General features: G+C 40.7%; 3 protein-coding genes across 4 annotated transcripts; 2 read left to right on the plus strand and 1 right to left on the minus strand.

The window, feature by feature from the left end:
• Window positions 1-26,947: 26,947 nt before the first annotated feature.
• Window positions 26,948-36,766, plus strand: Ndufb6 (NADH:ubiquinone oxidoreductase subunit B6). The gene is made up of 4 exons (XM_021658174.2): window positions 26,948-27,250; window positions 29,251-29,343; window positions 34,870-34,914; window positions 36,584-36,766. Exons 1-4 carry the CDS (start codon window positions 27,071-27,073, stop codon window positions 36,650-36,652), a joined length of 387 nt encoding a protein of 128 aa, XP_021513849.1. The 5' UTR covers window positions 26,948-27,070; the 3' UTR covers window positions 36,653-36,766.
• Window positions 36,767-36,862: 96 nt separating this feature from the next.
• On the minus strand, window positions 36,863-37,639 carry Smim27 (small integral membrane protein 27). Its single transcript, XM_060391044.1, has 2 exons — window positions 37,481-37,639; window positions 36,863-37,167 (listed from the first exon to the last, which is right to left on the minus strand). Exons 1-2 carry the CDS (start codon window positions 37,523-37,525, stop codon window positions 37,045-37,047), a joined length of 168 nt encoding a protein of 55 aa, XP_060247027.1. The 5' UTR covers window positions 37,526-37,639; the 3' UTR covers window positions 36,863-37,044.
• Topors (TOP1 binding arginine/serine rich protein, E3 ubiquitin ligase) lies at window positions 37,387-47,560 on the plus strand. Of its 2 annotated transcripts, none has more exons than XM_021658178.2 (3): window positions 37,387-37,526; window positions 38,641-38,838; window positions 44,071-47,560. In XM_021658178.2, the coding sequence occupies exons 1-3, from the start codon at window positions 37,524-37,526 to the stop codon at window positions 47,011-47,013; spliced, it is 3,144 nt and encodes a 1,047-aa protein (XP_021513853.1). In that variant the 5' UTR covers window positions 37,387-37,523; the 3' UTR covers window positions 47,014-47,560. The 2 variants fall into 2 exon arrangements, with proteins under 2 accessions (XP_021513853.1, XP_060247023.1); XM_060391040.1 differs by lacking the exon at window positions 37,387-37,526 and adding an exon at window positions 43,038-43,106 and having other exon boundaries at window positions 38,734-38,838.
• Window positions 47,561-59,087: the final 11,527 nt, after the last annotated feature.

Here is a 59,087-nt window from a genome sequence, read left to right on the forward strand (position 1 = left end):
TGCTTTACAGCCATTGAAGCAGGACAGTCTCCCCAAGCATGGTTGGCTACCATAAAATGCTAAAATGTTATGCTCAGCATGCGAGGCTAAGCACTGCACTCAGGGTCAGCCGCTTTCGACCCAGAGAAGAGCATGTCTGATTGCATGTGGGTTGATGCCCCAGGTCCCGCCTCTGAGAAAAAGGTATCGGACGGGTCTGATGCTCTTTGGGTGGATGACACCTAAATGAACATCGGTACAAAGTCCCAATTTATTTCTAATATCAGAGATCAGACCTCTACTCTTGCCTGATGCTTCTAAAACAAAAAGGGGGAACTGTAGAGAGCTGCGTAATGCCGCGCCTTAAAGATGGAGCTGGTTTTTGCCTTCCACCTTCCCGATGGTGAGTGCTCTCTGTCACGAACAACTCCACATTTGGCCAAGGCCGAGGATCTGGCTTGCTTCCACGTATGGGGACCTATCTGCATTGCCCACGTGGCATGCTGGGGTTGGCTACCCAAAGGCTATTTAAGCTGTGGGCTGGCTTTCCCCAGGGTCAGATGATTGTTCAAGGTTCCTGAATAAACTACATTGAAAAAAAAAAAAAAATAACAAGCTAATATATACATATTTGTAAATTTTAACTCAGATTTCTTGTAAAAATCAAAATTTTCATCTAATATAATTTCTCTGCTGCCTGGAAAAAAAAGAATAAGCATAGTGTAACTTTCATAGCTCTAAATTGGACAATTTTAGAAAATATATTGCATTGGGGACTGTGGTGGTTTGAATGAAAATGGTCCCCATTTCATTCAAAGCATATATTGAAATGCTTGGTCCCCAATTAGTAGAACTGTTAGGGAAGGATTAAGAAGTGGCATAGCTCAAGAGTAAGAAGGGTGAAGCTCTAAAGAAGGTCTCCCCCACTGATATACTTTAGAAGGTACACCTCCTAAAGGTTCCATAACTTTCCCAAACGGTGCCACAGAGAGCAGAAGAGCATTCAACGCCTGTGTGTATGGGAAATGCTTCTCACTTAAAACACCACAGGCATATTTATTATTTTTAACCTTGAAGCAGTATGCAAAGGCTAACACTCATGTGAGTTCTGAAGGGCTAAAAATGGTTTACCCACAAAGCTATCTGGGCTTAGAGGTTTCTGGGGGAAATTTCATTTAAATTCTTGTTATTGGTATTCAGATAGGATAGCTCATCTTAAATACTTATAATAACTGGGTGTTTTCACATTCATTGTAAAACTGTGCTTTGTAGCATGTATAACTGACCTTGGAAAGAACTTTGTAATGAATATTAACTTGAGAAATCAAGTTAATGGGGAGACAGTACTTTCTATAAATACTTATTATAAATACAAGAGGTAAAATTTAACCCTCACCTCAGTTTTTGTAATATTCAAGAAGATATAAGCTCTTTAAAATGTGTGTGTGTGTGTGTGTGTGTGTGTGTGTGTGTTAGAAGATGAGAGCTGGAAAGACAGCCCTGCTATTAAGAACACCTGCTGCTCTTGCAAAGGACCCAGGTTCAGTTCCCAGCATCCACATGAAGGCAAACAGCCACCTATAACTCTGTTTCCAGGAGATCTGACCTCTTCTGACCTCCTTAGGCACCAAGCACATGTGGAATGCACATTCATAAAATAAATATAAAAAGAAATAAAGAAAGAAACCTTAAATACTAAGATGAGTCTTGTCTTGAATGAGCCTTAAGGCCACAAGCCAAGCTATGGCTCCTTGGAGCCTCTCTACCCCTGGCAACAAGAAAGCTCAAAAAGTTTTTGTTGGTCTGCATATGAGGAGCAGAAAAATGAAACTCTGTTTTCACAGTGTATACACACTGGTCTCATGAAACCTTCAGGGGATTGACCCTCAGGGACCTTGGGAAGAAACCCTGGGCACATCATTTGTTATGTTCTTGGCACCCTCCTGTCCCTCTTACATGCATGACTGGATCTCCTCTTGGTTTCCTATTTCTCTCTCTTTACTGCTACACTCCTGGCTCACTGTTTCCCACCCTTGAGCATCAGTGCCAGGATTCTTTTCATCACTTAATTTCTATGGCAACTAATCATGGTATGTCGTCCTCAAATTCCAGATAGTCTCAAGCTCCAAGGTAAATGAGAATCACAAGTAGTTCTGTCTAGAAAACAGTGTGGGTCATCTGGTGGTTCCATCACATTCATTGTGTGCTATTAAGAAATGGTTGAGAAGGTGACAAGAGAAAGACTGATGCACTCAAGAGGCTTCAGTAAGTTTATCAGAAAACAAAAGACACCTTTTAAGCAAAATTATCAGCATATTGGTTACACTCTGAGATAGGATGTGTCATGAACTTAAATACTGGTGAAATGTGCCAGAAGCCAAAGCTATCTACTGAAGCCAAAGTCAAAGCTATCTAGTGGAGCCAAAGCTATCTACTGAAGCCTAAGTCAATTAGTGAGTCAAAGCTATCTAGTGGAGACAAAAGGTCTTTGCTAGGCCAAAGCCAAATAGTGAGCAAAGGTCATTTAGTGGAGACCTAAAACTATTTAGTGAAAGCTATCTAGGACCCTAACTCATGGGTGAGAGACTGTGAGGACATCCGTTTGTTAGAGCATCCGTGAGAAAACATCCCTATGGTATCTTGCAGGCACCCTATCTAACACATGAAAGCACTCTTCCTGTCTCCTGCAGCAGCTAATTACCTTCCCCCTTTCCTGCCTTCTCCCTATATAAGTTCAGTAAAAATTTCTAATAAATGAAGCCTTGATCAGACAAACAGACTTGGCTTTCTTCCTTGCGCTTCTTGTTCCCCTCCCCAATTCCTTCCACTCTCCTCCCTTAGGAACCCCGTTGAAGCCCTGCTGGTCCAGGGCAGAAATGTATGTTGAATACTTGAAGTCATGAGAACATAAGTGTTTTATTTAATCAATCTAATCCCCAACATGAAACAAAAAAAAAAGTCATTTACAGTTTTTTCAACCACTATCACACACAAATCTTAGAACATTGTTTTAATTATTTATTCGGGCTAGAGAGGCTCAGCATTTAAGACCACTTGTTGCTCTTGCAGAGGATCTAAGTTTGCTCTTTTAGCACCCACATGATGGTTCACAACCACTCATAACTCCTGTCCCAGGGTATCTGGCCCTCTTTTCTGACCTCCACAGGCACCAAACACACATGTAGCACATGTACATACATGCAGGTAAAACACTCATGTACATAAAATTAAAAAGTAAATCATAAAATAGTTTAAATTTTATTGTTACTATGTGTGTATGATTTGTGTGGGCACACATCCCCATGGTGCTCATATGGAGGCCAAAGGACAATTCCATGGAGTTATTTCTCTCCTTCCTTTCACTTTCATATGGGTTCCAGGGATTGAACTCAGGTCCTCAGGCTTTCAAGCAAATGTTTCTTTCCAGCCCAAGTTTTAGAACATTTCTATCACTCCAATAAAAAGACATTGTTCCCAATCTAAATAACTCCCCATTTTCAATTCTCTATCTCAACCAATCACAAATCTACGATGTCTATTGATTTGCCTATGATGAATATTTTATATAACTGAAAGTCTAAAGTGACATAAGATATGTGGCCATTTGTGCCTATTTTTCACTTACCAGTGTTTTGGGGAGGCATTCATCTGAAATGTATGTTAGTATTTTATTCCTCTGTATTGCTAGAATAGCATTCAATTGTATGGGTATATCACACTTGATCAATTCACCAGTTAATAAATATTTGAGTTGTTTCTATTTGAGGGATATGTTTCTATAAACACTCATATACAGGTCTTTATGAAATCATAGGTTCCGTTTTTTCTGTGTAAGTAAGAGGAATCTTTTGGTTATATGGTAACTTTAACATTTTAAGAAAGTGCCTCATATTTTATAAAGTTATTTCACATTTTTACTAGTTTCAGTTTAAATGAAGATTGTCTTCCAAGGGCTTATGTTTAGTCACTTGGTCCCTAGCTGAGGTCAGGCCTTGAAGTAAAGCCTCTGTGGAGCCGAAGTTTACCGGGGAGTGGGCTTTGAGGGCTCTTGGCCTAGTCCGACTTCCTGTTCTTCCTCTGCTTCCTGTTAGTGCCTACAGTGTGACCAGTCACCCGACTCCACTGTAGCCCAGCCTCCCCTACCATAATGGGTTGTTTTTACTTAAACCATAAGCCAAAACATGCCTTTCTTCCCTTACATTACTTCTTGGGTATCTGGTCACAGCAACAAACCAAGTGAGTATAGTACACCAGTAAGACTTACCTTTCCACTGGTCAATACTTGTTATAATCTGATTGGTTTCTTAACCACTGAAGTGGAAGTTTCTGGTTTCCTTAAAAATTCAGTTTGTCACGTGATGTTTTGCTGCAAACTGGGCTTTGCTGTGAGCTTTCTTGTGCGAGGGTTGTGACTTTGGCCAACTGAGAACATCTGTGGGTGGACTCTGAGGAAAGGAGACATATTAGAGGCATGGGTGAGGCATCAGTTTTTGGATTGACATTGCTGTGCTGATCTTCGTGCTTCAACACTTGACTCTACAGAGAGAAACGTTCCAGAGAACTTCTTGGGACAATTCAACTGAGTCTTGCAGCTTTCCCTGACTTGTCCTGCTGATTCATGTTGCTGCTTGGTATTGTTTGGACTGAACTGCTGGTATCCTGACGATTAACTTTGGTAATCCCCTAAAGATCCACTGACTCTAATCAGCAGGACATAGTTGAAAGAGGTCTACAGTCCTTTTCCCTACTAATCTCCTATCTATGGGGGAGGGGGCATTGGAAGGGAGGTAAAGATAAAGCTGAGAAACCTATACAGCTTCCAACTATGTATTAAACTCTGGAAATACTGCTATTTTTGTAAAACAAAGCAAACCAAAACCAAAACTCCACTATTTAACAGAGTGTTATGTGTTTAAGTCAGATGTGTGCTTTTAAAGAAAAAGCATGAAATAACTTTTCATATCAATCTACATTGTTACTGACAGGAAACTGGAACTGCTGGGAAAAATTAGAGTAGCTCTCTTCAACCAGAGAGATACTGTGGTGGTCAAGAGATTGAGAAAAAGGAGGCTTGAGTTTCAGTGTTTGATTTCAGGGCCTGCATATCAACTCTGAGTTGCTTAATTAGACTTTACTATGAATAATAAATATCTTGTTTAACACAGAGTTATTTTGAAGTGGTTTGTTACAATGACAAAAAATGTGAAATTATCAACATATAGGATGGCTCCATGGGAAAATGGATAAAATGTGAGTCTTGCAGTGATAAATAGAATTCCACAATTACATAGTGAGTTGCAGGCTAGCCTAGGTTACATGAGACCCTATCTCACATGTATGCACACACACACATTTACAATATAGTTTTAAGGGATTGAGGACTTAGCTCAATGGTAGAGTGTTTATATAACAAGCAAAAGGCCCTGGGTTCAGTTGCAGCCCCAAAAGTAAGTGAATAAATAAATTACAAAAGACTGCATGTATGTGTGTGTACACATATATAATAAAAAAAACATCATTTTCAAAAGTGCTTCATCAATATCATATTCATTGGTAAGTGACTCAGTAGAAATTTCAGATTTATAAGGTGAACTTTGCCCACTAGGCTTAAATGAGAATCATCTTCAGCATCCACATCATTGAGAACCTTTGCATGCGGCTAAGAACTCTGTATACTAGGTTTTAGAGTCCTCTCCATGGTTTAATAGTCCCTTCACTTTACAAATAAGGAGTCTGAGGTTTAATGAGGCTGAATTCCTTGTCCCACTCTACAGATAGTGGGAAAGCTTGAGCTTTAGTTTGTGACTCCAGGAGCCTTGCCACTGTTACCCAACCCCTATAATTAGACCTAGCTGTTCCTTATGATACGTTCAGGAATCTCATGGTAATGGCTGATGACCATAGCCTCTGCAAGCACTGTGATGAGGGGGTATTGTAACACTGTGAGATGAATAAGCCATTTTTCCTAGTGCACTCACTGGGTTAGGGTGACATGGGGAACAATCACCGTGACTCACCCAAGAAACACAGTGAGAATTAAGCTACTGTTAAAGCACACCTGCCAAAGGCCCAGAAGCAGATAAGCAGCCCTCAGGAACATGTGACCCAGCAACACTGAACAGCATGATTGCTGGCTCCAAGGAGCCAGTCTCCTGAGGCTGGCAGGCAGCTGCTATCCAAGGGAGGCCAGGCTCCAGGCAGGCTGTTTCCTGCCCAATGCTCTTCACAGAAGCCTATCAACGAGCTGAGCCTGACAGACTCTCAACACTGCTTGGCTTTTTCTTTTCCTGGCAACAAAATTAAACTAGCATCCAGATATTTATCCAGTCTTTTGCTGATCTTGGTGTGAACAGTGCAGCTAACTCCCGGCACACAGCGCCAACTCTGTCTCTTGGGTTGCTTCTTAAAATGTGGCTGAGCACAAGCAGAAAACATCAAATTTTGTTGAAGTCAACACACAGAGCTAATCTCTCAAGTAATGAAAGAATTAGTTTCACACTGTAAGACAAATGCAAACGATAGCGAAGTCAGAGATGGTCTCTGAGCCGCTCTGAGAAGGAAAGGATGCAGGGTGCCAAGAACCCATGTTCATACCACTGATAATCTTCTGAGATTGTGTGATAGTACAAATGGCTTGGGAGTTGTTGTTGTTGTTTTTAAAGTCTGTTTGATATATAAAAATTTTAATATGAAGCTATTTGCCCAGTGTTCTTTAACATTGGGAAGGTAAAATCTTACATGGCTCAGCCATTTATTTATTTATTTATTTATTTATTTATTTATTTATTTGGTAATCTATTGGAAACAAATATATGATTTAAATAAATACCAAATTAGAAGCCACATCAATTTTAAAAACTATTCTTTATTTATTTACTGTATGGAGGTGCCTGGCATTGCATGGAGGCAGAAGGCAACTGTTACTAATGGATTCTCTCCTTTTACTTTATTGAATCTCTTTTCATGTTCCAGCTGCAAAATATTCTTCAGGTTAGTGGGCCTGTGTACTTCTGGCAGAGTCTCCTGCCACTGCCTCCCATCTCCCCATGGGAATACCATACAGATGCATGCCACTGAATCCAGCTTTTAAGTGGGTTCTAAAGCTAGGACTCAGGGCACCAAGCGTACCCACTGAGCCATCTCTCTGGCCCCCACCACCTTCGTGCTTAAAGTCAGAATGAAATAAGAGTCTTGGTTTACCCCAGCATTAATTTTGTTCTACTCTGACCCTTGGCTTTGTGCTTTCATCATCCCTCCCCCCTACCAGAGTAACCCACAAACCATCTGCTTGAAAAACCAGAAGCAAAACCAGAAGCAGTTCTGAGTTCATTGCCCAGGATTCCATTGTCAACTGTGTGAATGGGCTACAGAGGAGAGGGTGGGGACAACACTGTCAAGAAATAGAAGAAAACAACCCAAAAGACAGAAGATGGCTCCCTGCGATTGCCTTATGCTAAAGAAAGGAGTAATGAGAACAAGATGACAATAAAACAAAGGCATATATACAAAACGCTGAAGAAAGTAATTGCAAAGCGAAAGAAAGCAATCATAGTCAAGAGTATTACCAGTCAAGAAATAAATTTTAAAAAAGACACCTACACTGCTGGAGACAGAAGAAAGTTTAAAAGTTAAAATAGAGATGAAATAAGCTGCTCTAACCAAAATGACACAAAATATAATAACTGCTCCTGAAGTAGTCTTCAACAGAGAATTTCCAAAAACCTTTGGAAACACACTGAAGGAACATTTTCCTGAAGTGATAAACAAAACCTGTTTTTGAAAGAGTTACATTACTTAGCTGAGACTTTTTTTTTAACATTAAACAATAGACATTGATTAAGGTATTTAACTTGAGGGATAAAGAAGATTTCTCTGTGGCATCCATACAGAAAATGCTAACCACATACAAGTGAAGAAGCGGGTGAGGCCCTGGTTTTCCACAAAACCCAGGTGAACATTCTGCTAAGCACTGGTGGACTGGAAGCAGGACTAGGTAACGTTACAGGATGCCAAGTTGTCATGCAAACTGGGAGGCCAGAGACAGACTCTTCTCAACACAACAAGAAAGTAACTAACTAGAAGACAAAAGGGAAAGTTGGGGGAGGAAGAGAGAAACAAAAAGAGATAGACACCCTCCCAACACACACACACATTTTTTTTTTTAACAAAATCAATTCAAGAGAATTTTAAAGCATCTGTTGTTCCCAGACATTGGCAAGAATTAGATTCTCAAACTCAGAAAGACCTCTTATCAATTTTGGCGGAATTAAGAGGCAGGAGACACAGAAACATTGAACAGGGGTAAGAAAAAACAAAATACCAGGGTCAGCCAGGCAGAGGTTGTGCATGCCTTTGGAACCAGCACTCAGAAAGCAGAGGTGGCTGGATTTCTGAGTTCAAGGCCGACCTGGTCTACAAAGTGAGTTCTAGAACAGCCAGGCTACACAGAGAAATCCTGTCTCAAAAAACAACAAAACAAAAACTAGGGGCAAACTTAAAAGTTTCCTGAGCTCCACAGCATCAGCAGCAACAATCACAGTAATAGAAGTGTCTGCTTGGGGTGGTGGCAAATGCTTGTAATCCCAACACACCAAAGACTGGGACAAGAAGGCAACAAATTCAAGGCCAGCCTGAGGTACATAGCAAGAGAAAAACAACTCTCCCAAGGGGAAGAATAAAACGAATACAATACTTCCCACAGACTTTGCTGCATCCTAAGTCAGAGAGCCTGCAGTCTTCTGCATCCTCATCCTCTGACTGCAGCCCTGGGCAATGGAGTTTTTATTTTGTTTGTTTTGTTTTGTTCAACTCAAGCACATTTTAGCTTCTTCTGCCACTGCAGTTTGTCAGATTGAAGAATGCATGGTTTGACACGAAATATTTCTCAGCAAAGTGTTCTTTAAACTATTAAGCACTGTGTCAAGGGACACGGACGTGGCCTTAGAGCCAGGCTTCAGTTCTGTGACTCGCTGCTGCTGCTACTGTATATATGACTTGTGTGAGGCCATGTCCTTTGAGTGGAGACCAGAGGACAACTCTGGGGGGTATTTCTATTCTCCCACCTTTATGTGGCTTCCAGGCTTTGAACTCAGGTGACCCAGCTTTCAGAGCAAGTGCTTTTACCCATTGAGTTATTTTTGCCAACCCTCAGTTTGTGATAGTGTATGGATTTTATGTTTAATCTTTCTGGTTTTTTTCTTTCTCCTCTAGATTAGGGGCTCCTTGAGGTAAAATTACTAATGCCATTTTACTTAGGGATGGTTGCATTTTTACATATGAAATAGCAAAAAAGCCTTCATACCTACAATCATAATTGCTTCCTTAGGAGGGGCTCTTTCTTAACTGAAGCACATCTCATTTTGTGGAGTTTCCTGCTGATTAGGCTTTGTAAGTTTGAGTTGGATTTGGAGAATTAGCTAAATTACTTGAGCATGAAGGGGAATTGTGAGTTGGAGAGATGGCTCGGTTTTAAGAGCACTTGTTGCTTTTGCAGAAGACTCAGGTTCATTCCCCAAGTCCACAGGTTGGCTCACAACCATCTGTAACTCCAATTCCAGATAATCCAATGCCTGCTTCTGATCTCCTCCTACCACAGGCACACCCACAGTGCACAGACTGACATGCAGGCAAAAACTCATGCACATAAAATAAAATACCTTTAAAAGGGGAAGTAAAGAAAAGTTTGAGGTAGGGTTTGCAGGTTAAGAATCTAGGAGAGAAATGATGGACAGTTAAGATGTTGCTCAGAGAAGCCATGGGTGGAGCACAAAGAAGGGGAGATTTTTGGAGGTGAGAAGGTAGAATGTGGGTGTTCACCCTTTCTTCTGCTTGTGTGTTGCTGTAGCAGTATGGGCAGATGCAGAGTCGGAGGACACAGAGGAGATAACCCCTAGCTTCTGTGTGGATTTCCATGGCTTTGATCTCTGATACACTGTTTATTTAGACAGTCTTTACAGGTTATGAATTTCTCACCATGTAGGATTTCCAACAGTTCTTTGCATGATAGCAGAAAAGTGGGGACAAGGTGGCAGAGAATCAGGACTGTGTATTTTCCAGAATCTTCCCTGCTGTGCTGCTGTCATCTTTCACAAACCCACATGTGATTTATGTCAACTTTGTTTATTGGTTTAAGGTCTCTAACCAAAGACACTGGTAAAGATGCTCTGAGTCTCCTTCCGACCAGCACCTTGATTCAATCCTTCCAAGAAAGATGCTGTTCTGCTTGCCTAGACATTCTACTGTGTGGCTGTCAGTATTCCTGGGAAATTTCCTCTTTTTCCTGTTTCTGGAATCTTTGTTATTTTTCTCCCTTAAGCACCAGCCCCCTGGGCTGCTAGGAAGTACACAGTATTTTACAGGCTTGCAGACACTTCTTGCTGATCTCTGTTTCAGTTCATGGTCCCATCATCTTCCTAGTTACACAATCAATCTATGATCCAACATTGTTGCTTTCCTCTACCCCAGATTTATTATCCAAGAATCTTAGAGACAAAAATGCAACTCCTGGGACCACAGAAGAGATTTCTGACAGCGTTTTAGGGGCACCTTATCTGTGTGACTTGATTCTCTAGACTTGTTCACAAACGACACTTATTCTGGACATGTATACTCTGCCTATGTGTTATGGCTATGTTTCTGGGCCCCCAACAGTGGAACAGGTGTTTCCCTGACTCTTTTGCCTGCTCTTGAGACTTCTTCTCCTATTGAGTTGCCTTGTCTTATTGCAGCTGTTCTTACCCTGTGGGCCACCATCCAAGGACCCTTTCACAGGAGTCTGCTGAGACCATTGGAAAACACAGATATTTACATTACGATGCATAACAGTAGCAAAATTACAGTTATGACATAGCAACAAAAATAATTTTATGGTTGGGGTCACCACATATGCAGAACTGTATTAAAGGGTGGCAGCACTAGGAAGGCTGGGAGCCGCTGCTTTAGATAATGCCCCGTTTCCCTTATAGACCTACCTTACAACTTTGTTTACTGAGAAAACCAGCACACACAGCTTGTCTCCCAGGCTCAGGCCAGCTTCACTTCACAGCTGCTTCTATCCTTGGTGGTTGTCCCACAGTATTGGCATTCACTGCAGCTGAGGATGCACCTTCACCAGTGGCTTCACCTTACCTCTCTTCAGGGACTGCAGCCCTGCCATTCAGTGACAAGCCTCAGCTACTCTCAATGATTCCATTCATACCTTCAAAAGCAGTACCACCTGGGTGATTCTTTTGTTTTATTTTTCGAGACAGGGTTTCTTTGTGTAGCTCTGGCTGTCCTGGAACTCACTCTGTAGACTAGGCTGACCTTGTTCTCAGAAATCCACCTGCCTCTGCCTCCTGAGTGCTGAAATTAAAGGCATGTGCCACCACTGCCTAGCTTCTGGGTGATTCTTACACAGTACTGAGTTCAGCTGTCAGCATGAGATGCAGCCTAGATGATTTCACCTCAATGATGCTAGTCTCTTCTTTGTCATAGCTCATTTCTTGGCTCCAGCTAACCAGTATTAATTGTCCCAGTAAAGGTTTCACTTTAGCAGTTCTGGTCTCTTTTTAATCACAGTTGATTCTTCAATCCCAGAAGACCAGAACTATGAAGTGTTAATTAAAAATTTCATCTGAATGCCCCTGATAAAGTCTTTTTAAGAGATTTTCAAAATTCCATGTGAAACCTCACAGGCTGGCCTTCAACACTGTCTTTCAAATTCTCACCACAGTCCAGTAAGCTCTGAACACTGAATGGCTTTCCCAGCCCTCAATTCCCAGGTCCTTCCACAATCCTCCCCAAAACATGGTCAGATCTGTTACAGAAACACCTCACTTCTGGTACCAGTTTCTGTGTTAGCTAGGTTTCTATTGCTGTAATAAAACACCATGACCAAAAGCAACTTAGGGAAGAAGGAATTCATGTGGCTCACATTTCTAAGGAAGTCAGGACCTCAAGGCAAAACCTGGGGGTCAGAACTGAAGCAGAAGGAAATGGAGGAATACTGCCTACTAGCTTGTGTTTCATGGCTTGCTCAACCTAACTTCTTGCACAACTCAGTACCACCCACAGTTAGCTGGGCCCTCCACTTCAATCATTAATCAGTCAAACAAGCAAACAAAAAGTTTCTGGTCAGAGTTGCCTGCAAGGAATCTAATAAGGGAACTTTCTTAACTTAGACTCTTTCCAGATACCTCTAGCTTGTCTCAAGTTGACAAAACACCACACTAACCAGGGCACCATTTAACTCCAGCGTGGTCAAACAATGAGTTTATTTGGGTTACTTAGAAGAACGCAGTTGGCTCTGGGAGCTGAATCACCAGATATCTCAGCTCAGCAGGTGGACTGCTCAAAAAGGCTGCATCACTCCAGGGCCTGCACAATTTGCAGGCAGCTCTCCCAATGACTCTCCTTTTCCTCAGCAACTGTTTCCTGCTTCCGTAACCTCCATCCTCCTGATGTGTAACTTTCTCCTGAGTTATAATTTTCATATGAATTCCTCCAGCCTCCCTCCTTATGTCCAAAAACACATATTTCCATAAGGAGGAACTACACAATAGACATAATTGCTGCCTGTAACATGTTTACATCGGGGTATTGACGTCACTTACTTGACGTAACAATGGTAATACAATATTTACAACATTGTGAATAATATTTGAATTAATTTATTTAAGTAGAAGTAAGACAACATTCTGGATAATTCCAGAACTTCTGGTATAATAGCAGACTCCTAGAGCTGGATGACATTGTATTCAATGAATAACATTCATTGTTATTTTATATTTGATTCTAGCAGTATTTTTAGTTCATAGGTTTGCCTTTTGTTTTAAAAGATAAACATTCTATTTTTCATTTGCATGAGCTAACATTGCTTTTTTTCTGAGAAACGGGAAAGAAAAGGAGTCATATTAGTAGTATTTAAACTTTAGTCTTAAGGCTTTAAAATATTTTTTTGCTAATTCCATTATCTATCATTTTGCTTTCCTTCTCTTGATTGGTTTCAGGGTACAGGTGTCATTTTCTTACTCTTTCACATGCCTGGTATGGGCTTGTCACTGATGTCTTGGACTCTTTGGCTCCAGGAAGTTTCTGCTCATATGAGCTCTGGTCATTTTTCAGTTGATGACTTGAGTTCTTGTAGCCTTTCCTATCTGAAAAGGACTCTTGCTGTCATTGTCTCCTCAAACCCCAGTCACAGTCTCTTAAACATACTCTGTCTTGCTTGATTCGTAAGTTCTCTTCCTGCAGAGCAATCTAGAAACTTCCTGTACAGAATTGTGATAACTGTGCATTTGCCTTCTTTCTGTCACTCCTATCATGTGTCATGAACCCACACTGTCTATTTTCCGATATCTTTATGCTGTTGCTCTGTGTATTCGGCCCGTTTTCTAGTCTTTTAAGAAGGAAGGCCTAATTTAGTCCCTGTTATTTCAACATAGACAGTGGTGGGAAAACTTACCCATCAGCCTAGCCAACCCTAATTCCCTAACTCTGAACCCCTCACTCTAGCTCTCCATGCAGACAAAAAACAGAGAATTATGCAACTGTTTCTGGACTTAAGTTTCAGTGGGTAAGAAATATGTGGCTTCTATAGAACAAAAATGAAAAGCATTTCCAATAGGCTATCCAAGGTACTTGCCAGAATACAATGTTTTGATTTCTCAGTTAACAGTTGTTGATATGATTAGAAAGGCTGAGTGATATTGAATGTAGGGTAGGGTCTCCATTTAAGTATGTGAAGAATCCCGGAGGTGGGGGGGGTGGCAGGGTAGTAGGAGCTAACCATTATTAGCTCAGATTAATACTGAGCTCACACAACATGCACTCATGTTGACCTCCTTTATTGCTGGAAACAAACCAATGTTACTATCGAATTTGCCTGTGTGATGGTGAGAATAGAAATGGCAGGAGTGCCATCCCTGGTCTCTATGGAGCAAGCCAAGGGTTGGAGAAAGGAAGGATGGAGTCGGGGTCCATTCTCCAGTTCCTCAACTTTCTCTACCTGCTACCAGGTGAAATCCCCCACACATCTGCATACGTGCACTGTGCGTATGTGTGTGAGCTGACTAGGCTCAGCTAGATAGCTTGCTATGGGATGCCCTGTCTCTGATTGCTGACTGTTAGGATTGCCCACAGGCATCACACCTGCCTGGCTTTTTTTCCTTGGGTTCTGAAGACCCAAACTCTGGCCCCAAGGCTTGAATGCCAAGTGTGTTTATCCACTGAGCCATCTCCCAGTTCAACTTCCCTTTTTACTTTATGAGTCAACATCTGGCACACAGGACACCTGTAGGAATGGATGCATAGATGGGAGAGTGTGTGTGGCTGTTCTGTCTCATCAGTAGGCGTGGGTTTGCCTTATGATGGCAAATGAGGCAGCACTTACTAAATTCTGGGTTTGAAGCTTTTATTATAATTACATTTTAGTTACAGGGAGTATTTTAATTGGGTAGTTTGGACTCATTTGGAGTTGACAGAATCCATATAACTTAGAAGATTACAAAATATGTGTCTTAAAATAGAGCTTAGAAAAAACGGAGAGTAGACTGTGTGTTGGCTTGAAAATCCACTTTGAGCAAGGGAAATTTACAGCTTGGGCTGCCTTCTGAGTTCCTGCTGCTGATTCTGCACTTTGGGCGACAGCCTGTCATTTCAGGGCAGGTTTTTCATTTTAAATGATTTGTTCAAAATGAAATACTACTCTCTTTTAAGAAAACTTTAGGCTGAATTATTTTACCAACACATTTTCCACGTCATTCTAAACGATTATATTTACCACATCAATGGTGTTTCAGGAAAACCAATAAATTCTCAAAAAGGCAGGAAGGGGCTTGGCAGTTCATCAGAAAGCCTCACTACAACCTGGGCTTTGTGACGCTTTTTAAACAGCGCCCCCTGGTGGAGTTCTCCAACTATAGCGGAGGCTAATGCAGGAGGATCGACAGGAGTTCAAGGAGGGCCTAGACTACACAGCAAGACTCTGTCTCAAAATAAATAAACAAGAGGATGGGGGGGTTATGTCTAGCATGTCCAAGGCCTTGGTTTGGATCCCTCCTACGGGAGTGGAATGGGAGGTGGTAAATTAACTGCTCCCGATGTCATTCAGGCTACTGATAAATGCATCCCAATTCCAATCCCTGCACTGATTATTTTGAATATAGATATATGCTTAATCAGCTTTCCAAAAGTTCAGAGTTATTTACTGATTTCCTGTCCCTCGGATAACTGTCTTTTTGCCTGCCACCTTTCACACTGTCCCCCCTCACCCTCAGCCATAAACTCTCACTGGAGAATTAAGACATAGATAAGCTGCACTTTTTACAAAATGGAAAGTGACACAGGATATATATGCTTATTGTAGATGCAATTGAGTTTATATAGCACCAAACACATTGTTGGCATCACAGGAAGTGTCAAAATGTGTGTTCATGGGGTTGTAGGAGAAAAGAGCCAATGGATATAGAGAGTTTGTTTTCCAAATGGTCTCACTGGGGAAAAAAAAAAAAAAAAGCTAAATTCCTTTTGCCAGATTCTCTTGCAGTTAGGTGGGGTCCTGTGGTTGAATTTTGGAATATGGATAGAACCCGGCTTCTAAAATATTCTTAATATTTTCTTTGCCTCTCTCAAATCCCCTACTGATTGCTGTCATTTTCCAGTCAGACTATGGGAGCTTTTAATGCCTGCACGAAGCTTGCCCTCCTGTTCTAACTCCATGACCTTCAATGGACCGTGATATGGACACAGAACACATTTTATTACCATAAGCTAGAGGTTTGAGGTTTGTTTGCTAATTTCACTGATGAGTGTGGGAGAGAAGAAAATGGAAGAAAAGAGAGAACATTCTTTTCCTTCAGAAAGATGCCTGGGCTTTCTGACCCCTCTGTGCAGGTTTCAGAGTGTGTGGTTGATAAATGTTGAAAACATCAACAGCACAGCTGGAAAGCAGAACCACAAACTGCACTCTAACAGTGTGAGTTTGGGAGCCAGACAATTGGGCTGTGATGGAGATCATGAATCTTGAGTAGAAACGCTTCCTGCAACTTTAGTTATGACCAGTGCGGGTGAGGTGCCTGCACAGTAGGGTATTTAGGTATGGGGCCTGTCAGCTTTCACAGTGTCATCATACCTTCAGAGTACACAATGTGTGACCTTAATAAAGTGTTCTCATCTGAGCGATTTGTGGGGTCCCCACTCAGCACACATTCAACATCTACGGAAGCCCTTAGATGAATAAAAAAAGCAGAAGCTAGTGGGCTACAGAGCCTAGAGAGGAAGAATTGGCATAGAACTGTTTGGGGTTTTTTGTTTTGTTTTGTTTTGTTTTGTTTTTTTAAGAAAGAAAGGCAAGCAAGCCTGGTCTTAGGAGGAGGTGAATGAGCACAGTGACTTTGCTAAACAGCCTTTGGTATTATGAGGAAACTGAGCAAAGGGGAGGGAGGAATTGAATAGTCTATCCAAGATGGAGGCAGGATAACAAGGGCTCTGAAAATCAGCACTGAGGATTGAGTTTAAAGCTGAGCCAGAGCTTCATATCAGTTAAGTGCACAGACAAGTTGGATTTTGACAAACACTCCTCTGATAGCTCCTATCTCCAATTCTGCCCAAAAGCACATTCAAGATGGGAAATGATATGACTGAACACACTGAACATTCAGAGACTAGGGAGTGTGGTCTGTGCTCAGTCCTTGAGTGTCCTTTCTTCTTATCAGACTGATGAAAAGGACCTTATCTCTCTAGATCAGTGCTTCTCAACCTTCCTGATGCTGTGACCCTTTAATACAGTTTCTCGTGTTGCGGTGATCCCAACCCTAATTTATTTTTGTTGCTACTTCATAACTGTAATTTTGCTACTGTTATGTACAGTGATGTAAATATTTTTGGAGACAGAGAGTTGCCATTGGGGGGGCAACTCACAGGTTGAGAAATGCTGCCCTAGTTCCTTCTAGATCTTCCCTAGCTCTATATTGCTTTTTCTACTGTGAATCACTCCTTGTGCAGCCACAGTATTGATCTATGACTCTGATGTTTCCTGCTCATTGCAGGTACCTCCCTGGCTTCAAGAATACGAGCTTTGTATTCTTGAAGGCATTGCAATGAGTCATTTAACTCTCTATCAGAAGAATAAGGACAATGTCTATTCCCCATAAGTAACAGAATAATATGTGGTAGATACAAGGATGATGGATTTAAAAAGTAGATAAGTAAGAAGTGTTCTCTATCTAAACCTTATAAAGTAAGATTAGGTCCTAGATACATGGGAGAACTGAGGCAGGAGGATCACAGTTCCAAGGTCAGTCTACCTACAGAGTGACTACAGGGCCAGCCTGGAAAACCTAGTGAGAGCTTGATTCAAAATAAAAAGTAAGAAGAGAGCTGAAAGGAAAAGTCAGTGATGGCACACTTGCTTCCATACTTGAGACTCTGAGGCTCTAGGCTCAATCTTGAGGAACACACACACAGACACACACACACACGGAGAAAGAGAGACAGAGACGGAGACAGAGAAAAACAGAGAGAGAGAGACAGAGAGAGAGAGAGAGAGAGAGATATGAAGCTAAGCTTTATGGTAATTCTAGCACTTGGGGGATGGAAGTGTGAGAATCAGGAGTCCCAGGCCAGCCTGGATTCTATAGCAGAAACTTTCTTTGAAACAAAATGACAAAAACAAACCAAACAGAGGCTCCATTCATGCCCCCATCACAGCTTTTATGTGCACTTATCTGTCCATGTGTTTGTCTTATGAGACAAGAGGATACTCTTGAGACTCCTTGAGACCTGCTCATAAACTCATTCTAAGCACAGTTCAAGGTCATTGTTTAAAACACTAAGTAAACACTAAGTATAACACTAAGTAAAAAATTATTGAATGAGTAGATTAATGAGCTGATGGCCTAACGCCTTGGAAAAAGTTCAGTGAATGAAAACTATAAGAGTTAGCCAGTTGCAGGGACAATGCGTTCAGTCATATGTGGTAAGATTCAAGCTTACATAGAGAAGCATGCTGGTATGTACTTGGATCATGGTCAGGACATACTGTTTAAGATTTTTTTAAAAATTAGAGAATGTTCAATGGCCATGAGAATTTATGTTTTGATACCATCACTTTTTGTTTTGTTTTTCAAGACAGGGTTTCTCTGGGCAACAATCCTAGCTGTACTAAAACTCTGTCGACCAGGCTGGCCTGAAACTCAGAGATCTGCCTGCTTCTACCTCCCAAGTGCTGGGATCAAAGGCGTGCGCCACCACCTTTATCCATGACTGAAATAGACCAAGATGCATCATTAGTGTGTTGCTTCTCAGAGTAAAGCCTGTGAGTAAGGAGGTCAATCAAAAATGAGCAGAGATGGGGTGGGGGTAGCTAGAGAGATGGTTCAGTGCTAAGAGCACTGCCTGCTCTGCCGAAGTACCCGGGTTTCATTTCCAGCGTTCACATGGTACTCCAGGGTACCTGATGCCCTCTGCTGGTCTCTTCGAGAACTGCATATATGTATACAGCTGTACATGGAGACACACCATCCATACTCATAAAATAAAATATATATTGAAAAAAAAAAAGTGAGCCTCTGTTTCTGGGGCTGTCACAGTGAAGGACACTGGTCAGTATGGAGCTGACTTCCCCTGGGCTGATCCCAGCCACAACAAAGACTATTAAGGGTATAGTCCATTAGTTCATATGGAGTTTACTGTGTCCTGTGGCTCCTGCTTTTCAGTTATGCAGAGTCCCTGAACTTACTTTTTTTTTTTCAGCCATATTCAAGTCCTGTAGAAAGTGTACAGACATTTGGCTTCTTCACATTCTCATCTAATAAAAAAAAAAAAAAAGATAAAGAGCCCAGGCACAGCAAAGCGTGCTTGTAATCACACAAGCACAGGAAGTTGAAGTAGGAAGACCTCTTGAGTATGGGATCTTGAGGTCAACCTGGGCAATTGAGGGAGACTCTTTCAACAAACGATCCAAATCATGAAACTGGAGAGATGGCTCAGCCGTTAAGAGCACTGGCTGCTTCCAGAGGACCTGGGTTCAATTCCCAGCATCCACATGGTGGCTCACAACTATCTGTAACTTCAGTTCTACGGGATTTGATGCCATTTTCTGGCTTCTTCAGGCACCAGGCACACACATGGTGCACAGACAAATTTGCAGACAAAACACCCATACACATAAAATAAAACAAAAGTTGCCAAATCAGGAAAACAAACAAAAAGAATAAAAAGGCCTCTTCTCCCCAAGTTTTCTTTTGTTTGGGGTGTGTTGGTTTGTTTGTATTTTGTTTTTGTTTTGATATTTGGTTTTTCCAGACAGGGTTTCTTTGTGTAGCTTTGGCTGTCCTGGACTCACTTTGTAGACCAGGCTTGCTTTGAACTCACAGTGATCTGCCTGCCTCTGCCTCCCCCAATTCTGGGATGACAGGCGTGTGCCACTGATCTTGGCTTGACTCTAGTTTTCTTAAACAAAGTAGAGTCTTTAAATCCTGTAGTTTCAGGTGTGGTGGCAAACACTTATAACCCCAGGCTTGAGGATTCTGAATTCCAGGCTGGGTTATATAATGAGACCTTGTCTCAAACACACACACATACACACACACACACACACACACACACGCCAAAAAAAATAGGCTCAAAGGGTTGTTATTAGCAATAACAAGATACATCCAAGAATGTTATTTGTAAACTGGAAAGATGGCTCTCTCTCTCTCTCTTTCTTTTTCTCTCTCTCTCTCTCTGTCTCTGTCCCTCTGTCTCTCTCACACACACACATACAATAAGAATTTTTAAGACTATAATATTCCCTGTCAACAATAGGTATTGGGACATTTATCTAGAAGTGCCTGCACATTGTTTTCACTGCCTAAGTGCCATGTGTAATCAGTGAGAGAACTATTTCTTCCTCTAAATACACAACTAACATGAAATGATTAGAGCAATGCCAGTAAGCACTACCATAATCTCACCTAAAATAAACATTAAAAAAAGGATTTTACTGGGTTTTTATTGTGTGCATACTTCAGATTTGCCAGGTAGGTAAAGTGATGACAGAGGTGTTACTTGAGGTGGGTAGACTTTATCCACACATGAGTGTGCATGTGTGTACACGCATATACATGAGTAAGCAAGTGAGGAAAATAATGACAATTTTATAGTGTTATGGCCACTGCATCCTCCCGCTAATGAAAGTCTAAGTACAGAACAAAGGAGGTTTTTGTATTCTAATTAATCACAGTTTCATAGAAACATATGTGCCCTCAAAGCAGGTATGAGAAATTAAAGACAAATTATGAACAGCGAAAAAACAAAATACATTATTTTGGAAGTATAAGCAAAAAGACTGTCACATCTATGCTGCCATAAACAGCTTAATATCAATTAAAAAATTTTAAGAAATACTTTTTGTATGCTAATAATGATTTTGAGACTCTAAGTCAACATATCAATATAAATAAAGGCAAACTATATCAATTATGTAAGTTTGCATCACAATTAATCAGGATGCTGCATATTCTGCTTCTTCTAACACCTCCCCCAATTGCCTAAGAAAGAGAAAGAGAAAATCATGGAAGAGAGAGGGGTAAGGGAAGAGGAGAAAAGAGGGAGGGAGTGGGGGGATTGGAGAGACTGGAGAGAGTGTGTGTTTACCTGGAAAGAGAGAAAGCAGTCTTCCTTCCGGAAGATTTGAGAAAACATTGGACTTAAACATTTTGCCCTTGTGTTTCATAAGGTATATCATGATAAAATATAACAAGATTGCAGTTATGGAAATATTGCTTGCATTTAAGATTAGGATGTTTCTCAAAAAAGTTAAAAATCAAAATTTAAAAATAAAATAGAGCCAGGCATGGAGGTGCATACCTTTAATCCCAGCACTTGGGAGGCAGAGGCAGGAGGATCTATATGAGTTTGAGGCCAGCCTGGTCTACAAAGGGAAATCTAGGACAGCCAGGACTACCTAGTCTCAAAAAAATCAACAGCAACAATAATAAATATAATATGATCCAGCTATCCCATTCCTGTGTATACATGGGGAGGGGGAGCCAAAACCACTATGTGGAAGAGGTATCTGCACTCTCAATTCCATGGCAACATTAGTCACAATGGCCAAGGTATGGCATCACCTTGACAGTACATCAGAGAGCACAACAAGTGAGTAAGGAAGTCCATTGGAATATAATATGCACAATGAATACTGTTCATATATAAACAAGAAGAGAATCTTGTCATTAGTGGCAACATGGGTGAGCCTGAAGAACATGCATTAAATGAAATAAACCTGGCACAGAAAGACAAGCTCTAGAAAATCTGAACTCAGAAAGAATGGTTGTTATCAGGGGATCGAGAAAGGGGGGTACAGGGTTTGGGGAGATTTTGGTCAAAGGACACATTTTAGTTAGATGAGAGGAATATCTTCCAGAGATATATTGCACATAATGGTGATTACAGCTAATGGCAATATGGTCTATATTTAAAATTGCTAAGAAAACACATTTCTAATCTCCCTATAAATAAATAAATGATTTATATATTAACTAGCTTGATTCTCTTCTTATGCATTGTCTTCAAATATCACTTTAAATAGGCGCTCCTGTATACCCTGGGCCGGCTGTGAATTTCCTCTGTATCTGAGGCCAGCCTTGAATTCCTAATTCTCCTGCTTCCATCTCCGAAGTGCCACAGAAGCACACCCAGCTTTAGATCTTACAGCATTACTTGTCACTCTAGCCCCCAAAAGCTGGGCAGATCTGCTTACATTTGCATATCCATTCTATTTGTCCTTAGTTCATTCCCTGGTGGTTCATTATTCTATAGCAAAGGAGAAACCCCTGCATGAGATAACAGTGTTTCCAAACTGGGATGACAGATTCTTGAATATTCCCAATGTGAAATTCTTTTCATTGCACCTCTACTTACAAAGTCAACAATATCAAAATGGGTGTACAGTTTGTTTCAACTATAAAAATTAAATTATTGTAAAGTTAATGGCAAACAAACCCACAAGACAAATAAATTTCGTGTGTGTGTGTATGTGTGTGTTTGTATGTGTACATGCACGCATGAAGGTTCAAGTGATTATGTGCTCATGTGTGCATATGAATATGGAGTTCAGGGGTTGGTCTCATATGTCTTCCACGATAACTCTCCATCTTATAGAGTTCTGAATCTGAATAGGCAAGGTCTCTCACTTGAACGCAGAGCAGACCAGTTCTGCTAGTCTGTCCATCTTGCTCCTGGGATCCCCTGCCTCTACCTCCCAAAGCTGAGATTACATATGGCCACCATGGCAGACAGATATTTGTGTGCATAACTGTAGTCCTTTACCCACTAAGCCATCTCCTCAGCCCTGGTAAGGATATGTTTTAATTCAACAAAAACAGTGCTTTGGACTGAGTCATGGGAAAATGTCTTTGGGGGAATCTTCCATTACACTGACCTTTCACCTGCTGGAATATCAGTTGAGTCACCAAAAGCTATTAAGATTTTTACTTGTGAATAATGACATTTATTTTAACCCATTCATTATTTTGCTGAGCAAATCTGCTTAATATCAACCTGAAAACTGATATGTTAATAAATATTTAATAATGAAGAGTATAACTTTTCCATTTGGCTTACCTCATTTGGCAGATAAACTGCTGTTAGTGGCTGTGTATAAAAATGGAATTTATGTGCTGTGAAGTATGACATCAAGTGACTAGTCACTGATTATTCTCTGCTTCTGAAAGAAAGCCAAAACACTATTCAAACATGAGTCATTACCACGTGGCCTCCAGCTATCTGTGTGTTTGTAAACACACATGCAGATTTGAGCATTGGGTTATGAGGTGATTATCTGAATGGTACAGATAATATATACATTAAAAGAAGGGAAGAACTTGAGGTGTCCCTTTTTGGTGGTGGTTTCAGTCAGACACTCTTTCCAGGATCTCTAGTTGGCATTTCTCAACCCTGGAGTTGCAGGTTTCCAACTAGAAAGGAACCCTTGAGCAAAGAGGCACTGCCTAGGACTCCTAAAGAATGAAGACATCAGACAAGAGCCAGGAATGATGGCTCAGATCTGTAACTCTAGCATTTGGGAAGCAGAAGCAGAAGAACTGCTGTGAGTTTGGGGTCAGCATGGACTACATAATGAATTACAGTCCAGCCTGGCTTAGAGTTACAGTTACAGACTTTGTCTCAGAAAGCCAAACAAAAAAACCAAACAAACAAACAAACAAAAGCCCTATAAGGCAGCTGCTTTTCTAATCCCAAAAGGATATTAAGTCTGAAGCCATGCCAAAGGCAGTCTTAGAAGGAAACTAACATTCAGCCACAAGAGTAGCTCAACACTATCGCTGGCACATACCTTCTGCCTCCACCAGGAAGTTTCCGATTATGTTGGTTTCTGTACATCTCCAAAAAGGTAAGAACATCTGGAAGGATGCTCTCACATCTTCAGAGACTCTGACCAACAGGGGGATGTTTCTTCTTTGCCATTTAACAAGTATGTGTGTATGGTGTGTGCATGTGGAAATCAGAGGATAACTTTGTGGAGCAGTCCTCTCCCATTTTTGCTCAGTGAATTACTTACTTTCCCATTGCTGTGTTTAAAACACTATAAAAAGGTAACTTGCAGAAGGAAGTTTATTTTGGCTCATGATGCCAAAGGGTTAGAGTCCATCATGGTGGGGACAGCATGGCAGCAGGTGGCAGACATGGCACAGGAACAGGAAGCTGAGAGCTCACTGCTTGAACTGTCAGCATAAAGCAGACAGTGCGAACTAGAAGTGGCACATATCTTTTAATCTCAAAACTCACTCCCAGTGACATACTTCTTCTAGCTAGGCTGTGCCACCAAAACTTCCCTAAACAGTGCCAACAAGTGATCAAATGCCTGCGACTGTGGAAGGACATTTCTCATTGAAACAAACACATGTGAGTTCTTGAGATTAAATCCAGCCTTGCATAGCAAGAACTGTACCTGCTGGGCCATCTTGCTGGCCTATGGGTGATACATTTTTTAAACTAAAGCATAAGATAGAAAAAAATGTAGGAGCTAAAGGAATTTTAAAGTCCACTTCTGGGCTTTAAAAACACAGCTGGATATGTAGGCTCTTTCTCAATAGATCCAAAGTCAAGCAAGCTTACTGAGAGATGCCTTTTCACTTCATTGCCTGGCATCTTTCTCTGCCTTCTAGGCTTTATCCCCTTCCCAGGTTGTGGGCTGGCTTCTAAGGTCTTAGACAAAACCCCCTTTTTCAACTATATTTCCAACTTTCCAGCAAGTGGGAGTCCCATCTGGTGGGAATGTCTGGCAGATACCCCATTTCTGAAGCCCTTCTGATTTGAGTCTGTCTTAATGGCCTCTCTCTGCTTTGCTTTTTACAGCCAGAGGTCATGGGAAGGAACAGAACATGGTAGGTGGAGTCAGTGTCAGGAGACTTGTATTTTGTTGAAAACACTGATCTCATTTATTATTATTGATTATATTTTTAAGTGTAAGAGTGAAATGGTTTCCAAAGAAAGTTGGAATGATGACCCTCAAATCAAGAAATTACTAGATGTGTTTAATTACATTAATATAAGCAACATTTGTGGGTTGTCAGATGCTTTACTGATGAACCTGTGTACAGTAGGTCTTTCTAGCATGGTTAGGCTCCCAGAGACTTGTTATTACTAGACTCTCATTATAACAGAGTTGAGGTCTGTAGGTAAGAAAAGCTTTACAAGAAATGTACACAGATTAATAATAGTTTAAATAATGGCTCCATACTTCAAGGCACAGATTTTTAAAACTTTGAGTTTCAAGTGTTAAATAGTTTAAAAGGAAGGAATACAATGATAAGCCTAAATGACTTATCACACAAAAATTGCTAATTCAATAATTGTATTTCCTTCACCCTACTCCTCTTACTGAGAAGCTCCGGAAACAATGCTCTCTCATCTATACATTTATGGGTGTGCCTCTGTTGCATCATTTAAAATATAACCTCAGTATCATCTGCCAAAATCTAATACCTCCTTAATACCATAAAATATCACAGTGATGTTAAAATTGCCCTCTGCCTCTTTATTGGCCCTCATTCTATTTTTCTCCTAACTATATTTTTGTTTCAGAAAAAAACCAGCTACTTAACATCTTCATAATTTGGGCTTATCTGAATGTGTCGTTTTAGTATTGTATGAGGATTTCCTCTGTCCCTTCTATTTTCTTTCAAATGAGTTGTTCTGGAAACCTTACAGATTTCAGTTCAGTTTTATGGACAAGACAGCTGTCCACAAGATGGCGCAGCTGCGTTCTCTATGAGCAGCCTCCGCTACAGAAGGATGACCCCTGTCCTGATTCATTAATGAAAGGTTGTAGAATGATGACATTGCGACTGCCAGTTTTTCCTGTGTTCGGTATTAAAATACTTCGTTGAAGAAAACTTACCCACAAGCTCTTTGTGACTGTAAGATGTAATTTATACAAAAAGGCTAGAAAAAAATACCTGATTTTTTTCTTCTCAGATTTCAAAATGAGTTGGTTTTTAAGACCATCCAGAAGTCACAAATGAGGTTTTAAGAAAGTATTTTCACTTGGCGTATGTGATGTATTTTATATTTTAAAATCACTCAGTTCGTACTTACTGATGCTGAAATGTTTTTGTCTTTGACCAGGAGAACCTACTAGTCAAGTTTCCTACTTGACTAGAAACTTCCCCAGCTGTGGTAGGCTAGGGAGAGCCTTATGGATCACATTTCTCTCTTTTGGAGCTCCAGAAACCTCACGGTATAACCAGATTCTTCTAACTCAGGTCTTCTGAAAGAGCAGCATTTTTTTAAAAAAGATTTCTTTATTATTTATAAAACACTCTGCCTGCACACCATATCTTAGTATAGATGATTATAAGCCACCATGTGGTTGCTGGGAATTGAACTCAGGACCCTTGAAAAAACAGGGAATATTCTTAACCTCTGAGCCAGCTCTCCAGCCCACAGCATGTGTTCTTAATCACTAAGCCCATTCTACAGCCCCCTAGCTTCTACTTAATGTTTCCATCCTATCTTCCCTATATAATACTGGTTTGTTGTTGTGTTGTTGTTTACAGAGATTGTTTTTAGTTTGGCATACTGGTGTATCCCACCCACCTCGAGTAGTAGTGGAGGAGAATTGGAAGTTCAAGCCCAGTCTCCCTTAAACAGTAAGTTCAAAGTCAGCCTATGTTACAAGAGACCCTGTCTCCAAAACCAAATTCAAACAAAATTAGTTTTAATTTATATTACTATAAATTTTTCATCAAGCATGTATGTATATAATCATCACCACTACTCTCCCCGCTTTTGGATAAAAGGTAGCATACCATATACACTTCTTTCTACTCAGTGCAGCTGTTTTTATTTTTTGCCTTAACAATAGATTGTAGAAGTCACTTCACAGTTGTGAATAAAACACTTATTTATACAAGGTCAGTAGCAGTCCAATGCTTTGCAGTACTGTAAGCTTTTCCATTAACCCTCTATTAAGGAACCTGTTCTGCTATTACAAATCGTGCATACCCCTGCAAAATTTTCACCATCTCTTTGGGGTATCATACAAAGCAGGGCGACTGGATCAAAGAATGTGCAAGCCTATGTAATCCTCCCAAATAAGGTGCTCTTTATTTCTGCAGTACAGAGGAGGGGAAAAAATAGAGGTAGCCGCTTAAGGTCATTTGACTGGTTATTAAATGGCTGGGAGCTGAACTTGGATGCAACTGTCTCTGGGTCAACAGGGAGGAACTCAAGGGGGCGGGGCAGAGGCTCACTAAACTGAAGTTCTTGTCCTTCCGGGTCCCTCCCGTACAAGCCCTTTTTTGAACTCCATCCCCTGGACTTAATCACACTTTCTGTCGTCCTCTGCCTTTGTTCGTAAACCAAGACACCTTTGGAAACCGCACTTAATACGGCTCTTAAAGCCCAAGGGCAAAAAGAGGGTTTTGCGCATGCGCAGATCTCGCTTTCCATGACGCCCTCCCGAGTCTGGGTTCTGTGATGTCATCATACAGCGCCGTCCCCTGGCGCCTCAAGGTCGGTCTGCGGAGCGGGAGCGCGCGTGCGTGACCAGACCCGGATTCGGGCGCGCGTTCTCTGTCTCTAGGGCGAGCTTGCGGGCGAAATGTCGGGGTACACGCCGGATGAGAAGCTGCGGCTGCAGCAGCTGCGGGAGCTGAGGAGGCGATGGCTGAAGGACCAAGAGCTGAGCCCCCGGGAACCCGTGCTGCCCCCGCGCAGGATGTGGCCCCTGGAGCGATTCTGGAATAACTTCTTGCGGGACCGGTCCCCGTGGAAGAACATGGTGAGAGATGAGCCACACAGGTCCGGGTTCCCACGCCGGGTCGCAGCCCGGCCACCCCCACCTGCTTCTCTCCCGGAGGTGAACTTGGGAGAGCCCCAAGTGACAGTCAGTCCAGGGCCTCAGGTTTAGCAGAGTCCTGGGCGGGAATCTGGATTTCAGGAGCGGGTTGGCTTCAGGATGATCCCCTGTGGGTGTCAGGTGTACTGAGAGTTCCGACCTTGGATTTTACAGGATGCCGCACTTGTAGTTCTTTCGACTGTAGATACCTTTCCTCAGGTTAGGCTGGTCAGAATTAACTAGAGTTCACAGGCTGTGATTTTGGCATTTTAGAACTTATGCGATATGTAAGGTTGAGGTGGTAGGGACCGGCTAACGCTGCACTTAACTACCAGAGGGACCAGCTGTTACAGTACAGCCTCGTGGGATCGCAACAGAAGACAGGGTTCTATGTGGTGGGCTTTGTCAGACTAAAGCTCCCTTTCCCTTTCTGCTCATCACTACGTACTTCTAACACGCATTTATTTACATTTAAATTGCATTCCGTGGCTTCATCAGGCTTCATTCAAGGACTGCTTTTTATTTTAAGGATTCTGGATATTTTCGTGGAGTCTGTTATTAAGTCACATCAGTGATGAGTAATGAACACTATGTGGGAATTGCTTTCAGTTACTTACAATAACAATAATAATAACAATAATAATGTAATATTGGGCGCTTGCTTTCTTTAAACTTAGTATTCTGCTAAGGGTCTTGCGTACATAACTTCATTTTTTTTCTTTTTATTCCTAAATGGCAGAAAAAGTTTCCAAGTTTTATTTTAAATGTGAGGCTAGAGAGGCTTATTAAAAAAATGAATGATTTGCTTCTAGTCACATGAAGAAACTCATGTTGAAATCCACAGTACTGTCTTACTGTGCTACAAAGAGTAGTGAAACAGAAATTAATGTAAAATGATATTATATACTTAAGGTGGTAAAATTCAACTCTAACATAAGCTGACTCTCCCTTCTTTTGTTTCTGATATTAACTTGATTTTGGCAGTCACTGGTGGAAACTTGATAACTTAGTGACTTAAAGAAGTAATCATTTGTTGAATTTTGTCTTACCTTGAGTTATATTTTTTCTTTTTTTAATCATCTGCTATAATACACAGATTCTCAGTTCTCTTTCTCCTGAAAGGGTGTTTTAGTCAAATTGTCCCATTTGTAGTGTCTTTTGACTTTCCCTTTTAATAATGTGTCAGAAGAGAGCTCAGTGAATTTAGAACGTCCCCATTTTAGTACAGTGTCTTGTGTGTTTGTTTCGAATGCTACTTATTCTAAGCCTTGTCTATCAATCTTGCAGAAGACTACTTATCCTAAGGCTTGTTTGCTCTGGATGTTGTCAATGGATGTTCTGTAGGAAGTCCAAGAGTTGGATTAGGTCAGGAAATACTTTCCATTTAGAAGTTTGTAAAGTAATTATCACACTATTGCTTTGTTGGTAGTAGGATTTGGGGGCGGGGGTTGTTTTTTGTTTCACGAACAGTGAAAAATAAGATTTTATGCTAGGCAAAGTATGTAGTACATGTTGGTAATCACAGAACTCCAGAGGTTGAGTCAGGAGGATTACTAGAAGTTCAAGGTCAGGCTGGGCTGCATAGTGAGTCAGGTCAGCCTTGGCTAAAGAGTAGGATCCTGTCTCAAAATAAATTAATAAAACGTAAAAATGAGAGGTGAGGTGAGACTGGAGAGACGACTCAGTGCTTAAGACCACTTGGCTCTTTCAGGGGACCCAATTTTGGTTCCCAGCACCCACCCGGTGGCTCAGAACTCTCTGTAACTCTAGTTCGAAGGGATCCAGTGTTGTCTTCTGTCTGACCTCTGAGCTCACCAGGCACATTCCTGGTACACATACATATATGCAGACAAAACACTTAATTCACATAAAAAATAAATCTAAAAAATAAAAAAGGTAAAAAAGAGGCTATTTGTTTATTTTGTGTGTTTGTTTCCCCACAGATCTTTAAGGCGTACCGGTCCAGTCTCTTCACCGTTTCCCATGTACTTATACCTCTTTGGTTTATTCACTATTATGTAAAGTATCATATGGCTGTAAGTATGTTTAAAATGTATGTTTTTCAGAATTTATTTTAATATTATCCAGTAATTTTCTGTGGCTATCCTGTATTCCAGAAATAATATCTTAAGCTGATTTTAAAGTTCTTTGAATTCTTTTGGGTAAAAGGTTTACTCTTATATTTATATACAACTAGTTTATAACTTGAAAGGCATTGCCCAGAAAAGGGGGGGGGGCATTTCCTTGAAGTAGTGTTTAAATGATCAGAATGTCTAAACCTAGAGTCTTGAGCAGGAGGTAGAAAGATGACTTCTAGTGTAGGTCAGTCAGGAATGTGATATCATTCAGAACAGGTTTTGTCATTGTCTCATTTTCCTTTCCTTTGCTTTTTGCTTTTTTATAATTTTTAAAATTTAGAATCTAGAGTGTCCCAAAATAGGAAACTTCTCGTGGAAAGATTGGCATGGGTTGACCAGAGTCACTTGCCATGGTTTAAAGACCAGGGGTAGCACAGTATAGTTGGTACATGCAACTGGACCCTAGGCAGACCCTAGGAGAAGGGCATGATGTAGTACCTGGGATGTCATAGAAGAGGGAATAGTGCTGACTGCCCTGTGTGGATTGTGCAAACTCAGGTAGTGTTAGGAAGCACTCTCTGTCTAGAGAGGGTTGTTGGAGTAGACTGAACATGCCTACTTGGGGAACCTTAGTGGCAGCAACCTGGTATAGAATATTGGAATGTGAGAAGGGGGAGTAAGGACATGAGATGGGGTAAAACATCACAGCCCAGGGGTGAGGAGGTTAAACATTGCAGGTGTGGTGTTGGTGACAAGACATTTGATCAAATAAGTATGCTGATGGAAAGGAGAACACCTTGGAGAATGGAATTGGAACTGGAAGCATTGGTGTGAACTCACAGCTATGACTGTGTATTCATAAACAGATTGAGAAATAGCCATGGATGTGACACAGACATGGCTTGCATGCATGGTCACTAAGTCTGTCCATTAAGAAGGCCTGGGAACAGTACTGTCCCTAAGTTACACTCCAGCAGGCAGCATCTCAGTGTGCTCAGCCATGAGGCAGACTGAAACCATGTGCTGATGATAGACACAGCAAGAAGAAAGCAGCCTCGGCTTTCTGATATTCCTGCCCATCGCAAAAATCTGAATGCAGTCACCAGGAATCATGAAACAAGCCCAACTGGAGAGAATGTTCAGTGGAGCAAGATTATCAGTTTGTTACCTTCAAAAGTATCATGGTCTTGAAGGTGAACTGTTGTTATAAAAGAATGAAAATCTCAACTGTTCTATTTTACCAACTCAGGAGCCAGATGCTGAGGTGAAAACCTGCTATTTCAGAGAGGCAGAGAAAGCACCCAGCTGACCTTCCTTTTAAGCTCAGGTCTAGATAGAAAAAACCCAGAAGGCTCACTAGCTCAGCAGAGAGCCCAGGGGAAAAGGCCAAAGCCAAAAGGAGAGCTAAAGCACCTTCTGCTTCCACACTTAAATACCCCTCAACTCAAAGTCCCTGATACTCTTTAATCCCTATTAGCTAGTTTCTTGCCCTGCCTCTTGACCTAGGGTTAACTATTAAATTCTGGGTATAGCAAGCTCTTTGATTAAAGGTGTGTGCCAGGGCTGGGCTACACATGGTCAGCTGTTTACAATAAACAAAAAGGTTTTGGATTAAAGGTGTGTAATAGGGCTCAACCAAACCAAAGGAACAGGGTTTTACAATTCACAATTTTAGGGTTCACAATGGGATCAAATAACCTGCAACAGTTAACGAATGTCAGAAGGCAGCTTGAAGGACTTGGGTTCTCTACTTCTGCCATGTGGTCTCCAGGGATTGAACTCAGGTTGTTAGGCTTAGCAGCAAGTGTGTGTCCTGTGACCCATCTTCCTGGCCAACAATTTGTTCTTTGAGCAACAAGAACAAACTGTTACTAGTATGTCTTCTTTATTGTTCTAGAAAGAATATATAAAAGTAAATATTTGACATCCAGAATATGTATTGTATTAGAAGATGGATAGCAAAAATCGAGGAAGATTTTGGAGGGAGCAAATAATGCCAATTAGAAGGAAAGACTCTGTCAGTGATGAGCATGGCCATATGTCCCTGACTAAGAAGATGGCTAAAGGGTCTCTCTTGACACAATAAGCTCAGACAAATTTAAGGAAAGTTTTGAAATCTAGGGAGAAAAGGTAAGTTATATGTGTAACAAGCAGTGGGTACCCTTTACTGTGTGTATATTGAGACTGTTTCATACACTGCAAGCAGGTAGCCTTGAACCCTGCATCTTTTTGCTTTCATCCGATTACATCTATGAGCTTCTACACCCACCTGAATTCCCCACTGTTAAATGGGACAAGGCATGAAGATTGTGAGGGAAATATAGAGAAACAGATTGAAGGAAGCAAAGTTCTACAGTAAGCAGATCAGCTGGAGGCTGCTGCAGTTTGGTACACATTAGAAAACAGGAAAAAAGCAAACTGATTGGGAGTTACATTTCCTGGAGGGTTCACATTGCCCTGGCCTGCCTGATGTGTTAGTAAAGTAAGGTTAGTAGGTGCCAGTAGGGATGTGAATGGGGTTATTTCCATTTCAGAAATCAGCAGAAAATCCCTCTGCAATGATAAAATGGACTAACAGTTTATTTGTCTTAAAGGGTCAGCGTTCTTTATATTTTTGTATTGATTAGCTTGAGAACCATGGTCACTTGGAATTACATGGGCCTTTTCATGTCAATGTCCATCTTACCTATTTCATCCCAGCATGTTTTAGCATGCTGATCCCTAGGAAAGAACACTGCCTTCTGTCAGGGAAGGTTTGAAATTTCCAAGAGTGGCTATTGTACAGAACTGGACAGAGTGTTGCCTGGGAATTAAACTGTATTTCCTCTGATAAAACAGGAACAAGTTTATTCTGTCCCTAGTGTCTTTAAACTAATTGAATTTGAACTCTTTAAGACAATTCCACTTACCAGTGTAATCACATTCTTTTAAGAGAGTTTATAAATTTTATTTGTTCAGTCTTAATTTTAGATATTTATATGGCAAATTGGTGCCCCTAAGAAGCAATTTTTTTCAACTTTAAATCAAAAGTGTGTCCGTTATCTAATTTCATTACAATCCTGAGCCTAATCTGTTGGACCTAGAAGTACCCAAATTATTTTATGTATTACAAATACTCTGACAAAAGAATATGAATTGTCTCAAACTTTACTTTTTTAGTTACCTATTTTTTTATTCTTTGAGAGTTTCATACAACTACAATGTGTTTTGTTTATATTCACCCCTCCCCTGACTTTCCAGATCCCACTTCATTTTCCTACTCACTCTTACTTAGATTTTCAAAGATTTATTTTCCATTTTTGTCCATGTATTTCTTTGTGGTATGTACACATGAATGCAGATGGCCCACGGAAGCCAGAGGATTCAGCTCTCCTTAGATCTAGAACTGTAGTCAGCTGTGAGGCACACATTGAGGGTGCTGAGAACTGGCCTCTGGTTCTCTGAAGAGCAGTATGCCCTCTTAAAATGTAAACCATCTCTCCAGTCCTGTCCCAACTTTAAAAGTTGGCATTTATTAAATTATACTGAGTGTAGTTTCCTTTATCATCCCTGTGACCAAGTTGTCTTGGGATTGAAAATACATTTGTCCTCATAAGCTGCAGTATTGAGCTGACAGAAAGAGTCATTAATATGGTTCCTTCTCTGAGAGACTCATGCTTTCTTAGCCACTGGTGGACATAGTTCATCTGTTGTTGTATATAAAAATGGGTTGTTGTACTAAATATTATTTATTGCCCTATAATCATTGTGGTATTATCTAACCCGCTTTCATAATTAATAAGACACAGACACCAGTTAGATTTTATAATTGCTTATTTACTTTGGGCCACTGTCTCAAAAACCTCACCATCCACCTCCCAGCTCCCATCCAATGCTATTCTCCTTAACCATCCTCATCTGGGCTATCTTCCATCCCTGATCTTATAAATATTTGCTTTTATTCTTCATCTGGGCCTTTTTAGGCCATTATTGGAGTCCTTCCTCCAGGCTCACGTGACTTCTCCACGCTAACCTATTGTGGTGTCCTCCTTCCTCCTCTCTTTCTGTCTGTTTCCTGTGATTCTCTGGAACTCAAAGCCTAGGAACCTTAGCCATGCCTACCCCATTCTTCCTGCCTAGTATAGGCCATTTAATCCACCAGTCAGGTGTAATGCCTTAGGCAGGTGTACACAACAAGGATCCAGGCAGTAATCAGATCTTGAGGGCCAATAACTAGCATCCATATACAAGTATCAGACCAACTCCCAACATTCAACATTTCATATTCGGTGGGGTCTGGGCCATTTGTCCTTTCTTCTTTCTCTTCGTTTGTATAGGTGAGTGCATGTTTGTTGCAATAACATTTGCAACTGAATTCTATATCTCTTGGGAGACATTTTAGTATCTTGACTTTGCCATAGTTATTTTTAGAATAAAATTAAATATATGTATTATTATTATTATTATTATTATTATTATTATTATTATTATGCTTGTGGGAGGTCAAAGGACAATTTTGTGGAGTTTTCTCCTTTTATCTTCATGTAGGTTCTGGAGATGGAACTCAGGTTGCCAGGCATGTGTAGCTTTATCCAGAGTCACCTCGCTGGCCCTGGTCACAGTTCATATAATAAAGATATTTTGTTTTCCTTGTATTATAGTCTTAAGTTTCTCTTCTAATCTTGGTCCCCTTGCCTTATATGATTTATGTCTTACATCATGCCAAAAATCTTTTAAGTATTTTGGTGTGGTATCTTGTGTAGACATATATGCTTTATTCTACATTTATATATTAAGCACCTCCTATATGCAAAGCACTGTAAACAGGGGTACTGCAGTATACACAGCAGATTGTGTCCCTGCGACATAAAAGCTGATTCTAGTCTTGCAGACGAGCAATAACACAGGAATAAGAGGCATCTGTGGTCATAGGATGTGATCAGTTTTTTAAAAGAGAAAGTGAGCAGGGTAAAGGAATAGAGAATGACAGGGTAACTCCTGTTTTAATTGACCTGTTCTGCAGAAGGTGATACTAAAAGGTACCTAACTGGAATAAGGCAAAGGAACAAGCAGGCATCCAGGAGTGCATTTCAGGAAGAGAAATCAATAGGCACAAAAGCCCAAGGAAATAGCAGCTTTATTGATTGGACTAATAGCTAGGGAGCCATTGTGACTTTAGTATAGTGAGGGAGAGAATGGTAGAAAGTCCGATAGTTAGCTAGGGGTGAGATCATGGAGGGTTTTAGAGATCAGAGCAAGGACTCCCATCTTTTTCTGTAAGGATTATGAAACTGAGCAGAAATGTGCTCCATGTTGGAAGGATCATGCTGCTTGTGTTGTTGGGGTATGTGCAGAGGCTTATTGAAAACAGAATAGACATGGTTAATTTATATGGCCCAGTGTTCTGGGGAAACTGGGGGCTTAAGTATAAACTTGGGATAAGATCTACCGTATTTTAGAAGAAAGTCCAACACTGTAACTTACACTGAGTTATTTTTATTGCAGACAAAACCATATGCCATTGTTGAAACGAAGCCCAGAATATTCCCAGTAAGTCTCAAAACTCCAGTTTTTCCCTTGTATGGTAACCCTGCCTCTATTCTACAAGTGATTGCCAAACTCATTAGAATAAAATGATCCTTTCTTACTGTCAGCTTTCGTGCGCTTGTGTAGTATTCTATGGGGAAAAAGGAGAGGTAGCATGAAGTAGCAACTGAAATTGAAAATGAGGAGTGGGCACTGTTTCCCAACCTTCTTTTATGACCTTGACTGCCCTAGAGTTGAAAGCTCCACCAGTGTTTCAGGGGTAAAGGACTACAACATGAGCCTGAAGAGATATCTGTACAGGCAGCTAACAACTGAATTTCTACTCTTTCCAGATTCTAACTTCTTTGGCTTTGTCTCTATAGTTTTCAGTCTGAAGTTAAGATACATTAGTGTGAATTTATGTTACAAAGATGTGAGCTCTAAAAGTAATTACTTTAATCTCAGCATTCAGGATGTTCAACACAGTAAATGACTGCTAGCATATTTTTACCTTTTGTTAATTCAAATTTAACTTAAGCTGGGCGTGTTGGCATACCCAGGACTCTTTTGCTGAAGCAGGAGGATCTCTGAGCTGGGAGACCAGCTTGGTCTATATAGTGAATGTCCTGACACTCAGAGATATAGAGTGAGTCCCTGTCTCAAAAACAATAACATATATTATATTGGTTTTAACAACCAATAAAAATACCTATTTGTATCATATATGATAAATTATATAATATATAGATGTTTAAACATTTATATTTACATATATCAATATGTTAAAATGCAATGTATAAATATATGACATCAAAAATAAAGTATGATATAAATTGGTATTTTTATTGGTTGTGAGATTTGTTTAGTATACTAAAACATGTCTCTGCTTACAATTAATGTATGAACCACTGTAACTATAAATTCAGACTTCAATTAAGTAGCATACGTTACAGTAATCTGTTACCAGCTGCAACAAGGGATTTTTAGGGAGAACCATCAAAATTGGAACTATGCTTTAGGAAATAGCAGGAAACTTCTGTTATTTACTTACATGTAATTGATGTGTATAGTCTCAAAGTGGGACATTCACTTCCTGGTTTTGTTAGTTGGCTAATTAATATTTATTTATTCTTTGCCTGTCTGGTTAGTTATCTAATTTTGTGTTTATTTTATCATTCATGTTCAGAGAACAAGACAGTCTCTTCAGAAGACCATGTCAGTGGTTTTGTAACATTCTTTATTTTCCTATTGGTCCTTTCCTGTTTCTCTGGTTTTGACCACTTCCAGAATCTCTCTTTTGAGAATCTGCGGAATGGCCAAGTGTTTTAGAATAGAACGGGCCGAGTCTCTGGCTTAAAAGAGCAACTTTCCTTCTTCTAGTGTGATAGACCAGTATGAGTCAGGCTGTCCTCTCCAGTCCAATTTCTCAGTCCATAATAAAATGAACACCAATCTCTGAACATGCACTAGCTTACAGTGACCATCTATGCAGACTTCATATTTTTCTGAGGTTGAAAGACTAAGATGGAATGAGTAAAATACTAAATCTTGCAATGGTAAGTACGTTATTATCTTGCTTGTGGCAATAGTCTCACAGGTGTATCCATAAAGTTTATATATGCACTTTATTATGTTTATACCTCTTTCATTTTTAAGTCCTCATGAATATTTGGATTAATCTACTTTTTCCTAGGGCGATACAATTCTGGAGACTGGAGAAGTAATTCCACCAATGAGAGATTTTCCTGATCAACATCATTGAAGAGCACTTAAAAACTTAAAAGACTTGTGTAACAGCACAGGTGTGTTCCTAAAGTGCTATGCTTACTGATCTATGTCCTGCAAAAGTAACTAATAAAGCTTATTACTTTCCAAAGGTTGTCCGATTTGAGACTTAACAGTAAAAAGACAAATACTAAACAAAGCTATTAGCTACTTTTATCCATTTTGATAAACAGGATGCAAAACATGATTTAGTCACATGCTATATTTATTTACACACTGATTTGACAGGAGAATATGAAGTCTGTGGAGTACTACGATGATACAAAAAAGGCTGTCCCATCTATTTGAAAAATTAGCATGTTAACAAGTATCACAAAAGACCATGCGCAATTTTGTATTGTGGTTTTTGTTTTTGTTTTACTTTTAAGTCTATATAAGTTCATTCATTCCTAAAAATTTGTCTGGAAACTCCTTCTGCAGCTGTTCTCGTGCAGCTACAGTTGATGCGTAGATGATGAATCCCCAGGAAAGCAGGACGATTGCCAGTAACAGCTAAAAGAGGGACGAAAGGCAAAAAGGATAATCAGTGCTGAGTACTCTCCCTGCTCAGGCAGGTTACCAGCTACAGGTGGAAGCTGAGTAGCTCAAGACACTCAAAGGTAACTCAGAGGCAAGCAGGCCCTGCAACCCCTGACGTCAGAGGCGGAAGAGCGTGTCCTCCAGGAAGGGGCGGAGCTGAGGGCAGGGCGTGAACGCTCAATTTAGAAATGGGTTTTGGAGTTCCGAGTGGCGAGAGGACAGTCTGCCTTCGGCTTACGGACCCTGCGATGGCGAACTCTGGAGCCCTACTGCCCCTGGTACCTACCAAGTTGTAGATCCAGTCCAGGGCTCGTCGACTCACTGGCCTCATGGTAAGGGGGCAGCGGGGACGGGGGGGCGCGGGCCTTATAGCCCGCTCCCGGTCGCCGTCCACCCCGCTGCAGCAGCCATTTTTCCGCGGACTCCTGCGGGCTTCCGCTTGGAGTTAGCGCGCGTCACGTGACCTGGGCCTAGCCCGCCTTTCAGGCAACGGAGAAAATAAAATACTAAGATCGCGCCTTTTTTTTTTTTTTTTTTCTTTCTTTCTTTTTGAGCTTAAATAGACATTCTACAACTGCCTTTTCCCCTTCTGGTCCAGATGTAGTGCGGTTTTAATGCAAACTAGTGTGCCGTCGTGTGCTTGTAAAAGTTAAATTGAAAATAGCCCACGCTGGAAGAATTAAAGTTGCCGCCCCACACCCACGTTCCCACAAAATGCGGGTAGGCGTTCATGTCTTTATGTTTGGCATTAAAACAATATCACCCACTCCTTTACGGAACTGAAGAATCCTTGGAAACTGCTGAGCTATTACCGAAAAGAAAGATTAATGCTTCTTGCTGGGTATAATTTCAGATACGTGCCACACGGAATACGCATGGTGGATATGCCAGTCAACAAGTGTTGACGACACGTTTATCGAGTGCTTAGGACCGCAACGAGTGTAGAACAACCAAGTCTCAAGAGGGGCAGTTTGGCAGGCCAGCCAGCAGTTGATCCTGGTGCTCACAGGGGAGGCCTGGCTGACACAGGCTGGCGTCAAGCGTTAGTGTCAGTTTGCAGGAGTGGAAGGGGGGAATGGAGCAGGGCGAACACCGTAGCTGGGGAAGACTTCGCCTGGTGTCCATCCTAGGCACGGAGTACACCGGGAGCTCGCTCCAATTCTTGTGATACTAGACAGAATTCTAGCAGCTTGTCGAAGGCTTCTAGGTTCCCGCAATGCCGAGACGTTTTTCTGCCTATCGGGCTGCGGGTTATTGAGTTTGCCCTCCGCCTTCCAAACGTGCGCTACCCTCGCGGTGGGGGCAGGGCAGGGTCGGCCTCCTGCGCGCCAGGCCCCGCCCCCAGCGACGGGCTGCCGTCTGCGCATGCGGCGGGTCGGGAGGGGTCGGGTCTCTGCTTCTCCCCGCCCCCAAACTGCCTTCCGTGATGAGCGTTGTACGTCACAGGGGTCGCAGCCGCAGCCGCCCGGGTCTCCGCTTTCTCGCGAGGAGGTTGAAGCGCCCCCTCTGGCGCCTGCGGAGGAGGGAAGGCGCAGGAGCCGCCGCGTCCGCCTCCGCGGATCCTGCCGCCACCGGCCGAGCTTCCCGGGCCGGCGGGAGCTGGCCTCCAGCGGCCCCGCCGGGCCTGCGACCGCGTCCTCCGAGGTGAGTCGGGCGGGAACAATGGGCGAGGGGTCGGCGGGCCCGGGGACCGCGCTGTGGCCTGGGCCTCTCGGCGTTCGCGGGCAGGGTTCGCGAAGCCGCCGGGACACCTGTGGATCGGTGCCGGTGGGCGAGCGAGGGGGGTGTCTCCCAGCGCCACCCGAGGGGCGCGAGCCGGGCCGAGTACTGGAAAGAGCTGTGTGCCCCCGCAAAACAGCTGCCACAGATGGGAAGTGTGACCTTGGCAGGTCCCCAGCAACCCCCGGACCCTGCCTGTGAAATGGGAGTTGCTTTTCAGTTGGTCGTAGTTATGTAACGGACATAGTGTGAGTGGGGCGGGGGGGGGGCTGTCTTTCCATCTGAGGCACGGAGGAAGCCGCTGAGACTGGTGGAGTTGTGTGTTATCACACATTGCGGGCAGGACTTCTATGCCTTGTGACTTCCTTGCACACCTAGTTCAGCTTTTCTTCATGGCCTTGCTGATTCCGATCCGTAGACTGGAGAGGGACAGTGCAGAGGTGAGGCAGAGATGTAAGGAGGAAACTAGGAAGCGTTCTTTGTGCGTAAGTTTCTACATTAAGAGAAAAACCAAAAAATAAGTGCCTAAGACTTAAGCTAATAATAGGTAGAGGTTTTTGCTTGGGGGGACATGAGGGTTTTAGAGTTTTAATGCAAAATTGCACTCAGCCTTACTCAGTCATTCTTATCTGGAATGAATGGCTTTCCCAAGCAACCTCTACAACCCAACCCCTCTATTTTTGGGCAGCGACTCTTGTAGCCAAGACTGGTCTTGAGTTCCCTATGTAGCAAAGAATGACCTTGTTTTCCTACCACCTTGTCTTGCTTCATCCAGTGTGCTGAGATTGCAGGGTGCCTGGTTCTGATAAAATCTTTTTTTTTTTTTTTTTACTGGGATTGAAATTAAAGTGGTGGTACAGGTCTTTAATCCCAGCACTCGGGAGGCAGTGGTAGGCCGATCGCTGAGTTCAAGGCCAGCCTGGTCTACAGGAGAGCCAGTGGTACACAGAGAAACCCTGCTGGGAAAACCAAAGGGGGGAAAAATTTAAATTTGTTCATTTAGATTGATTAAACTACTCAGATTTACAAGTAGAACCCAGATTGCCTTTAACAGTCAGTCATTGTTCTACATTATTGCAATTTATGTATTTGTGAATGTTGCTAACCACTGTGCTTAGATACATTAATTGTAGTTGTTATTTAATTACTGTGGAATTTTTTTTTTTGAAACCTGTCAGAGTTAATGGGTGATGATCATTAAACTAAAATCAAACTTTTCTATAACTTGGCCAGCTATGTTGAATTCTTATCAGTACTAAGTGTTTATTGGATTATATCCCTTCACACAGCATTCTTTTTCCTCTTTAAATGGCTACTGGTGTTCCATTTTAGAATTGATAATATTTGAGAAATAACTTTCATCTCTGTCCCAGATTGATCTTTAGGGAAATCATACAAAGAGGTGTTGATTCTGGCTGGATGTGGTGTCTATAATCCTAGCACTCAGGAGGCAGAGGCAGACAGATCTCTGAGTTGCAGGCCAGCCATGGCCACAGAGTAAGACCTTGTTCTTTCCCCCACCCTCCCAAAAGTGACAGTTCTCAGTATTGCCTGGTGCTGCATTAGTTGCCATCACTATGATGACTGAATTCTTTGTCCAGTGATAATTTAAGGAATACCGTAGAAGGTGACTTTTCTAGAAAGTCTTGACTTTGAAGAAGAAAAAAAGAAAATCCGGAATTTCATGGAATTTCCCAGACAGTCTAGCTTCATTTGATTTCACTTTGATTCTTTATCTCCACCTATTTTCCCTGGAAATGTTTGACCCTATTTTCTGAAATATCCCCAAAATTTTGGTATAAAGGTTTTTTTTTTTTTATCTTTGTTAGAATCTGTAGGTTTGAAAATTTGAGAACAGAAAAATTCAGTGCATCAGTAATAAACTTTATTTTGGATTTGGCTGTTTATGAAGCATTGGTTAATCTGCTTTGGAGGAATTAATTTGTAGTTGTATCTCTAGGATGCCAGGGTGGAAGAACATTTACAAGACTTCTTCTAGAACAGGAAATACAAAATATAAATGGCTCTTTCCTGCCCAAATTGGGAACTTTTGTGCAAATCTCCCAGTCTCAGTCTGCTTTCTAGCTTTCCCAGTATTGTTGTTGGTGTAATTACCAAGGTATCTAGTCATCACCCAGATATAATTATGGAACATTTTCGTCTTCTCAGAAATCTCATTACCAGCTCAAGTTCAAGTTTTTAGTCATTACATGAATGGTACCATACAGTATGTGGTCGTGTATGTGTGTGTGTTGCACTTACAAGAATGTTATGTTGTCACACTACTTTATTGATGAGTAATTTTGTGTGTAATCTTTTTTATGTAATCCGCTGGGTCTTGTTAGTGCTGCCTATATCCAAATGGCTGTAGGGTCATCCAGAGGAGCATGAGTGGCCACCTCTCAGAAGTCACTCTCCCTCCCCACAGTAGCTGTCACCTACCTATAGATCTCAGTTAAGGATGGGGCTTTGGGAGTTTTTCAGTCATTATTGTACTACACCAGGGTGTTTGATTCTTTGGATCTGGAGTTACAGATGATTGTGAGTCCTTGCCATGGTGGTGCTGATGTAGGTCCTTTGTAAGACATCTCTCCAGCTCCATGCTCTAATTTTTAAATGGCTTGAACTTGTGCAGGTGACCAGAGCTCCTATGAGTTGACTGTGTGCAACAGCCATGGTGTATCTAAGAATTTTGAAGTGCTCCTCCCATCTTCTGGCTTTTCCATTGTTTCTGCCCCTTCTTGCATAATTTTCTCTAATCATTGTAGGAAGAGCTTTGATAGAGATGTTCCATCTCTGGCTGAGCACTCATAGTTGCTTTATTCTCAGCTATTTGGTGGCCAGTAATAAGTCCGCATCATAAAAACTTCTCTTAACCAAGGTTGAAAGAAAGAAGCATTAGCAAAAGCCATCTAGGTTCTCCCCTTGAGCCAGTAACTTCCCATGCTAGGTTTTGACCTTGTTGACAGTACCAAGATGCTTGATACTACATTTGAGAAGTCGTGACTTGAGGTGTTGTTTGGATGTATTTTGCAGTTTTGTGTGAATAAGTACCAGAAAATGAAATTACTAGGTCACATTCTACTTCACTTGTAGTTTAAAAGACAATTTTAGTATTAGTGCTGATATTTTTGAACATTCTAACTAGAACTGTACTAGGTAGCTAAATATATTGTATGGAAATAAACTAATTTTGTGTTAGTTGTTGTTTTCCTTTTAAGTTTTGGGAATAGAAACCAGGGCTGCTCTTTGTATACCAGGCAGGCCTACCTGAACTACAATCATTCCCAGGCCCAAGTTGTAAATTTCCTGTGAAATAGAAATGTTCAGTAAACACTAAAATTCTACCGTCCAAAGAAACAAATTAAGAATGTGTTCTGTCTTGAAACTAAACTCTAATCCATTGTGTTGGTTTTAGTTGAAGCTGGTTATCAGTCCATTTTGTCTCATATCTGTTATAGCTCCTTCCCTCTTTGCTTTTTGTTTGCTATGAGCACATGATATCTTTGATCCTATACTTTTTTTTCTTTTTTTATGACCTAACTTTTGTTTTCCTGGATGGGTGATTATAAACAGAAGGAAATGCTAAGAAATGTTGAAAAGGGCTGGAGATATGTAGCTTATGTATGCCTGGCATATTTTGAGACCCTGGGTTCTATTCCCCAGAACCACATAAATAAATAAGAAGTAAATTGGCCAACAACCATTAGTATTTATTTGTAATTCCACTTTCCAAGACTAGTGAAGAGTTCTGAAAAGACTGGAAATACCTGGACCATTAAAGAAATATTTGTTTGGCTTAGTTGACTTTTTCTTAAGGTGTGTGATTCATCAATAGTTTTTTATTGAAGTATTTCTGTTTCTTCTTCTTTGACCAATGAGTTTATTATTTAGGAAGTTACAGTTCTGTTATTCAACCAACCTAGCATTTGAGTGGTGATGGAGTTTCCTAAGAAGAGAGCAGAAGATGAAATTTAAAGAAAGGAACTTTTATTATATATAAGATGGTTAGTATAGAATTTAGCATAAGAAAGGATTTTTAGATGAGAAGACTGAAATATAATGCAGATTTGATTTCAGCTGCAGCAAACTCATTATCTAACACCCTGTGGTTTCACTTTTAGATTCAGCAAAAAAGGATGGTTAGGTCTGGTGGCCTGTACTTATAAAGTCACAGCGCTCAGGAAGCAGAGGTAGGAGCATTGCCTAAGTTTTGGAGGCCAGTCTTGGCTACACAATAAGATCTAGCCTTACCCAAACCAGGACAACAAAAGAAGCAATGAAAGCTTCTTTAAAATACTTCTAAATGATCAGTGATTGAACATAATAGCATGGTAGTTTCGGTAAAGTACAGTTACTAGCTGCCCTTGTGGTAGTCACCACGGCTGATCTTTATTCAGCTGTTGGAGCCAGGTGCTACTTTCCAGGGCTTCTGTTTTGAAAGATCATTTTTAGTGAAGCTTTCACCAAAAACTAAAGAATTAAACAGTTGAACTTTCCCATATATAAAGTATTTTACAAAAGCTGATTCAGAAGAATTAATGTACTATATCGTGTATACATTGAGTGTGCATAAATTGTTTCATGCGCTATTTTAGAAGCGTAAGTATATAGTATGTCGTGTATAGAATAAATCATTAGACCATAGTGTTAGAGGCATATGTGTATGACAAATATAAAACCATACATGAAAACAACATTTGAGAACAAAGGATTTTCTTTTTTTCTTTTTCTTCTTATAATCAAGTCTAAGAAAGGAACATAATGGTCATAGCATCTGAAATAATAGACTTACTGAAAATATTACTAAGTCTGAGTGGGGAACACAGGTACTTGTTTGCTTTTGTCCTTCTGTGTTTGTATGAAATACTTCTTAAAATGCTTAAAGAATATGTAGGCTATATGTGATAGCTAAGTACTTACTGTGTACTGCTATTATTCCTAATGACTGACCTACAGATAAAATTAAAGTACAGATAGTAACACTTGAGTATAGAAGAGGATTTTATCCTATGAAACTGATCTTGGAGCTTGTGTTTTAATTGCTATGTTGTTATGCTTTTATTATGTACTGAAGTATAAACAAAGTTTTTATGAAGCATTTTTGTTCAGTTATCCTATTATTGGGTTTCTGATACATTTCTTTCCCTTTTACAGATAATGGCTTCAGCCGCTAAGGAATTCAAAATGGACAACTTTTCACCTAAAGCTGGCACTAGCAAATTGCAACAGACAGTACCAGCTGATGCATCTCCTGATTCTAAGTGTCCTATATGCTTGGATAGATTTGATAATGTGTCTTACTTAGATCGCTGTCTACATAAGTTCTGTTTTCGCTGTGTGCAAGAGTGGTCAAAAAACAAAGCTGAATGTCCACTATGTAAACAGCCATTTGATTCCATTTTCCATTCTGTGAGGGCTGAAGATGACTTCAAGGAATATGTCCTAAGGCCTTCATATAATGGTTCTTTTACTGCACCTGAGGTTCGAAGATTTCGCTACCGGACAACTATGACACGGGAACGAGAGCGGGAACGGGAACGGGAACGGGAACGGAGTGCTCTTTACTCACCTAGTAGCACAGTACATAGAAGAACTACTACCCCACCAGACAGCGGAGTACTGTTTGAAGGGTTAGGCATTTCTGGAAGATCTAGAGATGGTTACATTCCTCAGTTTGTGAGACAAATGGCATTAGGGGCACCAACTGTTGCAGTTGATAGATCTTTGCGGAAAATCCAAGAACAAGATATTATTAATTTTAGACGAACTCTTTATCGTGCTGGTGTTCGAGTTAGAAGTATTGAAGATGGTGGCCAATACAGGGATATTTCAGCTGAGTTCTTCCGTAGAAATCCAGCTTGCCTTCACAGATTAGTTCCTTGGTTAAAACGTGAACTTACAGTTCTTTTTGGAACCCATGGATCATTAGTCAATATTGTCCAGCACATCATTATGAGTAATGTTACTCGCTATGATTTGGAGAGTCAGGCATTTGTGTCTGACTTAAGACCATTTTTGCTTAATCGAACTGAGCACTTTATACATGAATTTATCAGTTTTGCACGATCGCCTTTCAATATGGCAGCTTTTGACCAGCATGCTAATTATGATTGCCCTCCTTCATCTGAAGAAGGCAGCCATTCTGACTCTTCAGTCATAACAATATCACCAGATGAGGCTGAAACTCAAGAGCTAGATATGAATGTATCCACTGTTAGGCAGGCTCCATGGGATGATGAAACTCCTGGACCATCGTACTCAAGTTCAGAGCAAGTGCATGTTGGCATGTCTTCCCTTTTAAATTCCTCGGACAGTTCAGATGAAGACGTTGTCTCTGGAGGAGCTACATCTCAGATACAGGGAATCCAGACAAGTGATGACCTACACAATGACAGTGATTCATCATCAGATAACTGTGTCATCGTTGGGTTTGTTAAACCACTAGCTGAAAGGACCCCAGAACTTGTTGAACTGTCTTCTGATTCTGAGGAGTTGGGCTCTCGTGAGAAAGTGGAAACTGTGAAGACACAAGAACAAGAGCAGTCTTACAGTTCAGGTGATAGTGATGCTAGTCGATGTTCATCTCCACATTCTGTCCTTGGAAAGGACAAGCAAATGAGTAAAAGCCATTGTGAGTCTGATACAAGAATAAAATCAAAGAGAGAAGAGAACCGGTCTGCATCGCCGTCAGCTCGCAGGGACAGCTCATCTACAAGAGGAGACAGAGTATGTTCCCCATATAATCATCGACACAGGAAGCGGGGAAGATCAAGAAGTTCAGATTCACGTTCCCAGAGTAGAAGTGCACATGATCCGAGGAACCATAGGAAGCATGGAAAGAAAAGAGTGAAGAATAGACGATCCAGAAGTAGGGAAAGTAGCAGCAGACCTAGAGCAAGGAAAGACAAAAAGAGATCAAGAACTAGAGATAGCAGCTGGTCAAGAAGAAGCCAGACACTTTCTCTAAGTAGCGGAAGCACCAGTAGGTCAAGGTCTCATAGCAGTGATCATGGCAAAAGAAGATCACGAAGCAGAAATCGAGATCGCTACTATTTAAGGAATAATTATGGAAGCAAATACAAGTGGGAATATACTTACTATAGCAGAAACAAGGACAGGGATGGCTATGAGTCGTCATACAGGAGGAGGACTCTCTCAAGAGCTCACTATTCTAGACAGTCTTCAAGTCCAGAATTCAGAACTCAGTCTTTTTCTGAAAGGACAAATGCTAGGAAGAAGAGTCACAGTGAAAGGAAGTACTACTACTATGAAAGGCACCGATCAAGAAGCATGTCTAGTAACAGGTCACGGACTACACCAGCTGCACCTGACCGTGTGAGAAATGAAAAACCTGGAGGGAAACGGAAGTACAAGACCCGGCATTTAGAAGGGGCTAATGAAGCAGCTCAACCATCTCGTGAGTTTGCTTCAAAAGTGAAGGACAGTCATTTCCAAAAATCATCAAAATTGGTTGAAAATTATAAAAATGAGAGTGACAGTTTTTCAGATAGATCATCAGACAGAGAGACAAAACACAAGAAGAGGAAAAGGAGGACACGGAGCCTAAGTGTAGAGATAGTTTATGAAGGAAAAGCTACTGACACAACTAAACACCATAAAAAGAAAAAGAAGAAACATAAGAAGAAGCATAAGAAACACCATGGAGATAATACTTCACATTCCCCAGTTGTTATAACCATCGACAGTGACAGTGACAAGGATTCTGATGTAAAGCCAGGTGTGGAGTGCAGAGATAGCAGCCTTCCTCAGCCTGTGCACAGTGAAGTTTTGGCTCCTTCCTTGGCGGCATTTGAAACTAAAGACGTTGTCACGATAGAAGATGAGCTTGCTGTCCTGGACAGCACTGTTACTATACTTCCTGATGACTCAAGTACCAGCCATACTGTGGGTAACAGTGTACCACTGGCAGACTCAGCTGAACAGACTCTTGATGTACGAGAAGAAAGCATCTTTGCCTCTGATTTGGAGAGCCAGTCCAGTAATGTGTCTATACGGACTGAGCCATCAAGACCATTGCCATCTCCGCGGACCTCATTATTGTCAGTGTCTCTTAGTAGAGACTGTGATATGTCTTAAAACTGCCAAAGCATCTCATTGATAATTCAGAGGCTTTAGGAAAAAGAGGTGAAACGTCATCTGGATGACTTTTGCTGGAAAAACTTTGCCTCTTAAAATATTTGTGTGCGTGTGTGTGAATTTGTAAAATTTATTATTTGTTAAAAAAAGTTATGTATGTCCCATACCCAGATATATGCACTTTTAAGTGAAAAAAATGTTGCTAGCAGTTTATTTAAAACTTGGGAACCTTTTTAAATGAAAATAAAAAAATTTAGAAGTTACTTCATAAAGCCATATGGTATTGACATATTTTTATGCTAGTATTTTTGAAAATTTTTTTTGAGAATTATTCTGGAAATGTGTTACAAGCTGGGATGCTTTTGGACTGTTATTTTTCATAAAAGATTTGTATGATCCAAAACCATTTCTTAGTCATTTTAATCACAGGTTATCTTGACTTCTGACAAAGGCAAAGTTTAGTGGTTTCTTTATATACTTGTTTATCTGGACTGACACTAAAATGTGTATTCAACAAAAGACAATAAAATAGTACACTCTAAAAGAATTCAGACATTTTCCTGTAACACTGCTTTCTTTAAAGAAAAAAAAAAAGTTTTGCTGGGCTGGAGAGATGGCTCAGGTTAAGAGCACTGGCTGCTCTTCCAAAGGCCCTGATTTCAATTCCCAGCAACCACATGGTGGGTCACAACCATCTGTGGTGACATCTGGTGCCCTCTTTTTGGTGTACAGACATACAGACAGAAAACTGTATACACTGATTTACATACCGTAAAAATCTTAAAAGTTGTGCTAGAGCCATCTACAGACCCAGTTTCAGTGGCTGACTCAGTTCTTGAACTTAAGTTTCCTTCTTTGGGCGAATAAAGTTTCCTTCTTTGGGCAAATGTAGCTTTAGAGTGCTTGCAACCTGATAAAGGATGTCAGTTTTCATTCTTCAGTGGAAATTGGAAGGCTAGCTGCATGGCAACTTTATATTGGATTTCAGTGGGAGAGCAAGGCAGATAGAATCCTTGCGCTTACAGGTTTTACAGATTGTTAAAACAGTTGTGTAAATATAACACTATATACTAAGTTCTCTGGAAAGAAGGTATATATGTATTTATAGAAATAAGTCTTACAAATAACGGGGACCTTATCTTGGTGGAGGTGAAAATTGAATTAGAATCCAGAAAATAAGCTGACAGCAATAGTGTCTGAGGGAAGAGAATGTGCAGTGATCTAAAGGCAGGAGTGGGGCCTAGCATGTTAGAAGCAGAGTTGCTGAAAGAAAGTGTAAAAACAACTTAGTTAAAAATCATGCTCCAATTTTCTTTAAAAGACAATAGAGAATGGCTTTTAATTGTAGGAATCTTGGTGTTGGCAGTTTGAAGTTTTCATGGAAGAATTTGAAAGACTATATAATTAAGGAGTGGACTTTGCAAGAAGCTTTGTAGTTGAGTTCTTTGGGGAAGGGTTTTCCTCCCTCTGTTCCAAGTTTCCCACTTACCCTCCTATTCAAATCCACTCTTTTTCTGTCTCATTAGAGAACAGACTTCTAAGGGATAATAGTAAAATAAAGTTTAAGATGGAAACTAAGGGCCCAAGAGAAGGCATAAGAAACAGCTAACACTTGTTTGTACACTCGGGAGTCCCATAAACACAAAACTGGAAGCCATGTTTTTTACTCAGAGGACCTGGTACAGACCCATGCAAACTCCTGTGCATCTCCCTCAATCTCTGAGTTCATATGTGGTTTGATCATGTTGATTTCAAGGGCCTTTGTGTCCTTCATCTCTGGCTGTTAAACTCTTCTCTTCTGTGGGGTTCCTGAGCTTGGGAGGATTTGATGGAGACATCCTGTATAGGGCTAAATGTCCCAAGGTCTCACATTGCATAATGTCTGGCTATGAGTCTCTGTATTTGTCTCGGCTGCTCTGATGATAGCTAAGCTAAGGCACTGATCTAGGAGTATAGCAGAATGTCTTAGGAATCATTCTGTCATTGTGTTTTTATTTTTTTAAGACCAGTAGTATGTGGTTTTACCCTAGGACTCTGGGCTATGTAGTTGTAGGTCCTTGGTCACCCAGGCAATGTTGGGTATAGGTTCCATTTTAGGGGGTAGGGAGCCCTTGAGTCAAAGCAGGTACTGGTTGATTGCTTTCGTTAGCTTTGTGCCACCATTGCAGTAGTGTATGTTGCAGTTAGGACATCATTATCAGAGCCTTTGTGTCTGGTTGGTGTGTACATTTCTCTTTTGGTAGTGTGCAGAGTGCCTTCCTGTACCAAAGATGCTGGAATGCAGGGTTGACGGCCCTTTAGGTGCCAGCTCTACTTCTCCACGTTGGGTGAGTTCTGTAGGTCTTTGGCAGTGAGTCCTTGCCATCATGTTGGGAAGAGGAACTTAAAATTGTCTTGACAACAATGTGAGTCGTTTGCAGATTCCTTTTGGCCAGAAAGTAAAATAGGTAGATATAGCCCAATTCTGGTACTGAAAACTTCATTTGGTGCTAACAGATGGCCAGTTGGGGCTCTAGCTCTTCTATTGTTTGGCAGCTTAATTCAGATTGCTTTCATACATGTATATGTTTTAAGAAGCTTTTACCTTATTTTCTATTCTACCCCTCAAATGCCTGTTAATTTTAGCTGTCTTTCCCTGTATTTCCTCCCTCATCCTCCCCACTTGATCTTGTTCTTGCCCCTCCCCACTTCATAACTCATGCTTTCCTCACAAGATCTGTTTGTCCCTCCTAGTTCTGTACTCTACCTAGCCTCTGATTCTGTGGCTTGTAGCTTGTGATTGTCTTAACAGCTAATAGTCACATATAAACAAATATATAACATACTTGTTTTTCTGGGTTCATTCATATACCTCCAAATTTCATGATTCTGTTTTGTTTTGTTTATGGCTAACTAACAATCCAGTATGTAAATGAACCACATTTTCTTTATCTGCTGTGTTGAGAATCATCTTGGTTGTTTCCAGTTTCTAGCTAAGCAATGTACATATGGTTGAGCAAGTGATAGGATGAAGTATCCATTGGTTTTATGCCCAAGAAGTGGTATTGCTGGATCTTGAGGTAAATTGATTCTCACTTTCCTGAGAAACCTCTCTGATTGAGTGTATAAGTTTACACTGCCACCAGCAGTAGATGAGAGTCCACATTCCTTTCCAGCATGCACTGTCATTGTAATAATGAGTGAAAGATGAAAGGGTTTTTTTGTTTGTTTGTTTGTTTTGGGGTTGTTTTTTTTTTTGCTGTTTTTTGTTTGTTTGTTTGGGTTTTTTTTTGTTTTGTTTTTATTTTTCAAGACAGGGCTTCTTTGTGTAGCTTGGCTGTCCTGGACTTGCTTTGTAGACCAGGCTGCCCTTGAACTAACAGCGATCTGCCTGCTTTTGCCTCCCTGAGTGCTGGGATTAAAAGCATGTGCCACCACACTCAGCTTATAGCCCATTTTTTAATTGGGTTTTTTTGTTTTTGTTTTTTTGTTTTTTTATACTTAGTTTTTTAGTTCTACATGTATTTTGGATATTAGCCCTCTATGGGATGTATAGTTAATAAAATCTGTACAGTGCTTCTTTGTCAGAATAATGGTGTCCTTTGCCTTATAGTAGATTTTCAGTTTCATGAGTTCTCGTTTATTGTTGATCCTAGTTCATGTCCTAATGATGTTCCTTTCAGAAAGTCTTTTCCTCTGGCAGTCAGTTCAAGACTGTTCCACACTTTCCCTTACAGGTTCAGTCTATCTGGTTTTATGTTGAAGTCTTTGATCCATTTGGAGTTTTATGCAGGGTGAGAAGTATCGATGTATTTAGATTCTTCTAACATACAAACCATCCAGTTTGACCAGCACCATTTGTTGAAAATGCTGTCTTTCCAGTGTTTATTTCTGGCTTCTTTATCAAATAAATTAATTATTCAAATTTAAAAGTCAGTTGACCTTAGATACATGAATTTGTGTGTGGGTCTTGAGTTCAATCCCATTGATCTACCTGTCTTTTTTTTGTGCCAGTACTATGTGGTTTTTATTACTATAACTTTATAGTACAACTTGAAATCAAGGGATAGTGATAGCTCCAACATTTCTTTTATTGTTTTAAGAAGGGGTTCTCAGGTGGCCCGGGTTGCCCTTGAACTTAGCATATATAGCTAAGCTTGGCCTTGAACTCCTGATCCTCCTGCCTCTGATTCCTGCGTGCTGGGATTGCAGGCTTGTACTGCCACATCCAGCACTCTTACTGTTCAGGATTGTTTTCACTATGCAAGGTTATTGTGTTTCCATATGAAACTGAAAATTGCCCTTCTAAGATCTGTAAATAATTGTGTTGGAATTTGATGGGGATTGCATTGAATCCTTAGATTGCTTTTTATAGGATGGCCATTTTTACTCCTACTAGTTAATGAGCATAGGAGATCTTTCTACCTTTTGATACCTTTAATCTCTTCATTGTCATAAGACTTTTATCATATTTTTATCATACACTTGTTTGGTTGGAGTTACCCCAAGATACTTTTTTTTTTCTTTTGAGGCTATTGTGAAAGTGGTATTTCCCCGATTTCTTTTTCAGTGTGCTTGTAGGCTTCTGATTTCTATGACTTATTTTCATATCTAGCCATTTGGCTGAAGGTGCTTATCAGCTGTAGGAGTTTCTTGGAATTTTTAGGGTCTGTTATGTATCCTATCATATCTGCAATTAATGATACTTTGACTTCTGCCTTTCTAGTTGATATTCAGCTGTCTTGTTCTAGCTAAGATTTTAAATACTATATTGAATAGGTATGGAGAGAGTAGACAGTCTTGTCTTGATTCTGATTTTAGTGGAATTGCTTTTAGTTTCTACCCATTTAAGTTGATGTTGGGTATGGGCTTGTTGCAAACTGCCTTTACTATGTTGAGGTATGTTCCTTGTATCTTAATCTCTCTGGGACTTTTATCATAAAGGGTTATTGAATTTTTGTCATTTTCTGCATCTAATGAGATAATCATGTGGTTTTTGTCTTTTTTTATGATGGATTACATTTATTGGTTTATGTATGTTAAACCATCCCTACATCACTGATATGAAAGCTCCTTGATCATTGTGGACCTTTGGATATGTTCTTGGATTTGGTTGGCAAGTATTTTTACAGATTTTTTTTTTATCCGTGTTCATAAGGGAAGTAGATCTGTAACTCTTTGTTGGATCTTAATGTTTGGGTGTCAGGGTAACTGTGGCCTCATAAAATGAACTGGGCAGTATTTCTTGTGTTTCTATTTTATGAAATAATTTGAGGAGTATTGGCATTAACTCTGAGAGTCTTGTAGAATTTTGCAGTAAAACCATCTGGCCCTGGGCTTTGGGTGAGCGGGTGGAGAGATATTTTACTGCTTCTGTTTCTTTAGGAATTATAAAGTAGGTTTGTAGGTTTGTAGCCAAAGTATCCAAGACTTTTGTTTTCTTCAGCCTTCTTTGCAAGTCACCAAATCTAGCCTAGGATTTTTACTGTGTTTCTACCATTTGTTCTAGCCAGTCAACACATAATAACCACCACCCTTACTCAATTTCTAGGACACCATGTAAAAGATCTGTAAAATATTTTTAAGTTTTCATTTTCCTACTTAAAATGCTTAAGTAAGTTTGCATTATGATGTTTTAGATAGGTCAAAATAATAATAAATTAAGAATTCAGTGACATAGTGGCTTAGAAATCTGAGGCTAGGATCCAAGTTTTTCTTCAGCCTTACTCTTATTTCATTGGACCCACATTCGGTACTGCTGGTACTGCCACAACCTTCATACCTGCTCTTTTCTTTATTTGACAGCTGGACAGTCTGGCTGAACTTCAAAGTATGTTCATGACTTTATATTCTTGAACTTTAAAATGTGCTCATGACACCATTTTTCCCTGGTAGTGACTTTGGCTTTTTAATACCAATGGAATCAAACATTATTGGTAATCAGTTATAAAGTGCCTCATCCGTCTGAAAGGCTGTACGCATCAGTCTCATGGCTGTGTGTATGGTTGTATTACACGGCAGCACACAACTGCTTAAAACAGTTTTCGTGGTGCAAGTAAAATTATGTTGGAAGAGGTTGGCAAATTAGCCATGAAATTCTGTCACTCTGATATGTATGTATATATAATGTGGCTTATCAAGTAGATTTTTACAGTTTCCACTGGAATAAAATCCTATTTTAATTTTTTTTTTTCTGGTTAACTTAATCTTCTGTTGCAGTTCACCGAATAGAAATAAAGTACATGTAGTGTGTAGAAACATGGTATCTTTCACAGTTGAGCATTTTGATTTCCTTCCCCGTTACAGTCAGGGTATACATTTTTTTATGAATGTGCTTTTCCCCAGTTGTGCTATACAGTCCAGCTGTGTTGCAGACATTGGCCTCCTCAGCTCAAGTGTCCTGCCAGTCTGATAAGTATTAAACTATAGGTGTATGCTTGTTTCTGTTTTAGCTTTAATGTGTCATATCCGTATTGGTTCCCAGTTGAAGATAAAAGTTTTAAGCATTTTCATGCTTTTTGGTTCCTATTGCCAAATCATTTCTAGAAGGGCTTATAGGACTCCTCACTAGAAATCTGCACATGTAAAAATGATCACATTTGTTTCCATCTTTAGATACTCTACATATGCACGTTTGCTTTTTTTTCTACTTTTAAATTTTTTTTATAGCTGGACAGTGGTGCCTTTAATCCTAGTGTTTGGAAGCCAGAGGCAGATAGATCTCTGAGTTCCAGGGCTACACAGAGAAATCCTGTCTTTGAAGAAAAATAATATTTGGTGTATAAAAGTTTTTTTTTTAATTTATTTGTATTTTATATACATTGGTGTTTTGCTTGCATGTGTATCTGTGAGGGTGTCAGATCCCCTGGAACAGGAGTTACAGTTGTGAGCTGCCATGCAGTTGCTGGCTTCTCCAAAAGAACAGTCAGTGCTCTTAACTGCTGCGCCATCTCTCTCCAGTCGCACAAAATAGTTTTATTATGACACTTCCGTCATGTAATGGTGTACTTTGGTCATATTTATTCCACTGTCCTCATTACACTCTCCCCTCTTTCACTGGTCCTCTTTTCCAAATAGTCTTCTACTTTGATGCTTTTTAATCTAGATTCCACATATATGAGAACATACCATTGTAGTCTTTTGAGTCTAGCTTATTTTATGTAACATCATTGACAGGTCCATTCATTTTACTGAGGGCATCATCTTGTTTTGGGCCAAGTTGTTGATATATATTATAACCCACTCATTTATTAATGAGCCTCTAGGGCAGTTCCATAACTTGATTGCTTGTGAATAGTGTATACATACTTTTTTTCTGAACTACTTGTAAATTTCATATATGAATGTCTGTTGATCCTGATACTCCTGTTTTGCCAAAGGATGGGTTTATGTGGCTGGTGTAATCATCAGGGGATGTGACATTGACACAGTGTGTGGTTTATGAGTGTCTCTCAAGGTGTCCTTTAATAGCTTTTCCTCTCCAGGCACATCCAGTCCAGAAAAGTATCTATTTTTTAGTCTCAATCTGGAACAGTTGACTAGCATGTATCTGTCACCACATTGGTGCTTTTGTATTTTACAGAATAACCCTGAATTTCTTCATAGTGACTGCATTCAGACTGTAGATGTGTGGCTGGAATTTTATATACATATATATTATTATAATATATATGTATATATATATTATGGGATAGCTATTGGTTGTTGTATGTGAGCCTGTCCTATTGCTTAGATCATTTAACTCAGTAGTTTTCCAGTTTGGTTAATTTGAGGGAAGGTTATAAGATAATGTCCTATAGTGTATTAGGCAGCACTTAGTAACCAGTGTTTACTGGTAGAGCCCCATGAGCTTGTATTCAGTGACATACAGCCTTTCCCTGACTTATTGATCAGATTGTGCCCTAGTCATCCAGTGAGGCCATTTGCAGTCTGCCTTCTATATTCTTTAGCACTGTCTGGTGTAAAAAGAACATTCCAATGTTAACTATCTTCCTTTTAAGTGAGGTGTTTTCTGAAAGGACCTTTATGGGCACACTGCTTGCATCCATCATTTCTAGAGCCCTTAGGTAATTTTGTTGTCTGAATGCTTTTCAAGCAACCTTGCAGTTCTTAAACTGTGCCCCTCACTTGGACAATAATAACAACAACAAAACAACTAAAACTAAAACTTCTTTGCTTGGTATGTAAGATTGTTTCAAGTCCAAAATTTGGCTTCTCTCTATTCTCCCTTTATCACCCTGACTATTCATTTTCACCACTGACTCCCCCCACCCCAATTCCCGTTGGTGTATTTTTTTTTAATCTGCTTTATTTGGGTTTTTATATCACCCATCTCCACTCCAATCCCTTTCAACACCCCAACACCAGGTAGGAGACACAGAAGGTTAGGGAGGGAGGGGGAATGTTGAGATATTAGACTACTTCCTGCTGATTAGGGGCGTTGAGTTCTTTGGCCCAATCTCCATTTTGGCAGGATATCTCCAGTTTCTGCTTTTCACTTGGCCACTTGACAAAAGCAGCAACAGCAAGAGGAACCTTGCCGCCACTGCTTTGGAGCACTCTTGTCCCTCTCTGGGCTCTGGCATTTTACCTCTAGCTGCAGCAGTCAAAGATCTCACCCCTGCTAATGCATGAGACAATCATAGTTATCAGCTGTGGACAAACTGAAGAAGCCCCATACCCCACACTAGGAGTAATACAATTTATTCACAGAACCTGACTGGGTTTTTAAGGAAACCAAAACACTGCACATTCCCTCATCACATAAAATGATTCCTCTGCCTCACTGAGAAAGTAACACTTCGTAAAAATTCTAGCTTCTCACATGAGGTAATTATTTTTAAGGTCAGTACATGTTGCAAAGCCTTACCTGTCATGATGTAGATAAATGTCATTCCCTTGTAAATTAGAGCAAGGAGTTATACAACAGTGTGAAGATACAACCCGCAGGGCTGGGGAGATAGCTTGGGGCAGTAAAGAGTTGTACAAGCATGATGACATGAATTCAGCTCCCTGAGACACATGTCTTTAAGAAAAGGAAAAGTCCAGGTATGTTAGTGTGTGCTTGTAGTCTGAGCACTGGATGGAATTGCTGGCAGATCTGGGCCAACCTGTCTAGATTAAATGGCAACTCCCAGGTCAGTGAGAGACCCTGTCTGAAAAACAGATGGAGGCTGGGCATCAAGCACTAAGGAGGCAGAGGCAGGCTCTGAGTTAGAAGCTAGGCGTTGGCATAGCACAAGGTCCAGGCCAGCCAGGGCTATTTAGACTTGGTGTCCAAAAAGGGACAGAAGTTTCTGGAGATAGCTTTACAGTTTGAGAGCACTTCTTTTCTTGCAGATGACCCTAGTGCAGTTCCTAGCACCCACATGGTAGCATATTATAACTCCAGTTCCAGGATATCCAATGCCCTCTCTGGCCTCCTTAGGTTCCAGGCATGTGTATTGTGTGCCTTGCAGGCAACCTCTCGTACACATAGAAATACATTTTTAAAAAATGTAGAAAATGTCACCTGGTGTAGATCATAGTGAACACAAACACACACAAAAAAAGTGGCCCTGACCTTAAAATGGAAGTGGGTACAAGAAAGGTTTAAAATGGCCCTCTAAAGTATGTTGAAACGACAGGCCTCAGGAAATGCTAAACAGATAAGGCTGCCTGTGGTTAGAATCCAAAGGGTAAAACACTGCAAGGAATACAAGGTGGTGAAGGGAAGCGATTTCAGTGTCTGAAGAGACTGGTTATGCAAGAACACAGATTATTAAACACAGGATGTAGTTGAGAGAATTTAAAACTTAAAAGTAGCGGGTGTATGAAGTATGATGGGATTTGCTGAGGCTGAAAAGTTGATAGCTGAATATTAAAGCACCAAAAACTGGATTTTTGTAGGAGGGAAGAGGCTTTTTCTTCATGTTACTTGGTTTTGGTTTAGTTTGATTTTGGTTTTGGTTTTTCGAGACAGGGTCTCTTTGTGTAGCCTTGGCTGTCCTGGTACGCACTCTGTAGACCAGGCTGGCCTCGAATTCACAGAGATCTACCTGCCTCTGCCTTCCTTAGTGCTGGGATTATAGGTGTGAGCCACCGCACCCAGCTGGGAGGAGGGAAGAGTTTTAAGCAACACATATTTTGTGTTGAAAGATATTCCCACTGCTAACAGGAGGTTGATAGGACTAGTTCAATTATGATACCATCCAATTTACCAGAAGATGTCAGTGATGTAGACTAGAGCAAGGATGCAAAGATAAGAGTGTTGGAGGAAGCCTCGTAAGGAAGAGTACTGAGTTTAAACTAGAGGTGTTTAAAATCAAGGGAGGGGTTATATTTAAGTCACTGCCCCAAAGCCCAGTGGTATAGGTAGTAATCCCAGCTAGTCAAAGAACTGAGACAAGGAAATTGTAAATTCAGATCTTGCTTGGATGATTTAGTACAGCCTTGTCTCAGACAGCTGGGAGACAATTCAGTGGAGTGTTTGCATGGCTTGCATAAAGTCCCAAGCACAAAACTCCAGGGAGGTAAAGACTTGAGTTGGGGAAGGAACCATTGAAGCAGAAAAGGCTGAAATTGAGTGTTAGAAAATCCAAAACTCAGGCAAGTGAGGTAATTATGGACAGAAGTGCCAGTGAGTCAGGCAAAGGAGGGCAAAGATTTATGGCTAAATATGCTGAGGTAGAACATGGCATAAAGTCTCTCTCTTCTCTCTGAAGTAGGAAAACCACAATCAGAACAATGGGTCAAGAGTGGGGCTGGTCCTGAGAAGAGTGGTAAATGTCCTTTGGAGGGTAAGGAAGGGGGCTAAAGAACTGATTAATGTTGAGGTTTGCCTGAGATGGAATATTTCAATTTTAGGACACTAAGATTTGTCATGTCTTTTGATCTGGTAAGCATTTAGTGGGAAAAGCAGCAAACAGTATCAGATATGAACTTTGGATTCTGAGTGATTTGTTTGTTTGTTTAGTTGGTTGTTTTTTTTTTTTTTTTTTCCAAGACAGGGTTTTCTGTGTAGCTTTGGCTGTCCTAGACTCACTCTGTATACCAAGCTGGCCCCAAACTCACAGCAATCCTCCCTGCTGAGATTTTTTTTTTTAATGGTTAAAGAGTGATTGATACATGTGAGCAGTAAAGAACAAGGATGAGATGCTGTGAGAGCTGCTGTTGTTACTGAACTGATGCATCTGGCCTGGTGCAAGGGCAGGAAGGGAAGCTATGTAGACGATCAGTATAATTGGCCTAGCCAACCCTACCTGTATATTAAGTTCTGGCCATGTAGTCCAAATGGAAGCTGGGAAGTGTAGTTTTTCAGGAGAAAACTCTCAACGAGCGAGTAGCATCTTACTTTTTCTTCTACCTTTGTTCCCTTGCACTTTGTTTTCCTCCGTTCATTTCAATGATTAAACACACACACACACAACCATGTTATTCCTCCTCTCAAAAGTCTTCTCTGATCCAATCATCTAATAAATGCAGCCTCCATTGCATCAACTACTCTTATTTCTTCTCACTGAATTAGGTGGATCATTTTTCTGTCCATCTTCCACACTAGAATGTGTGAAGCTTTAAGTTTCTCTTCTCTGTCACAGGCCTACCTTCCTCAGGCTGGATGCTCAAAACATATACTTAACAAGTATGCTTTTGTCATCCCATGCTTACAATCCTTTAATTGCACTTAATTCCTTGTCTTCAAGGCCCTGGTTACGTTTTCACTCCACCATATTCGACCTACTCAGTGCCCACAGAGTTGCAGGATCAAATACACTTTTTGGTTTTGGGTCCTTTTGTGAGCTTGGCCCCCATATCTGACACCCACCCGTCTTTTCTGTGTGTGTTTAAATAGCAGAATCCCCCTTATTCTTTAAGAACTCATTGAGATGTATCCTAATCAGGGTAGGCATTCCTTTACCACCATGTCTTTGTCATTTCTACTGGACAGTTACTCATTTCTGTTTGTACATATTTGTTTGTACACCTTTGTTGTTTGTCTTCCTTTGATAACAAGACTCTAAGCTCATAAAGAAGGCTTTTAAATTTATCTGTGTATAGAATGGTTTGATACATACTCTAAACATGATAAGTAATAATGCCCAGGACAGCCAAGGTTA

The sequence above is a fragment of the Meriones unguiculatus genome, chromosome 9, assembly GCF_030254825.1.
Source record: "Meriones unguiculatus strain TT.TT164.6M chromosome 9, Bangor_MerUng_6.1, whole genome shotgun sequence".
In the NCBI taxonomy this organism is placed as follows: domain Eukaryota; kingdom Metazoa; phylum Chordata; class Mammalia; order Rodentia; family Muridae; genus Meriones; species Meriones unguiculatus.

What these genes read in the sequence shown, in the direction of transcription:
- Ndufb6 (XM_021658174.2), top strand. Translation starts at nt 27,071, where the DNA reads ATGTCGGGGTACACGCCGGATGAGAAGCTGCGGCTGCAGCAGCTGCGG. An exon ending in GGTCCCCGTGGAAGAACATG is followed by an intron (nt 27,251 to 29,250) that starts GTGAGAGATGAG and finishes GTTTCCCCACAG; the next exon opens with ATCTTTAAGGCGTACCGGTC. An exon ending in CGAAGCCCAGAATATTCCCA is followed by an intron (nt 34,915 to 36,583) that starts GTAAGTCTCAAA and finishes ACTTTTTCCTAG; the next exon opens with GGCGATACAATTCTGGAGAC.
- Topors (XM_021658178.2), top strand. An exon ending in CTGCGACCGCGTCCTCCGAG is followed by an intron (nt 38,839 to 44,070) that starts GTGAGTCGGGCG and finishes TCCCTTTTACAG; the next exon opens with ATAATGGCTTCAGCCGCTAA.
- Smim27 (XM_060391044.1), bottom strand. Translation starts at nt 37,525, where the DNA reads ATGAGGCCAGTGAGTCGACGAGCCCTGGACTGGATCTACAACTTG. An exon ending in TGGACTGGATCTACAACTTG is followed by an intron (nt 37,168 to 37,480) that starts GTAGGTACCAGG and finishes TCCCTCTTTTAG; the next exon opens with CTGTTACTGGCAATCGTCCT.